Here is a 72,089-nt window from a genome sequence, read left to right as displayed (position 1 = left end):
CCTCCAGTATCAAGTGCACCTTTTGCACGGGATGCTTTTAGCGGTCATTCTAGTAAACCTGACCCGAGCCAGTCATAGTAGCCACGCCCTCCTAGAGCTTGTTTTGAGTGTGGCGACACTCTCCATATGGTGAGGGATTGCTCAGACTTGGGAGGGGTGCACCTTCATAGACTTCTCAAGCACTGCGTGCTCCACCGGGTCCTTAGGCTATGATTATAGCACTAGCTTCCACTCCACCTTCTCAGCCAACTCAAGGTGGAGTTTGGGGAGGTAGAGGCTGCCCTAGAGGGAGAGGTTAGGCCAGATATTATGCTCTTCCTACTCGTACAGAGGCAGTTGCTTCTGACTTTGTCATTACAAGTATTGTTCCGGTCTGTCATAGAGATGCGTCGGTTTTATTTGATCCAAGATCCCATTATTCCTACGTATCATCTTATTTTGCTCCGTATTTGGGAGTATCTCGTGATTCTTTAAGTTCTCATAATTATGTGTCTACACATATGGGAGATTCTATTGTTGTTGACCGTGTGTATCGGTCGTGTTTGGTTATTATTAGTGGTTTTGAGACCAGAGCCGACTTATTATTGCTTAGTGTGGTAGATTTTGATATTATTTTGGGAATGGACTGGTTGTCGCCCCATTATGCTATTCTTGATTGTCATGCCAAGACCGTGACGCTGGCTATGCCAGGATTACCGCGATTAGAGTGGAGAGGTACCTTAGAGTATACTCCCAGCAGAGTTATTTCATTTCTTAAAGCTTAACGAATGGTTAAGAAGGGGTGTGACATGTATCTAGCTTATGTGAGAGATGTCAGTATTGATACCCCTACATTTAAGTCAGTCCCAGTAGTGAGGGATTTTCCAGATGTATTTCCAGGTGATCTTCCGGGCATACCGCCCGACAGAGATATTGACTTTGGGATTGATATGTTGTCGGGCAGTCATCCCATCTCTATTCCTCCATATAGTATGGCTTATCCTGAGTTGAAGGAATTGAAGGAGCAGTTACAGGAGTTGCTTGATAAAGGCTTCATTCGGCCTAGTGTGTCACCTTAGGGTGCTTTGGTCTGAAGGATGGTTCTATGTGAATGTGCATTGATTATCGCCACCTGAACAAAGTTACAGTGAAGAACAGGTATCCATTGCCTCGTATTGATGACCTATTTGATCAGTTACAGGGTGCCAGAGTGTTTTCCAAGATTGACTTGCGTTCAGGCTATCATCAGTTGAAGATTCGAGAGATAGACATCCCGAAGACTGCTTTTAGGACTCGGTATGGTCACTACGAATTCCTTGTGATGTCATTTGGGCTGACCAATGCCCCAGCAACATTCATGCATTTGATGCACAGTGTATTTTGGCCCTATCTTGATGCATTCATCATTGTGTTTATTGACGACATTCTGGTGTACTCCCGGACTCGGGAGGATCATGAGCAGCACCTGAGGACTGTGCTTCAGACCTTGAGAGAAAAGAAGTTATATGCAAAATTCTCAAAGTGTGAGTTTTGGCTAGATGCAGTAGCATTTTTGGGTCATGTGGTGTCGGGTGATGGGATCAAGGTGGATCCGAAGAAGGTGGAAGCAGTGTAGAGTTGGCCCAGACCGTCCTCAGCTACGGAGATCCGGAGTTTTTTTGATTTGGCGGGGTATTACCGTCAATTTGTAAAGGGTTTCTCATCTATTGAAACATTTATGACCAGGCTGACCCATAAGGGTGCTCCGTTCAGGTGGAGAGAGGAGTGTGAGGAGAGCTTTTAGAAGCTCAAGACAGGTTTGACTAAAGCCCCAGTTTTGGTATTGCCTATAGGTTCGGGGTATTATACTGTATATTATGATGCGTCGCGGATTAGGCTCGGTGCAGTTTTGATGCAGGACGGTAGGGTGATTGCCTACGCGTCCAGACAGCTGAAGGTGCATGAAAAGAACTATCATGTCCACGACCTTGAGTTAGCAGCTATTGTTCATGCCTTGAAGATTTGGCGGGAATATTTATACGGTGTCCCTTATGAGATCTACACCGATCACCGGAGTTTGCAGCATCTGTTCAAACAGAAGGATCTTAACTTGCGTCAGCGGAGGTGGTTGGAGCTGCTTAAGGATTATGTATCACCATTTTGTACCATCCTGGGAAGACCAATGTGGTGGCCGATACTTTGAGTCACCGGGCAGAAAGTTTGGGGAGCTTAGCATATCTACCAGCAACAGAGAGGTTATTGGCGTTGGATATTCAGGGAGCATCAGTAAGATGACCACCATCTATTTGTCCTTAAGGACATGGTTTAGCACGGTGATGCTAAGGAGGTCACTATTGGAGATGATGGTGCATTGAGGGTGCAGGGCAGGCTATGTGTGCCCAATGTAGATGGTTTGCGTGAGTTGATTCTCCAGGAGGCTCATAGTTTGTTGTGCTCCATTCATCTGGGTGTCGCAAAGATGTATCAGGACTTGAGGCAACATTATTGGTGGAGGAGAATGAAGAATGACATAGTGGTATATGTAGCTCGGTGTCTAAATAGCCAGCAGGTAAAATATGAACATCAGAGGCCAGGTGGATTTCTTCAGAAGTTAGAGATTCCAGAGTGGAAATAGGAGCGGATCACTATGGATTTCGTTGTTGGGCTTCCACGGACTTAGCGGAAGTTTGATGCAGTTCGGGTGATTGTGGATAGGCTGACTAAGTTAGCTCATTTAATTCATATGATGACTGCCTATTCTTCCAAGCTGCTGACTCGAGTTTATATCCGCGAGATCGTCAGGCTTCATGGCGTACCAGTATCTATCATCTCTGACCGGGGTACGTAGTTCACATCACGGTTCTGGAGGGTCTTACAGCATGAGTTAGGTACTCGGGTTGAGTTGAGCACAACATTTTACCTTCAGACGGATGGACAGTCCGAGGGCACTATTCAGATACTAGAGGATATGCCTCATGCGTGTGTGATAGAGTTTGGAGGTTCTTGGGATCAGTTCTTGCCACTTGCGGAGTTTGCCTACAACAACAGTTATCAGTTGAATATCCAGATGGCACTGTATGAGGCTCTGTATGGTAGGCGGTGTCGGTCTCCAGTGGGTTGGTTCGAGCCAGGCAAGGCTAGGTTATTGGGTATAGACTTGGTTTAGGATGCTCTAGAGAAGGTTAAGGTGATTCAGGATCGACTTCGCACAGCCCAGTCCAGACAGAAGAGTTATGCGGATTGGAAGGTTTGTGATGTCACATTCATGGTTGGAGAGCGGGTCTTGCTCTGGGTGTTACCCATGAAGGGTGTTATGAGGTTCAGAAAGAAGGGCAAGCTGAGCCCAAGGTTTATTGGCCCATTCGAGGTGTTGCGATGTATTGGGGAGGTTTCTTATGAGCTTGCCTTGCCTCCCACCCTAGGAGGAGTCCATCCGGTATTTCATATTTCTATACTCCGAAAGTATCACGGCGATCTATCTCATGTGTTGGATTTTAGCTCAGTCCACTTGGACAAGGATTTATCTTATGTTGAGGAGTCGGTGGCTATTTTGGACAGGCAGGTATGAAAGTTGAGGCCAAAGAACATTGTTTCAGTAAAGGTTCAGTGGAGGGGTCAGCCGGTCGAGGACGAATGATTATTTTAAGAGGAGGAGGATGTAATGACTCGGCCAGTCGTTTTGAGAGTATTAGCCCCGATCCCCTATTTACTGCTTTTTCCGTATCTTTTTATGCTTATGTGACTTGACGGGAGGCTTTGTTTTTGATTTCGGAGTGATTTGGGACACGTAGTCCCTAAAACGGAAGCTTAAGTTTTAAGATTTTTGACCGTAGTTATAACTGTGTGAAGACGACTCCAGAATGGAGTTTTGTCGGTTACATTAGCTCTGTTGGGTGATTTTTAACTTAGGAGCGTGTCTGGATGGTGAATTGGAGGTTTGTAGCTAAATTAGGCTTGAAATGGCGAAAGTTGAATTATTGGGAAGTTTGACTGAAAGTAGACTTTTTGATATCGGGGTCGGATTCTGATTCCGGAAGTTGAAGTAGGTCCGTAATGTCAATTATGACTTGTGTGCAAAATTTGAGGTCAATCGGACGTTATTTGATAGGTTTCGGCATCGGTTGTAGAAGTTTGAAATCTCAAAGTTCATTAAGTTTGGATTAGAGTGTGATTCATGTGTTTGTTGTTGTTTGATGTGATTTGAGGGCTCAACTAAGTTCGTATGATGTTTTAAGACTTATGGGTATATTTGGATGAGGTCCTGGGGGCCTCGGGTGTGTTTCGGATCATTTTCGAAATTCATTTTGGATTGGGGAAGACTGCTGAAGTTTTTCAATTTCTGGTGTCATCGCACCTGCGGAGGGGTTGGCCGCAGGTGCGGACACGCACGTGCGAGTGGAAGATCGCAGAAGCGGGTTTGGGCAGCCTAGGCAGGATTCGCAATTGCGAAGGGTTTTCCGCAGAAGTGGCCTCACTTCTGCAGTGGGAAGATGGACATGAGTGATGACGTCGCAGGTGCGACACTTTGGTTGCAGGCGCGCATGCGCAGGTGCGGCCCCTCCTCTCGTAGAAGCGAACCCAAGGACTTAAGTCAAGTCCGCTCCTGCGATGGAAATTCCGCAGGTGCGGCGTCGCAGGTGCGAATAATAGCCCGCAGGTGCGAGATTGCTGGGCAGAAAAAGCTAATTTTGAGGGTTTGATCCCATTTTCATTTTGGGACTTTGAGAGCTCGGATTGAGGCGAACAATTAAGGGATTTTCAGAGGAAGCTTTTGGGTAATGATTCTTAAATTCCACTAATCTGTCATTAATTTTACCATTTAATTAAGGATTTGGGTTGAGAAAATTGAAAAAAAAATTAGAAAGTTCTTCAACAGAATTTTTGAGTTTCGATTGATATTTTGACATCGGATTTGAGTAATTTTGGTACGAGTGAACTCGTGATTGAATAGGTGTTCGTATTTTATGACTTTTATTCGATTCTGAGACGTGGGCCCGGGTCGACGTTTTAGGGCGATTTTCAAAATCCTTGTTAAAGTTTTGATTTCATTAATTAGATTAGTCTATTATAGTTGTATTTATGGTATGTAATTATTTTTGGCTAGATTTGGGCCATTCGAAATTGCATAATCGAAAAAAAGGCATTCTTATTGATTAATTGAGCTTGGCTCGAGGTAAGTGGCTTGCCTAACCTTGTGTGGGGGAAATTCCCTTAAGACTTGGTACTATTGTGATATTTCTGTGATATATGAGCGTCGTATACGCGAAATGACAAGTGCGTACACGGGCTAATTATTGTGAATCTAGTTTTTCACTGAGTAGTAGCCTATCACATCTTAATTGAGTTATACTAGCATGTGTAGTTATCATGTTTAGTCTAATTTCGCATGTCTTCGTGTCTTAAATGCTTATTTGAAATCTGTGCAGCATGTTTAGTTGAATTCCTTCCTTTACTTGATTTGTACCAACCTTAGCTGTAGAATTCTTGTTGTTAATTGCTTTCTCCACCGATTTGAGGTGTGTGTTTACTTTTGGGACTACGAGGCGGTACCTCGGGAGATCCCCTGCATTTACTTTTGGGACTACGAGGCGGTACCTCGGGAGATCCCCTGCACATTTACTTTTGAGACTAATAGGCGGTACCTCGGGAGATCTCCTTGTATATTTACTTTGGGACTACGAGACGGTATCTCGGGAGATTCCCTGTTGAGTATTTACTTTTGGGACTATGAGACGGTATCTCGGGAGCGCCCCTGTTGTTTATCTCATTGTGTTGTGTTATTATTTCTCTGTGAATTCTTTCTGTAAAATTCTCAGTTTCTCTTCCTTCTTGTTATTATATCTTCTGTCTTATTATTTTATCCCAGTAGGGTCCGGACCTGACCTTGTCACTACTCTACCGAGGTTAGGCTTGGCACTTACTAGGTACCGTTGTGGAGTACTCATGCTACTCTTCTACACATGTTTTGTGTACAGATCCAGGTGTTTCTTATTAGCCTCGTTATCAGTGAGCAGCGAGATTTTGGAGATTTCAAGGTATATCTGACGCGTCCGCAGACCTCGGGGTCCCTTTCTATTCCCTCCTAGAGCTAGTATTTCCCTTAGTCAATTTTTAAGCATGTTTTTTAGTAGTTTAGGAGCCATTTTTGTTAATTAATAATAAAAATAAAAATAAATAGCAACACAAATATAACAAAAATAAATGCGAAAATTAATAAGAGTCGGTACATTGGGTACACATGATTTTTTCCAAGTCTCTAGCATATTGGTACCACTTGTGAAATGTCATCTCTCGGAACTTGATTTATTGATATTCATCTTTTGGATACCTCTGAATGTGACCTGTAAATGAATGACCAAATAAGTAATTTTTTACTTTCTCTTTCTAATAAGAGATTTTTATAGACTTATTTGCTACCACTAGAGGGGTTTTAACTTAGTTATATTACTATACAATTTACAAACTATATACAAATTAGTGATAAATAATGATCTCTCTTTGTTCTTTTCTCTTCGCTTCTCTCTCTCACAGTCATTGGGTTCGCGTTTGTGGTGGTGGAAGCTGCTCGTTTCTGTGATGGAGTTCCGGTATTCAGACAATTGAGCTGCGACAGGTGTGACTGGAAACAACAATCTCACATTGGTTTTCTGTGTGCATTTTGTAGATGAAAGTGACATGAGTTTATGGAGAAAGCTGCTTTAATGGTGCTTAAATCTAGTAGCTTTAAACGAAGAAGATGAAGTCCACTGCTGCCTTTTTTTGCTTACTGTTTTTTCTAGGTGAGGCCAGTAAAATCAAAGTTTGAAGTCATAAATCCCACGGTATCAAACGATTTTAGCACCTAGAAGTTGTATTATAGTTGTATAAAAATTATACAAATATTATATTTAATTAATTTTACCGTGTATTAATTTTATATGAATATTTTATACATGTACCAAAAGTGTATCAAAGTTGTATAAGTTGTAGATTAGTTGCATGAAATTTGTATTTAGTTTGTATGTTAATGTATATGTATTAAATTTGTACGAAATTTGTATCAAATTTATACGATTCAATTAAATTTGTATGTGGTTGTAGATGTATTAAATTTATATAAAATTTATGCGATGCTCTGATACCATGATAAAATGGACCTTGGGCCTAACTCAACCCCAAAAGCTAGCTTATGAGGTGTGGATTGCCCAAGACCATATAAGAATACCAAGGACCTCAAATACCACCGATGTGGGACAACTCAACATCCTCCCCCCCTACGCCCACGCCTGCAAATTGGAACGTGGACAACATAAATACGGGCCCAACATCGGTAACAATAATTGGGATGAGCATGGTTTCTCATACAATTTTATATTTTAAATTGTATGAAATTTAATTTTCGTCTAATTTAATTTAATTTTTGAGATGATATGTTGTTTATTGGCTCTTGGGATCTGCTAATACATATTAGAATTTCAATATGGTTTGGACGAAATTGAATGTTAGAGAGAGGGGCGATGGTGTAACTGAATCCCTTAATTAAAGGTACTAATCAAGGTTTGGGAGTCTTCTAACACTACTAAAAAATAGAATTAGCTACGAACTTCATCGTTAATTTGTCGCTAAATCGTTTAGCTAACATAATTTTTTGATAATTATCGCTAATCCTTCGCCAAATAGGATTAGGAACAGATTTTGTTGTTCGACTATTGAATTTGTCTGTCACTAATTTCTATTTTTTTTAGTGGTGTAAGGAAACGTATACAAATTATAAAAAAATCCTATCTAAATTCTTGGAACACGCTAAGTAAAATAGTTTGTAATATATATATATATATATATATATATATATATAAATCCCTTCTAGTAATGTGTTATCGTGACGTGAAAGCACTCTTCAAAATTAGATGTATAAATGATTGGGATCATAACATTAGAAGGAAATTAATTTTATTTCACAACTTGCTATGATCTGCATGCAGGAAAATGATGCACATCAAATATTATTGTATTCACTTCTTAGACATAAGCAATAAAAGTACTTGAATAAGTTAATTTTTCTTAGCTTAATTCCTAATTTTTGAATTATTGATTTTGGCCTTTTGCAGCAACTTGATATCAACCATGGAAGCTCCACTTCATTGGAGGAGTAAATATTATCAATATCAAGATTCGAGGATAAATCTTCTTTGAGAAGAGGAGAATGATAGCAACCATAGAAGCTCAACGTTATTAAAAAATAAGGATGAAATTTAAGAAGCTCCAAGAAGGCCCGGATAAGATCTCAAACAAAGAAATTTCAAGAGAAGCTTAATGAGTTTCAATTGGCAAAAAGTATCTTATGATAGAAGAAGAGCTCAAGGAGGATCTTTGGGTCAAGTCGTAACAACTATTTGGAGGCCCAAATTTAGTAAAAATATTTTAGAATTTTGAATTAAACTAATCAAATCTTCATATCCATAAATAAAATTTTCTATAATAAGATCCAAGATATTATATTACAACACATCGCTAACATTTTATTAATTTGAATTAATGCTTACCAATATAAATGATAATATTTCTATGTGAAGTTCAAGCCTTTATGCATAAATAACAAATATGGGGACAAAAAAAACGTGACACCAAATTTTGTAAGGCATGGTCTTATTAACATTTGGAGTTATGCTACTAATTTAATTGAGCAACCCATGAAAACAACATAAATTTGTGAGATCAACTTATTCATGAGTAAGTATTTTCCTAATGCCACGTGGATTTTGCACTATTGGATGGATGCCCCTGATTCTATTAGTTCTCTATGGTGTATTAGTAGCAATATGTTCTTGTTTTTCAGCCTTTGAAAGGAAAGAAATTGTAGAAAAATAATTTTTTGATAGTTGCAATAAAAGTGCTTGAATAATTTAACTTGCTTAGCAGAGTTCTAATTCTTGAATTCTTGATTTTGGGCCTTTTGAAGCAACTTGAATTGAAAATTAGAAGAAGTAATATTCTAGTATAACCCGACCCCATCACCAACTTGTAGCGCACGAGTGGCAACAAATGTCTACCCGATATATAGTAAAGCTATCCTCATGCACCGTAACATAAAGTGTTTTAAACTATACTTCTTGGGATAATTTTCTTCTGTGGAATCTCATAGATCAAAGGAGTGCCACGACCATCCATAACAACCCTTCTAACTTTCTTCATACTCCAATAACGAACAATGTACTCAAAGGTATCATAAAAAGACAAAGGGTGGCTCAAGGGGAGGCTGCTAATTAAATCGATCTCGTCGCCGACTTGTAACGCCCGATCGTTAAACAATTGCCCAACAGATATAGTAAATTGATCTTCATGCACGGTCACATAAAGGGTTTTAACTTTGTACTTCTTGGGATTATCTTCTTCAGTGGAATCCCATAAATCAAAAGAGTGGGCAAGATTATTCATAACGACCCTTCTCACTTTCTCCATATCCCAATAACGAAATACGTATTCAAATGTCTCATTAAAAGACAACACAAATCTTGAATCTTGTAAGTTGAACTTCTTCATGGTTAAGAACTTTCTTGATTATCCAGGGGTTTTCTACATTAATTATTGGTGCTGGATATATGTCTCTAATTTCAATCAACTCTCTAGTTACTTTCCATTGGGTATTTGTTGCAATGCATTCTTGTTCCTCGGCCTTTGAAGGAAAGAATCTGTAGAAGAATGTTTCTTGAATGTTGCAGGGGCTTCTTCAGCCATGCCGCTGTGAGAAAAATATTTGAAATTTCAGAAATTGGAAATGCATAGCAGCGGGAAAGAGAGATTCTTTTTTCAGTTGAACTGAACTATGAAGAGGGGGTGCGTGTATTTGTAGGTTGTTAGAAGAGACCTTCAAGTTATAGTTATTACGTACCTAACCGACCTCCAAGTTATAGCATGCGGGTTAAATGTAAGGATATTTGCATAAATATGCACCTAAGTAGCCATGTCTTTAAGTTTATACCTGCATAGCCCCTTTTTTTTTGGCAACAGTATTTATTCACACGGTATATAATGTTATACAATATTATACACTTAGTATAAATAATGTAGGAATCTTGTATAAATATATATAATAATATATAAAATTTGTTTATACACACCAGAGGCGTAGCCAGGATTTTAAGTTTATGGGTTCGGGATTCTAATCATTTTAAGTTACTGGGTTCTAAATTAAGAATTTGTACATATTTAAAAAAAATTTAAGACAAATATATAATTTGAACCAAAGCTATTGGGTTCGGCCGAACCCGCAGCCGACATTGTGTCTCCGCCTCTGATACACACTTTTACATTGTTATACAAAAAACATTTTGTCTCTTATGAACTCACAAAACTCCATCTATAGCTCTATTCTTTACTAAATAGCTTCAAATTTTAACCATAATTTCAAAATGACATTCCCGACAACCCCCAACCATCAATATTTCAAAATTTTAAATAAAATCACAAAATACATTTGTTAGTTTTCAAGATTTTAAAAACCCCAACAATAGATTTGCCCTTCCCATATTCTTGAGTTCTTCAATAGATGGTTATTACGCTCGTCAGAATTTTAGGAAACAATCCTGCAATCGCTAGAATTTTGAAAAATCAAGAATTTAACCACAATGAAGAATAATTATGGTGAGCCGTCCGGGTTTGAGGCAAAACTCGAAGATCACTAGTTTTTGGAACTGATGATCACGAGTTTTAAAGCCAAATAAAAGAGTACAATTGTTCTAAAAAGCTAAAAAGAATTTTTTTTTTTTTTTTTATAAAACTTTTTCCTCTCTCTTATCTTACTTTTCATAAACAAGATAGAGAATTTTATCGTAAACAAGTTGGAAATTGAAATTATTTCATAAAATTATGGATTATAAGTTTGGTTTTAGATTTTGAAAGATTATTTATGGGAAAAAGAAAAGTAGATATCTACAAGTTATCCCTAGCAAGATATTTTAGCCTACAGCAGATTGGAGAATTTAATAATAACATACATTTTCTATAAGTTTTGCTGTATTTATTTTTTACATTATTGAAATCCTAATTATTTTAATTTTTTTTAATAACAAATATTTGAGAGAATAAATGTTAACGTAAAGACGTTGTACTTTTTTTTATTTGAGAGAATAAAACAATATTAGCGCACCTAGTGATTATAGTTTAGTTTAGAAAACTTAATACTTATTATTTGAATCCTAATTATTACCTTTTACTTGTAGCGTTCTATTTTTAGAAAATTTATATTGGAATATTCCAATGAATCCTTGTGAGTTAAGGTTTTAGAATAGGACGAATTAGTGAAAGAAAACTGTCTCGAATTAAAGAACCTATAATTTTAAGGATCCACGCAAATTTAACAAAGATAGTGTATGATGTAAGAAAATAACTATATAAGTGATACGCATTAGTTGAGATATTTTATTTTTACTTTAGGTCTTGTATTGTTTAAGGATCTTTACATAAATAATAAATGGAATTCACAATTTAATTTTTTTCTAGCAGTATACATAGATTATAGATTATAGATTATATATATATATATATATATATATATATATATATATATATTAATATATATATACATTAATATTTTTTATTCATAAATGTTTAAAAAATACAAAAAACTTTTAATATTTTTATTTATATTTGCATAATATTAGCATGAGATGATTTAATTGAAGTAACTAATCAACTTGTTTGAGTCTGAAGCATAATTATTATTGTTGTATGACTATATATAATAGCATGTTGGCCAAACTTATGTAAACTTAAAATTTCTTTTTTTCCCTTAATTTTAAAATTGGCTTATTTTAGAGAATTAGGTATTTCTTCAAGCTTTTAGCTAAAAAATAAGCATTTTTGAATAGTAACACGTAGAAGCTATTAAAAGGATAATTGAGTGCATTTGCTGCATGCAAATATGGAAGCTTTTGCAGAATTTGCGATGAAGAAAATTGCTAATATATATATATATATATATATATATATATATATATATATATATATTGCTTGTGTGCAGTACTGCTGTTTGGTTATTGAACTAAAAGTAAAGGAGAATTAATTAGATGATCCGATGTATGGAATTGGTAGCATTTGTATAAACCAGTGTAGACTAGCAACCCTGCTCTTGTCTCTATTTTTGTGTATATATCATGGATATTATCTTACTCCCGAGATATCAGTGCTCTGCATAATTTGACATAGCACAGCGTGGAAGCTGTGATTTAAGAGTTTTAATTTTTCCACCTATCTAAACAAGAGACTGCTTGATCATTTCTCCATTTTAAATATACTAGTAGTGTAGGCAAATAAATTTTATTAAAATTAAATTCATAAAATAATTTGGACTATATTTTAAATTCAAGATATTAGTTCAAATAAATATTTTGGGCTAATATAATTGGATTAATTATATAAGTCCAATTTAATTGGGTTACAAATGATGAGCCCACTTCATTAAGCCCAACATGTCATCTTCCTTGAGGCACGGTTTGGTGCTATGTGTCAAATGACGTGGCGCGCCAAGTCAAACGAAAGAGCCAATAGGATCATGTCACGTATCAAAATGACAAGGCATGCCAAGTCACATTAAAAGGCCAATGAAACCACGCCACGTGTGCAAGTAACATATTCTGGCCAATCAAATGCGGCCTTGTCACACTTCAATTTGATTGGTCGGAAAGAGTTTGTTCTTATCATAACTCTTCCCTCCCACAACTATAAATAGGGGTCTTCATAACTCAGAAAAGACACCAGAAGTTATAATAAGAATCAAGAAAGAGCTCGTGGATCAAACGCTACAAATTCCTCCACAAGTTCAAGTTCAAGCTCAAGAACGAAGAACAAATCAAGTTCATGCTCAAGAACAAAGAATAAATCAAGTTCAAGCTCAAGAACAAAGAACAAATCAAGTTCAAGTTCAAGCAATCAAGCTCAAGCTCAAGAACGAAGAACAAATCAAGATTCAAGGAGTACGAGTTCAAATCATAGTTCGTGCTAGTTGAATTCAAGATCATCGTTCATGGCAACAACTACATATTCAAGATCAAGCTCAAGGGCCCTTGAATTTATTTACTATTGGAAAGAACAATCAGAGGATTCATAGAGATTGTACACTCAAATTACTTGAAATTAAATACTACTATTGTTGCAATATTTTTCGATCTTGATTTTATTTTCTTGACGTAATTTATTGTCTACAAATTCTAGCACGCCCAGTGGGACCATCTTTACCTCTCATCTCAACTTTTCAATCACCAAAGTTCAAGAACATTGAAATGGCTTCAAAGAAAATCAATTCTAGTTCAACTTCCACTAAGGCTGCTAATTTCAGGTTCTATGCTGATGTGGAAAGCATTCTCGATATTACCTTTGGAAGCTTTGGACCAGTTACGAGGAGCAAAGCAAGCTCGTTAGGACAACAAGCACCCCAAGTGTCATTTGCATCAACCCATATTTTTGGATCTTCATCCTCAAAGGAGCAAGATCTTCCACAAACATACCCGAAGGAGGAAGCGATGTTGCTAAAAAGATCAAGAAATCTCTTGCTCTGCTTGACCTCTCCGGATCCAAGTACTCTGTTGTGAAGGAAGATGATGATGATTCAAGTGATGGATCCTCCCCACTTACACCACATAGCGTGAGCAAATCGAAGATCAATCTGTGTGACAATCTATGCTATTCTCCATCGTCCACGACAATCATGCAAGCCATGGTGACAAACACTTCATCTGTGGAGGAGAAGTTAGCAAACTTGACGGAAGAAATCGATGGCTTGACCAAGTGCATGCAAAATCAAGATGCTAGAATTGAAAAGTTAACAGATAGGATGGGAATCTTGATGGAAGAAGAATCCACCCATGCACCTGGCAAGCTCCTAGAGGTTCCAGAGAGTAATTCTCCCCCAAGACAAGTTGCTTCTGCTAAGGCTATCCTTGTCTCGTCTGAAGGGGTGATTCCAATCGATCAACTGAAGGAGTTCATTGAAGGAACTATTAAAAGCAAGTATGAAGTTTCTACTAAGTCTTCTCTTACATATGCAAAGCCGTATACTATAAGGATCGATATGTTGAAGATGTCTGCTGGCTATCAACCTCCAAAGTTTCAGCAGTTTAATAGTAAAGGTAATCCAAAGCAACACATGGCGCACTTCATTGAAACATGCAATAATGCTGGGACCTATGGAGATTACCTCATCAAGAAGTTAGTCCGCTCGCTAAAAGGAAATGCTTTTGATTGGTATACAGACCTCGAGGCAGGATCTATTGATAGTTGGGATCAACTAGAGCAAGAGTTCCTCAATCGCTTTTATAGAACAAGATGCATTGTGAGCATGGTGGAACTTACAAATACTCGTCAACGGAAGGGTGAACCAGTTATCGACTTTATCAATCATTGGAGGAATGCAAGCCTACTACAAAGACAGACTTAGTGAAGCTACTGGCATTGAGATGTGCATCCAAGGCATGCATTGGGGACTCCGCTATATCTTGCAAGGTATCAAGCCTAGCACATTTGAAAAACATGCGACTCGTGCCCATGACATTGAGTTAAGCATGGCCTCCGCTGGAAATAAAAGGCTGCCTATTTATGAGCCTTGCAAAGGGAAAGACAAGCAAGAAGTCAGGAAATAGAGCAAGTTTGTACCCAAGTCTAAAAATAAAGAAGTTATGAATGTAAACACATCACTTGTGAAGTTCACAACGAAGGTGAGCAAGAAGAAGAGTATGAAATCTACTTCTTTTCAAGATAAACCAAGTGGGAAGTTGACTCTAAAAGAAATGCAAGAAAAGGAGTACCCATTTCTGGATTATGATGTGCCAGCAATTTTTAAAGAACTCCTCGAGTTAAATCTCATTGAGCTTCCAGAGATGAAGCGACCAAATGAAGCTGGGAAAACGAATGACCCAAATTACTGTAAATACCATCGACTTGTGAGTCACCCTCTAAAGAAGTGCTTTATATTTTAAGACAAAGTTATGGACTTGGCTCGTGAAAAGAAGAGCGTACCTGAAGATGAGAAAGCAAGCACAAACCAAGTCTCTATCACTTTTGGCTCATTCAGCCCAGATGAATTATGTAGTTTTAGAGAAAGTAAACATGAAGAATCACTGGAGAACAACAAAGTTGAAGTTGATCAACCTGAGAATGATGAAGATTGGAGGTTGGTGACTCGTCGTAGGCCCCATAAAAGGAGCCCATGTAAAGAATCGATCGAATAACCAACAAGAAAAATGATGGTAAAAAGACCAAGGAAACAGAGTCCAATTAGGCGTTTGAAGAAAGCAAAAGAGGAGGTGCACCACCCTCAAAAGCCACGACATCCAGTGACCTTGGAGGAGTTCCTACCAAGTTGGTTCCGCACAAAGATTTCCTATGTGGGTATTGATGCCTCTTGTTGACATACTGACAAAGGGGAAGAAAAGAATGATGACCTGCCATTGGCATCATCTTCGGAAAATCTCATCGAGTCCATTCCTCAAGAAGTTAATGCTTGTGAGGGAAAATTTACGTTCACAAATGACGATCTTCTACTAGGTGACACTCCTCATAACCTGTCACGACCCAAAACTAACCCCTGTCGTGATGGCGCCTATCGTGGAACTAGGCAAGCCGACTCATTTCCAAAACAAACCGATATTTTCATTTTAAAGAAAATTTTAAGGTTATTTAACATAAACCTTCATTTAAAGAATTCAAATCAAAGAAAAACAGAAGTGCAGAAAAGAAAAGCCCAACATCAGGGTGTCACTAGTCATGAGCATATACTACAATTTGTCTAACAATATCAAGGCTAACTCAGCCCGGAAAATAGCTAAATACAACTAGAGGAAGATAAGAGGGAGAAGAGTAGGGGCTGCGATCGCCAAACAGCTACCTTGCTATCTCCAAGAAAATCTGCAACCAGAACACTCAATAACTGCTACTGTGTCCAGCTATACCTGGATCTGCACACAAGGTGTAGGGAGTAACGTGAGTACGCCAACTCGGTAAGTAACAATAATAAATAAAGACTGAGCAGTAGTGACGAGCAATAAAGCATATAACGTTCATATCAGGAAATCTCAGTAAAATACCACATGCTCTTAAAAATTAGGATTTGAATCAAATATCTCGTTTAAACCCAGTTCCAGTAAAAATCATTTTAAAGATATTTTTCCAACAGTTTTTCAAACAAAGCTCAATGCAAAGGTGAGCAAAAATGATGAAATCATAAACAGCCCCTCGGGAAAAACGTCACTCATATACAGCCCCTCGAGCAAACCTCACAGTCACTCATGCCACTCGGGCATACCTCACAATCACTCTTGCCACTTGGGCATACCTCACAATCACTCTTGCCACTCGGGCACACCTCACAATCACTCATCACTCATGCCTCGCAGTCACTCAGTACTCGGCACTCGCACTCAGTAGGTACCTGCGCTCACTAGGGTGTGTACAGACTCCGGAGGGGCTCCTTCATCCCAAGCGCTATAATCTGCACGGACAACTCACGTGCGATAATAATAAAGTATGCTGCAGGCGGGCAGCCCCGATCCACACTCATCCTCACAAATCAGCCACTCGGGCATTTCAGTAAAACAGGGCATTCGGCCCAAAACATATATATGCATCAAAATAGAGTCATAAAACTGAATTATATGGTAAACAAGTATAAACATGACTGAGTATAGATTTTCAATCAAAAATAATGAGAGGATGATAAGAAACAGCCCCTAAGGGTCCAAACAGCATTGGCGCAAGGCCCAAACATGGCATTCAGCCCAATTTACAGAAATTTTTTCTGAAACATATAAGTATCAATGGTTTCAACAAAGTATGCAACTTTACAGTTGCTACAGGACGAACCAAGTCACAAATCCCCAACAGTGCACACCCACACGCCCGTCACCTGGCATGTGCGTCACTAAAAATAGTAGAATGATACAAAAATCTGGGGTTTCATACCCTCAGGACTAGATTTACAATCGTTACTTACCTCAAACCGGTCAAATCTCTACCCCGCAATGCTCTTGTCTCTGGACTTGGCCTCCAAATGCTCCAAATCTATTCACAATCAGTATAATACCATCAATATACGCTAATGGAATGAATTCCATAAGAAAAGCTTCAAAATTAGACCAAAACCCAAAATTGGCTCAAATTTTGCCTGTGGGGCCCATGTCTCGGAACCCGACAAAAGTTACAAAATCCGAAAGCCCATTCAACCACGAGTCTACCCATATCAATTTTACCAAAATCCGACCTCAACTCGACCCTCAAATCTAAAATCTTATTTCCAAATTTCTAAGTTCCAATCTCCGATTTACACCTCAAAATCATATAATCTAGTCGGATTATTCGATGATAATTCAATATTATGGAGTAGAAATGATCACAAGGGACTTACCTCAAGTTTTTCTTGAAAATATATCAAAAATCGCCTCTCCTCAAGCTCCAATTTGTCAAAAATGACAAATGGGACGAAGTCCCTATTTTTATAATGCTGCCCAGACATCCTCGGTTCTGCCTCGATCTTTGCCTTAGATCTTGGCCTTCGATCGAGGTCCTCGATCCTGGTCCTCGGTCCTGGCCCTCGATCCTGGTTCTCGAACCTGGCCCTCGATTATGTCTTCGACCGTGACCCTCGACCTTGGGCTCGATCATGCCTTCGATCGTGGCCCTCGACTCTGGGCTCGATCATGCCTTCGATCGTGGCCCTCTACCCTGAGCTCGATCTGGGCTTCAGTCGTGGCCCTCGATCCTGAGCTCGATCTGGGCAGAAGCAATTTCCAACAGAAGGAAATTGCAGCAGCTGTTCTAGTTTAATTTTTGATCTGTTAACCATCCGAAACTCACCCGAGGCCCTCAGGACCTCAACCAAATATACCAACAAGTCCTAAAACATCATATGAACTTAGTCGAATCCTCAAATCACCTCAAACAATGCTAAAACCATGAATTACACCCCAATTCAAGCGTAATGAACTTTGAAATTTCTAATTTCTACAAACAACTCCGGAACCTATCAAATCACGTCCGATTGACCTAAAATTTTGCACACAAGTCCCAAATGACATAACAGAGGTATTCCAATTTTCAGAATTGGATTCCGACCCCGATATCAAAAGGTCAACCCCCCGGTCAAACTTTTCAAAAATAAAACTTTCGGCATTTCAAGCCTAACTCCTCTACGGACTTCCAAAAAAATATTCCGGACATGAACCTAATCCCAAAATCACCATATGGAGCTATTGGAATCATCAAAATTCAAATCCGAGGTCGTTTACACATCCATATCCGGTCCACTTTTCTAACTCAATTTTTCAATTATGAGACTAAGTGTCTCATTTTACTCTGAGTTCCTTCCGGACTCGAACCCACTAATCCGATATAACATAATATAGCTGAATAACACAAAAAGAAGTAGAAATGGGGGAAACGGGGTTATAACTCTCGAAACGACCGACCGGGTCATTACATGCTCTCCCTCTTAAATATCCGTTCGTCCTCGAACGGGTTTAGAAACATACCTAGAGTCTCGAATAGGCGTGGATATCTGCTCCGCATCTCCCGCTTGGTCTCCCAGGTGGCCTCCTCCATAGGCTGATCTCTCCATTGCACCTTCACTGAAGCTATATCCTTTGACCTCAACCTTCGAACTTACCGATCCAAAATAGCCACCGGCTCTACATCATAAGTCATATCACCCTCCAACTGAACCGTGCTGAAATCCAAAATATGGGACGGATCTCCAATATACTTCCGGAGCATGGAAACATGAAACACTGGATGCACACTCGACAAGCTAGGTGGCAAGGCAAGCTTATAAGCCACATCTCATATCCTATGAAGCACCTCAAAAGGCCCAATGAACCGGGGGCTCAACTTGCCCCTCTTCCCAAACCTCATAACACCCTTCACGGGTGATACCTTCAGCAAAACCTTCTCCCCAACCATAAAAGACACATCACGGACCTTCTTATCCACGTAGCTCTTCTGCCTGGACTGCACCGTGCGAAGCCGCTCCTGAATCAATTTCACCTTATCTAATACGTCCTAGACCAAGTCTGTACCTAAGAGCCTAGCCTCACCCGGCTCAAACCATCCAATCGGAGATCTACACCTCCTCCCATACAAAGCCTCGTACGGAGCCATCTGAATACTCGACTGATAACTGTTGTTATGTGCAAACTCCACGAGTGGCAAAAATCGGTCCCATAAACCCCCAAAGTCAATGACACAAGCACGCAACATGTCCTCCAATATCTGAATAGTGCGCTCGGACTGTCCATCCATCTGAGGGTGAAAAGTCGTGCTTAACTCAACCTGAGTACCTAACTCTCACTGTACGGCCCTCCAAAACTGCGATGTAAACTGAGTACCCCTATCTGAAATGATGGAAACTGGGACACCATGCCGGCGGACGATCTCTCGGATGTAAATTTCAGCCAACCGCTCTGAAGAGTAAGTAGTACCAAATGGAATGAAGTGCGCGGACTTGGTCAGCCGATCCACAATAACCCAAATAGCGTCGAACTTCCTCGAAGTCCGTGGGAGCCCAACTACAAAGTCCATAGTGATCCGCTCCCACTTCCACTCTGGGATCTCTAACCTCTGAATCAAGCCACCCGGTATCTGATGCTCATACTTAACCTGCTGACAGTTTAGACACCGAGCCACAAACCCAACTATATCCTTCTTTATCCGCCTCCACCAATAGTGCTGCCTCAAATCCTGATACATCTTCGCGGCACCCGGATCGATGGAATACCGCGAGCTGTGGGCCTCCTTAAGAATTAGCTCTCGAAGCCCATCTATATTAGGCACACATATCTGGTCCTGCATCTCAGCACCCCATCATCACCAATAGTCACATCCCTAGCATCACCTCTCCGAACCCTGTCCTAAATAACGAGCAAGTAAGGGTCATCATAGTGACGCTCCCTGATACGGTCATAAAGAGAAGACCTGGAGACCATACAAGCCAATACCCGACTAGGTTCCGAAATATCCAATCTGACAAGTTGGCCTGCTAAGGTCTGAACATCTAATGCCAAAGGTCTCTCTGCTGTTAGAAGATATGCTAAACTCCCCAAACTCTCTGCTCGGTGACTCAAAGCATCGGCCATAACATTGGCCTTCCCCGGATGGTACAAAATAGTGATATCATAGTCCTTAAGAAGCTCCAACCACCTCCGCTGACGCAAATTAAGATCCTTCTGCTTTAACAGATACTGCAGACTCCGGTGATCTGTATAGATCTCACAATGAACCCCATACAAATAATAACGCCAAATCTTCAAGGCGTGAACAATGGTTGCTAACTCAAGATCGTGGACAGGATAATTCTTCTCATGGGTCTTCAACTGGCGCGAGGCATAGGCAATCACCCTACCCTCCTGCATCAAAACACAACCAATGCTTATCCTTGAGGCATCACAATACATGCTGTAAATACTTGAAGTTGATGGCAGAACTAACACTGGAGCTTTAGTCAAAGCAGTCTTGAGCTTCTGAAAGCTCTCCTCACATTCATCCGACCACCTGAATGGAGCCCCCTTTTGGGTCAATTTGGTCAAGGGCGATGCAATAGATGAAAATCCCTCCACAAAGCGACGGTAGTAACCTGCCAACCCAAGAAAACTCCTAATCTCTATGGCTGAGGACGGTCTGGGCCAACTCTGCACCGCCTCTATCTTCTTCGGATCCACCTGAATACCCTCACTGGAAACCACGTGCCCCAAGAATGCTACTAAACTGAGCCAAAACTCACATTTAGAGAACTTTGCATAAAGCTTCTCCTCCCTCAATATTTGCAATACAACCCTCAAATGTTGAGCGTGCTCTTCCTGGCTACGAGAGTACACCAAGATGTCGTCAATGAATACAACGACAAATGAGTCCGAATAGGGCTGGAATACACTGTTCATCAAATGCATGAACACTGTTGGGGCATTGGTCTGCCCAAAGGACATCACCAAGAACTCATAATGGTCATATCGGGTCCTGAAAGTTGTCTTGAGAATATCTGAATCCCGAATCTTTAGTTGGTGATAACCGGACCTCAAATCAATCTTGGAGAACACCCTCGCTCCCTGAAGCTGGTCGAATAAATCATCAATACGAGGCAAAGGATACTTATTCTCGATTGTGACCTTGTTCAACTGCCTGTAATCAATACACATTCTCATGGAACCATCCTTCTTTTTCACAAATAGAACGGGTGCACCCCAAGGTGACACACTAGGACGAATAAACCCCTTATCAAGGAGTTCCTGAAGCTGTTCTTTCAATTCCTTCAACTCCGCCGGTGCCATACGATACGGTGGAATAGAAATGGGCTGAGTGCCCAGCACCAAATCAATACCAAAGTCAATATCCCTGTCAGGCGGCATGCCCGGTAGGTCTGCAGGAAATACATCCAAAAAATCAGGTACCACCAGAACAGAATAAATGACAGGAGTCTTTGTACTAACATCCCTCACAAAAGCCAAATAAGATAGGCAACCCTTAGCAACCATGCACTGAGCCTTCAAATATGAAATCACCCTACTTGGTACATAATCTACAGAACCGCTCCACTCAACCCTCGGAATTCCTGGCATAGCCAACGTCACCGTCTTAGTGTGACAATCTAGAATAGCATGACATGGAGAAAACCAATCCATACCCAATATCACATCAAAGTCAACCATACTGAGCAATAATAGATCTACTCGGGACTCCAGACCCCCAATAGTCACCACACATGACCGATATATGCGGTCCACAATAATAGTATCACCCACATGAGTAGATATATGTACATATAAAACTAAGAACTCACGGGGCATATCCAGAAAATGGACGAAATACGAGGAAATATATGAATACGTGGAACCATGGTCAAATAATACTGAGGCATCTCTGTGGCAAACTGAGACAATACCTGTAATCACAGCATCTGAAGCAATAGCATCTGGTCTGGCAGGGAGAGCATAGAAATGGGCCTGACCACCCCTGATCTGCCTCCCCCTCTAGGGCGACCCCTAGCTGACTAACCTCCACCCCGAGCTGACTAGGCGGGTGGTGAGGTAGCTGGTGCTGTAGTCGGAGGCTGACTCCTCTACTGAGATAGACCTTTATGACGACGAAGACATTGCCTCCACATATGCCCAAGCTCCCAACACTCAAAACAACTCCCTGGTGCTGGCGGCAGAAACTGAAGGGAACCCCTAGCACCGAGATAACTGGTAGAAGAACCTGGCATGGAAGAGCCCTGAACAGGTAGAGCACGGGACGAACTCTGAACTAGAAGGGCACTAAGTGATGAGTGGCCCTGATGAGAACTGTGAGAACTATGGCCAGATGATGCACCCCAATGAAATGGCTGAGCTGACTAAGCCTGTCTGAAATGACGACCCCTACCGTGCTGGAACTGACCCCCAAAAGGAGCACCACTGAATCCACCCTGACCACGACGCCTCTTGGCCTCCCGCTCAACCCTCTCCTGACCATGAAACATCTCAATCTGCCGAGGAATGTCGACAAACTCATCAAAGGTAGCACCCAAAACCCGCTCCCTGGTCATGAGCAACTGTAGCTGATAAGTGAGGCCATCAATAAACCTCATGCTCCTCTCTCTGTCCGTGGGAACCAACCAGATAGCATGACGGGCCAACTCGAAGAATCGCATCTCATACTGCGTCACAAATATTTCACCCTGGCGAAGCCGCTCGAACTGTCTACACAGCTCCTCTCTGCGAGATCGAGGTACGAACTTCTCCAAAAAGACCACGGAGAACTGCTGCCAAGTAAGGGGTGTTGCGCCAATAGGCCTACGCCTCTCATAAGTCTCCCACCATCTGAGTTCAGCCACAGAAAACTAAAAGGTAGTGAATGAGACCCCACAAGTCTCCAAAATACCAGCAGTGCGGAGTATCCTCTGACACCTGTCCAAAAAGTCCTGAGCATCCTCTATCTCTGTGCCACCGAAAGGTGGTGGCTGAAGTCTCCCAAACCTCTCCAACCTGCACTGATCATCCTCAGGCATAGCAGGAACCACATAATCCTAAGCAACAGCAACCGGCTATGCTGGTGGTAGCTCTGGTATCTGAAGTCCCTGAATAACCTGCTCGGGTGTGTGAGCGACAGGAGTCTGAGTGCCTCCCCTGGCCTAAGAAGTGGTTGCGGCCATCAAAATAGAGACCGCCTGAGCAAGGCCAGTACACGCTATCAGAATCTGAGCTAAGGCCTCCTGAAGGCCCGGAATCACAATAGGCACAGGTGGTGTCTGAGCTGGTGCATCGACAACTGGAACTTGGTCCTGATCTGGGACAATCAGTGGATCTGTAGGTACTGCCCCAACTGTTGTACGGGCTGCACCTCTGCCCCTACCACAGCCTCTACTGTGGCCTCGGCCTCTCGCGGCCCTAGCTGGTGGTATTGGTAGCTGACCTTCCTGACCGGTAGCACGAGTCCTCACCATTTGTGAGAGAATGAAACAACAGATGTCTAATTACTAGAATCAAATAAATTTGCACGACAAAAATCCAAGAATGTGAAGCTTCCTAAAGGTTTTGCAGCCTCCTGAAGATAAGTACAGACGTCTCTGTACCGATCCGCAAGACTCTACTAAACCCGCTCATTACTCGTGAAACCTATCTAACCTAGGCTCTGATACCAATCTGTCACGACCCAAAACTAACCCCTGTCATGATAGCGCCTATCATGGAACTAGGCAAGCCGACTCATTTCCAAAACAAACCGATATTTTCATTTTAAAGAAAATTTTAAGGTTATTTAACATAAACCTTCATTTAAAGAGTTCAAATCAAAGAAAAATAGAAGTGCGAAAAAGAAAAGCCCGACATCAAGGTGTCACTAGTCATGAGCATATACTACAATCTGTCTAACAATATCAAGGCTAACTCAACCCAAAAAATAGCTAAATACAACTAGAGGAAGATAAGAGGGAGAAGAGCAAGGGCTGCGATCGCCAAACAGCTACCTTGCTATCTCCAAGAAAATCTGCAACCAGAACACTCAATAACTGCTACCGTGTCCAGCTACACTTGGATCTGCACACAAGGTGCAGGGAGTAACTCAGTAAGTAACAACAATAAATAAAGACTGAGCAGTAGTGACGAGCAATAAAGCATATAACGTTCATATTAGAAAATCTCAGTAAAATACCACATGCTCTTAAAAATCAGGATTTGAATCAAACATCTTGTTTAAACCCAGTTCTAGTAAAAATCATTTTAAAGACATTTTTCCAACAGTTTTTTACACAAAGGCTCAATGCAAAGGTGAGAAAAAATGAAGAAATCATAAACAGCCCCTCGGGCAAAACATCACTCATATACAGCCCCTCGGGCAAACCTCACAGTCACTCGTGCCACTTGGGCATACCTCACAATCACTCTTGCCACTCGGGCATACCTCACAATCACTCTTGCCACTCGGGCATACCTCACAATCACTCATGCCTCCCAACCACTCAGCATTCAACACTCGCACTCAGTAGGTACCTGCGCTCACTGGGGGTGTGTACAGACTCCGGAGGGGATCCTTCAGCCCAAGCGTTATAATCTGCATGGACAACTCACGTGCGATAATAATAAAGTATGCTGCAGGCGGGCAGCCCCGATCCACACTCATCCTCACAAATCAGGCCCTCGGCCTCACTCAGTCATAAAGTATGCTGCAGGCGGGCAGCCCCGATCCACACTCATCCTCACAAATCAGCCACTCGGGCATTTCAGTAAAACAGGGCATTCGGCCCAAAACATTTATATGCATCAAAATAGAGTCATAAAACTGAGTTATGTGGTAAACAAGTATAAACATGACTGAGTATAGATTTTCAATCAAAAACAGTGAGAGGATGATAAGAAACAGCCCCTAAGGGTCCAAACAGCATTGGCACAAGGCCCAAACATGGCATTCAGCCCAATTTACAAAAAGTTTTTCTAAAATATATAAGTATCAATGGTTTCAACAAAGTATGCAACTTTACAGTTGCTACGGGACGGACCAAGTCACAAATCCCCAACAGTGCACGCCCACACGCCCATCACCTAGCATGTGTATCACTAAAAATAGTAGAATGATACAAAAATTCGGGATTTCATACCCTCAGGACTAGATTTACAATCGTTACTTACCTCAAACCGGTCAAATCTCTACCCCGCAATGCTCTTGCCTCTAGACTCGGCCTCCAAATGCTCTAAATTTATTCACAATCAGTATAATACCATCAATATACGCTAATGGAATGAATTCCACAAGAAAAGCTTCAAAATTAGACCAAAACTCGAAATTGGCTCAAATATTACCTGTGAGGCCCATGTCTCGGAACCCTACAAAAGTTACAAAATCCGAAATCCCATTTAACAACGAGTCTACCCATATCAATTTTACCAAAATCCGACCTCAAGTCGACCCTCAAATCTAAAATCTTATTTCCAAATTTCTAAGTTCCAATCTCCGATTTACACCTCAAAATCATGTAATCTAGTCGGATTATTCGATGATAATTCAATATTAAGGAGTAGAAATGATCACAAGGGACTTACCTCAAGTTTTCCTTGAAAATATATCAAAAATCGCCTCTCCTCAAGCTCCAATTTGTCAAAAATGACAAATGCTACGAAGTCCCTGTTTTTATAATTCTGCCCAGACATCCTCGGTTCTGCCTCGATCTTGGCCTTCGATCTTGGCCTTCGATCGAGGTCCTCGATCCTGGTCCTCGGTCCTGGCCCTCGATCCTGGTTCTCGATCCTGGCCCTCGATTATGTCTTCAACCCGGTCTTCGACCGTGACCCTCGACCCTGGGCTCGATCATGCCTTCGATCGTGGCCCTCTACCCTGAGCTCGATCTGGGCTTCGGTCATGGCCCTCGACTCTGAGCTCGATATGGGCAGAAGCAATTTCCAACAGAAGGAAATTGCAGCAGCTGTTCTAGTTCAATTTTTGATCCGTTAACCATCCGAAACTCACCCGAGGCCCTCAGGACCTCAACCAAATATACCAACAAGTCCTAAAATATCATACGAACTTAGTCGAATCCTCAAATCACCTCAAAAAATGCTAAAACCATGAATTACACCCCAATTCAAGCCTAATGAACTTTGAAATTTCTAATTTCTACAAACAACTCCGGAACCTATCAAATCACGTCCGATTGACCTCAAACTTTGCACACAAGTCCCAAATGACACAACAGAGGTATTCCAATTTTCAAAATCAGATTCCGACTCCGATATCAAAAAGTCAACCCCCCGGTCAAACTTTTCAAAAATAAAACTTTCGGTATTTCAAGCCTAACTCCTCTATGGACTTCTAAAAAAATATTTCGGACACGCACCTAAGCCCAAAATCACCATACGGATCTATTAGAATCATCAAAATTCAAATCCGAGGTCGTTTACACATAGGTCCATATCCGGTCCATTTTTCTAACTCAATTTTTCAATTATGAGACTAAGTATCTCATTTCACTCCGAGTTCCTTCCGGACTCGAACCCACTAACCCGATATAACATAATATAGCTGAATAAAATAAAAAGAAGTAGAAATGGGGAAAACAGGGTTCTAACTCTCGAAACGACCGACCGGGTCGTTACATAACTGCCCGTTGTACCTGGTCGGCTATATGCGCGATGAAAGGGTAAATCAAATTTTGGTTGATAGAGGATCCTCAGTGAATATCTTGCCAATTCGCACTGTGAAAGAACTTGGTATTCCAATAAACGATCTTTCAGAAAGTCATGTCATGATTCAAAGATTCAACCAAGGGGGGAAAAGAGCCATAGGTGCGATCAGGTTGGGAATCACCATTGAAGATATGCAATCAAGTGCATGGTTGCATGTGATTGATGCAAAGACTTCATACAACGTCTTGCTTAGAAGGCCTTGGATACATGAGAATAAAGTGGTTCCATCTACCTATCATCAATGTTTGAAGTACTATGAGGGAGAAGTCAAGAAGAAGATAGTTGTTGATGACGAGCCATTCACCGAGGCTGAATCACACTGCGTCAATGCAAAGTTCTACTTGAAGAACCGAATTGTGAAGGAGCTAAAAGCTGATGATGTCATGAATAGATGAGCCCATGACTAAAAGAGCTGAGGTGACTGCTAGTAAAGCCAAAGCTACTACTAAAGAGGTGCAACCTAACTCGAATAAATCTTATAGAGGGGATATTGCGTCTTATGGCAAGAAAGTAACTCCTGCGCTCCAATATATCCCTAAAAGGAAGAAAGATGAAGGTTAATCATCTAATCTCCAAACAAACATGCTAAAGGAGTTAACTCTTCGGGAAAACGAATTGAGGCAGTAAAGTTTTCCTCAAAACCACTTGGAGGGTTTGTGGCCCAAAATCGTTTGCAGAATGTGGCACTCCCTACAAAGCGAACAGATGAAGGTTTTGATCCTAACGCTTACAGGCTATTTGCAAAAGCTGGATACAATCCCAATGAGCCATCAAAGTTAGGAAAGCTCCCATCAGAAGCTGCAACGAGGAAACCACGTGAAGGTTTGGGATACAAACAACCGTCACCAGTGCGCATCTCCATAAGAAGGGCGAGCAGCAATTATATAACCATAGAAGATGAATCTGCCGCTTCTAACAAGCCTTATGCCTTTGATCGACTTGGAAAATCAACTGCGAGGACTTTCGTGTTTGAGAGATTGGGTCCATTGAATAAAGGGAATAAGTTTCGGAGAAATTATTGAAATACAAGAACACCCGGTTCGCCCAAAATTCAGAAGATCTCTAAGGATTTCCAAAGTCTAGTTCCTTCCAGAATGAGGCGACAAACAGAAGTCATGGTTTCGTATGATGAGCTACTAAAGGTGAAGCCATACACGGTGGTATACACTAAAAAATGTGATGAAGACGAAGAAAGTGTGGGTTCTTCGTATCATACCACTACACAAGGCGAGCACGGTGTTTCATCTCTAATGGAAGATGACAAGAAATTGGAGGATATTTCACCATGTTATTACGTATCCTTCAATGATGGGGACCCTCAAGAGGGTGAAGATGCGAAAGATACTCCCCCGAAACTTGAAGAAGGGGTGAAGGCAATGATTGATGCCTTAAAAGAAGTTAACATTGGCACAGATGAAGAACCAAGGCCCACATACCTAAGTGCTTTACTAGCAATCAATGAAGAGTTACAAAGAGATGCCTGGCTTGGACCCTAAAGTAGCAGTTCATCACTTTGCAGTCAAAAATGGTGCTCGTCCTGTTAAGCAAGTCCAAAAGCGATTTAGGTCGTACTTGGTTCCCTTGATTGAAAGTGAAGTTAACAAACTCATTGAAGCTGGCTTTATTCACAAAGTCAAATACCCAATATGGGTCTCTAGTATTGTCCCTGTAAGGAAGAAGAATGGCCAGATTCGGGTGTGCGTTGACTTCAGAGATCTCCACAATGCGTGTCCCAAAGATGAATTCCCGCTTCATATTCCATAGCTGATGATCGATGCTACTACTGGGTACGAGGCAATGTCATTTATGGACGGTTCATCGGGCTATAACCAAATTCGAATAGCGCCAAAAGATGAAGAGCTTACTACATTCCGTACCCCCAAGGGTATTTATTGCTACAAGGTAATACCTTTTGTCTTGAAGAACGTTGGTGCTACTTACCAAAGGGCTATGCAGAATATTTTTGATGATCTTCTCCACAAGAGTGTCAAATGCTATGTTGACGTCTTGACGACTTGGTGGTAAAATCAAGAGAGAAGAACGACCACTTGAAAGCTTGAGAATGGTGTTTGAATTGCTACAGAGGTACCTACTTAGGTTGAATCCATTGAAATGTGCCTTTGGAGTTACTTCTGGAAAGTTCCTTGGTTTCATTGTCTGACATCGAGGGATCGAAATTGATCAAGCCAAAGTGGAGGCCATTTTGAAGATGCCTGAGCCTCGCGATATTCATGAATTGAAAAGTATGCAAGGAAAGCTAGCATACCTTAGGAGATTCATATCAAACCCAGCTGGGAGGTGCCAACCATTCAGTCACCTCATGAAGAAAGGCGTTCCTTTTAAGTGGGACCAAGCTTAAAGCAATGCCTTTGAAAGAATCAAAACTTACTTGATGAAGCCTCCGGTTTTGGCAGCCCCTATACCTGGAAAGCCGTTGATACTATATATTTCAGCACAAGAAAGGTCTGTTGGAGCGCTGTTGACCCAAGAAAATAGTGAAGGGAAAGAAAACTCCCTTTACTACTTGAGCAGGATGATAACACCAAATGAGCTGAATTATTCACCAATCAAAAAGTTATGTTTGGCACTAGTCTTCTTAATCCAAAAGTTAAAGCACTACTTTCAAGCTCATGTCGTTCGTCTTATTTCTAGAGCAAATCCCATCAAGTTTGTGATGTCAAAACTTGTCCTTACTGATCAACTAGCAAGGTGGTACCTCTAGTGTTAACAATTTGAAATTTTGTGCATCCCTCAAAAGGTTGTAAAAGGACAAGCATTGGCAGACTTCTTGGCAGATCATCCAATACCTGATGACTGGGAGCTAACTGACAAACTACCTGATGAGGACACAATGGTCGTTGAAGTTCAACCTCTATGGAAGATGTACTTTGATGGTGTTGCGCATCGCGGAGGAGCTAGTGTTAGTGTAGTATTTGTCACCTCTCAAGGCGAAGTTCTACCCTACTCTTTTACGTTGACACAACTTTGTTCCAATAATATTGTTGAGTATCAAGCATTAATATTTGGGCTTGAAATGGTTGTTGATATGAAGCAGTTGCAATTTCAAGTCATTGGTGACTACTAGTTAGTGGTCAATCAGCTTTTAGGTAGTTACGAGGTCAAGAAACTTGAACTACGCCTTTATCATAATTATGCTAAGAAATTGATGGGATGAATTGATGATGTGATTATTCAACATGTGCCTAGGAAAGAAAATAAGAAGGTTGATGTTTTAGCTGCCCTAGCTTCATCGCTAACCCTGCCTAATCAAGCGCAAGTTACTATCTGCCAAAAATGAGTAGTACCGCCGCCAAATGAGGGTGAAAGTGAAGAAAATAAACTCGAGCATCTTGTGCTTATTTTTGAAGCTGAGAAGGAAGAATGGAGACAACCCATCATCGACTACTTAAGCTATGGGATACTTCCAGAAAATCCGAGGAGAAGGACTGAAATCCATCGTCGTGCACCTCGCTTCCTTTACTATAAAGATACTCTATACAGAAGGTCATTCGAGGGAGTACTCTTGCGATGCTTAGGGGAAGATGAAGCACTCCAAGCTTTGTAAGAAATATATTCTGGGGTATGTGGGTCACACCAGTCTAGACCAAAGCTCCACTTTCATATAAAAAGGATGGGATATTATTGGCCAATGATGATAAAAGATTGCTTGGACTACGCTCGGAGATGCAAGGCTTGCCAATTCCATGCGAATTTTATTCATCAACCTCCTGAAGTGTTGCACCTGACTGTTGAATCCTGGTCATTTGACGCTTGGGGATTAGATGTTGTTGGACCATTGCCAAAATCCTCTGGTGGACACCTATACATCTTGGTTGCAACTGACTACTTCTCAAAATTGGCTAAAGTTGTGGCTCTTAAGGAAGTAAAGAAGGAAAATGTTGCAAGTTTCATCCGAGTAAACATAATCTATCGCGTTGGCATTCCTCGTTACATAATAACGGATAATGGCAAGACATTTGACAATAGGTTGATGAACAAGATTTGTGATCTCTTTGGCTTCAAGCAACGTAACTCTTCTATGTACAATGTTGCCACCAATTGTCTAGGTGAGGCATTCAACAAGACTCTATGCAACTTATTAAAGAAAGTTGTCTCCAAATCCAAATGGGATTGGACCGTATGGAAGAAGCTCTATGGGCATATAGGATAACTCACCGCACGCCAACACAAGCGACCCCGTATGCACTCGTTTATGGAGTCGAAGCCGTCTTGCCACTCGAGCGTCAAATACCTTCATTGCGATTAGCTATTCAAGAAGGGATCACTGATGAAGAAAATGCTCGACTTCGATTAGCAGAGTTGGAGGCTCTTGATGAGAAGAGGTTTGAAGCTCAACATAGTCTTGAATATTATCAAGATTGATTGTCCCGCACCTTCAATAAAAGAGTTCGCCCGAGATCCTTTCAAGTAGGAGATTAAGTCCTTGCCGTACGAAGACCCATTATTACTTCCCATAAACCTATAGAGAAGTTCACTTCAAAATGGGATGGGCCATATGTCGTACAAGAAGCTTACTCAAGTGGGGCTTACAAACTGGTTGATGCAGATGGCATGAGAATCGGTCCTATCAATGGCAAGTTTTTGAAGAAGTATTATTCTTGAAGTTGCAATGCTCCTTGACGCATGAGCCTAAACTGCAAGTTCCTACACTCCTGACCCACAAGAGTATAAACTGTGTACGGCCCAAAAAAAAAGTCCGCTAGGTTGAAAACCTTGAAAGAGGCGGCCTAGGCAAAAGTTAGAACATAAAAACAAAATAAAAAAAAAATCAACCATTCTGAATTACGGTATGACTTGATCCTCTTCACCGAGGTACGTAGGCAGCTTAGAGTTTCATTCAGAGTTCAGTCGCATAAATTCAAAAGATGCATGTTACCCCAATCATTATTCATAGGAAGAATATTGGAATATAATCCACTTGATTGGAACTAAAAAATCGGGCTTACACGAACTTTGTGTCTTATTGAAGATTGGTGGTCCAAGAGGGGCAAGCCTTCATAGAAAATTGGCATCTCCGATTGATGGATATAGACTTTTAGTAGAAGGCCAAATCTTCAATTTGAAGTCCTCAAGTTCGCCGGTCTTCAAGTAAATTATATAAGCCCTCCAAATCTTCAAGTATGTCGCTCTTTAAGTTGAATTCTGCAAGTCCACCGCCCTTCAAGTTGAAGTCTGGAAGTTCGTCAATCTTTAAGTTAAAGTATTCAATCCCTCCAATTCTTCATGTCCGTCGGTCTTCAATTTGAAGTCCTCAAATTCGCCAATCTTCAGGTTGAATTATTTAAGCCCTACAGGTCTTAAAGTTGAAGTCTTCAAGCCTGCTAATTTTTCAAGTTGAAGTTTAAAAGTCCACCAACTTTTCAAGTCCGTCAAATCTTCAAATTGAAGTTTTCTAATTTGTCAATCTTAAGGTGGACATGTTAGTCCCTTTTCACCTTAAGTTGGTCTCTTCGCGGGTTTGTCCTTTAAAGGAACTATAATTTTTCAATCCTGAGGTGGACGTTGAAGTCCCTTTGCGCCTTAAGTTGACCTCTTCACGGGTTTGTCCTTAAAAGAAACTATAATCTTTCAATCTTAAGGTGGACGTCGAAGTCCCTTTGCACCTTAAGTTGACCTCTTCGTAGGTTTGTCCTTAAAAGGAACTATAATTTTCCAATCTTAAGGTGGACGTGTAAGTTCCTTTGCACCTTAAGTCAGCCTCTTCATGGATTTGATCCTTCTATATGTTGTCATGGATTTGATACGTCTATATGGTGATATGGATTTGTTCGTCTATATGCTGATGTGAAATTTTCCGTTTATATGATGATGGGGATTTGTCCGTCTATATGTTTATATGAATTTATCCGTCTATATAGTGATGTGGATTTGGCCATCTATATAGTAATATGGATTTGTCCGTCTATATGCTGATGTGGATTTGTCCGTCTATATGTTGATGGGGGTTTGTCCGTCTATATGTTGATATAGATTTATCTGTCTATATGCTGATGTGGATTTGTCCGTCTATATGCTGATGGGAATTTGTCCGTCTATATGTTGGTATGAATTTATCCGTCTATATGATAATGTGAATTTGTCCGTTTATATGTTGCGAGGGATTTATCCTCTTGTATGTTGTAGATTTGATCATTTCTATATCGTCATGAATTTATCCTTCTTATTTGGCCTAAAAAAAAAAAAGACAGAAAAGGGGAAAACGCAGAAGAAAACAAAGAATTATCTGTCAACTATGAATTAAAGGGACAAGCAAATACCATAAAGTGATGTTGACTGAGGCTAAGCATACATTATATATAGGCATTAAAGGTAGACCGTGTAAAGATTTTAGTCGATGTGGGATCAATTGCACAAAAGCAGTAAGCTAACTCTTCCGTGTTCCAGTAGGATTTGGCTAGAGCTATTCGATTCGGATTAGGACATGAAAATCGCCGTGTGTGTGAAGTTATTGCAATTGGTCTATTGCTAAAAGGCTATATCCATTTGAAGGTTGGAAATCTTTTACTGCTACGTGGCAAATCTATTTGGAGAATTCAGGCATACTATTGGTGTACTTGTTGAAAGTGACTAATTGTTCCTATGTACATGTGCTTAAGAGATCTTAGTACTTATTTGACTCAAGTGGGCCATGTCAGAAGGAACATAGGTGTCATGCTTTGGTAGCAAGTTATATTATTGTGGAATTCATTACGTATATAATCACTCTCTTTAACCCAAAGGTTGAATGACTAGCAACTTAAGGAAATGTGCCAAGTGTTCAAAAGGAAAGGAAGAGAGGAACGATTTTGGAATTCACTAATCTAGGCAACTTTAAAATTTTGACAGGCAACTAATATTGCAATTTGACGCAAGAGCATGAATGACCATTTGATGTTTATTCCAAGCCTTGCCTTTCAGATTCAACGAGTTTAAACCCGACAAGTCTTGAAATATGGGTGTTTGTACGCATATAAATTTTATTAAAATTAAATTTATAAAATAATTTGGACTATATTTTAAATTCAAGATATTAGTTCAAATAAATATTTTGGGCTAATATAATTGAATTAATTATATAAGTCCAATTTAATTGGGCTACAAATAATGAGCCCACTTCATTAAGTCCAAGATGTCATCTTCCTAGAGGCTCAGTTTGGTGCCACGTGTCAAATGATGTGGCACGCCAAGTCAAACGGAAGAGCCAATAGGATCATGCCACATGTCAAAATGACAAGGCATGCCAAGTCACATTAAAAGGCCAATGAAATCACGCCACGTATGCAAGTGACATGTTCTGGCCAATCAAATGCGGCCTTGTCATACTTCAATTTGATTGGTCGGAAAGAGTTTGTTCTTAACATAACTCTTCCCTCCCACAATTATAAATAGGGGTCTTCATAACTCAGAAAAGACACCAGAAGTTATAACAAGAAGCAAGAAAGAGCTCGTGGATCAAACGCTGCAAATTCCTCCACAAGTTCAAGTTCAAGCAATCAAGTTCAAGTTCAAGTTCAAGCAATCAAGTTCAAGTTCAAGAACGAAGAACAAAGAACAAATCAAGTTCAAGCTCAAGAACAAAGATGTAACACTCCTCAAATCTATAGAAGTTTAAGCACTCGTTAAATATAGAATTAATTTTTTTTTTTAATCTTAAATTATACTTCTATTATGGATTTAAACTCTTGTGATTGATTTTTGAGTTACTTCTCTATTTATAAAGAATTGGATATACAATTGGGGAATATTAATAATTTTAATATTATTAATTATTGAAAGTGGGTATCATTAATTATTAGTTAAGTGAGAACAAAATAAAACAAATAAATAAAAGCAATAATACAAAAATAAGGGGGGGCAAGCCTAAAAGCCCATAAAGGGTTGTTGTAACCAAAAAGGATTGAAAATCCTTATACGAGAACAAGCATTCTCTTCGTTCTCACGAACAGAGAACCACGGCCAGCTTACTCACGCAGGCAACAGGAAGTTCTAGGTTTCTTTACAAATCACTAATTCTTGTACTCAGGTATATAAAATTTTCTATTCTCAATTATCGTACAGTATAAGAATTGGATAGTTAATTACCTTCTTTCTCTGTATCAACAGTAAGTTCCATATTTAGGCGTGAAACTTTGAAATTAATTTAAATGCACTGGTCGTTGTAGAATCAATTATTTGACGGGTATAAATTGGACTGGGGCCTACGTATTGACTCAAGGAGTTTTGAGGTGAGTTGATATAACCCGTTACTAAAGTGGTTTAACTTACAAAAGCACGCATACAAGGTATTTGATGAATTGCTTAAAAGAGTTAATATGTACTTAATTGGAGCGAGTGAGTACCTATTGGCTTAGAATTGTTCTAGTTAAAGTTTAGATAATTTATTCTAATATATTAGCAAACAACACATAAGTTTATCACAGAGAAAGAGAAACAGAAGAATTACTAGTCAACGTTGTAACTCGAAGGACCAGAAAGCAGGCCAATTTCATTTTTAATTTAACTTCCGTAACAACAAAATGAGTTATCATGTGAAAAAGGAACCGTATACACCAAAAGATTCTATGATACTTAGTTACTCCAATGAACATGCATGTCCTATAGATAAATACCATGTCTTTAGCGTATTTTCTTGTAATTCAAAACAAATGAATGAATATAATTGAATGACAGTACTTCTTGCAACATCTATCAAGAAACTAATATAAATATTACGAAGACCAGAAATTCCCAAAAGCTACTACTTTGATTCATTCTTTGAAGGTGTAGAGCTGTTAAGTTGCTGCTGTGCATGTTGTAGAGGCTGTAAATTTTTAATTTATTGTGTTATTCTTATATGCCATTTTCATGTTGAAAATTTATGAAGAAGCAAGAATCTTTAGAAATACTTTTGAATGTTTATTTCATTCTTATACCATGCTTTACATTTAAGGATGCCAGCATGAGTATGTATAGGATGTTCCAGAAAAGATTTAGACTTGAAAAGTCACATGAAGAAGTTTTAGAAAGAAAAGATTTTTGGGAGTATGCTTTATTCTGAGAAGGGGTCATCGTCCAGGCCGAGGGTCCTGACCAAGGCGTTGACTTCCTGAAATTAATTGTGCCAAAGTAGGGAGCACACAAGCCGAGAGTCTCGTTGTTGAGAATTTACTTAGCCAGGCTAAGGTATGATACATGAGCGCTGAGAACCATGAAGCGAGTGGCACCTCGTGGATTGGGCCTATTCGATCAGGTTGGGATCGAACCCGTGCCAATCACACGGTGACTAAGACAGAAATAGGTCAGGATAGTTGGAACTCCCAAAGTATAAAGTGATGTATTTTTTTTTAAAGAAAAAGAAAAAAAATCTTTTAGAATATTCATAAACTGCTATTATGCAATTATTTTAGAATTGTTCTTATAAGCTTTATGTTTTACATGCATTTAGAATCTTTGCTTGTAATATATAGGTTATTAAAGTTTCATCCCCTGTCGTTGAGACTCACGGAGTACAATGGATAGTACTGACGTTCTCTTTTGGGAACCTACGTTGGTCTATGCTACAACGTAGGAACTGATTTTGCAGGCAAGCAGGCTATGGGTTAGGACTTCCCTCACTTCCAGTGCTATTGGTGAGCTCCGCTTTTGTTCGTGGAGTACTCCTTAGAGTCATCTTTATTTAGCTATTTCTTTGTTCACTTAGAGAACTGGCCAGGAAATCTCATGTCCTGAGTAGTGCGTCGGTTTATCAGTAGAGGCTTCATAGACACAGTCGGTGGGTTAAGATTCAGATGTTTTTGATAATAACTTAGCAGTATTTCAGTAGTTACTACGAATAAAGTTTTGGAGTTGATTTATTTTAAATATTTAAATTAATCAAAAGTATTTGTTTAAAGTATTGCCTTGTTGCATATAAAGTTTGAAGTTATAATAGATTTGATAAGCACAAATGGTTCGCTCGGTCATGTTTAGTGATTGGGTGCCGGTCACGGCTTGTTCAGAAAATGGGTCGTGACAAAAGAACAAATCAAGTTCAAGTTCAAGCAATCAAGCTCAAGCTCAAGAACGAAGAACAGATCAAGATTTAAGGAGTACGAGTTCAAATCAAAGTTCGTGCTAGTTGAATTCAAGATCATCGCTCGTGGCAACAAGATATTCAAGATCAAGCTCAAGGGCTCTTGAATTTATTTACTTTTGGAAAGAAGAATCAGAGGATTCATAGAGATAGTACACTCAAATTACTTGAAATCAAATACTATTATTGTTGCGATATTTTTCGGTCTTTATTTTATTTTTTTGACGCAAATTATTGTCTACAAGTAGTTTTAACAAGGTGGTTTTATGTGTCTGGTGTTAGTTACTTCCTCTGTCCCGTTTCATTTGACCTACTTGCTATTTTGGTCTACCTTAAAAAAATTACTTCTTTTTGGTTTGTCCTTTTTGTTTGTTTGTTTTTTTTTTGGGGGGGGGGGAGGAATATTTTTAATGGAACAGTAAACAGCATCAAAAAAAAGTCAAACTTATATGAAAAATGCAGTATTTATTTTCATTTGAGATGATATACTTGTGCCTTTTTATATATACAAACTGTTATTTGTTAATTAGTTGCTTTAGGACTGCAATATTTATATTATTTTCCTGCAGTTTGTATTTTCAGTTTATTAGGAGTTAGTTATCATGGTCAGTTCCATGACTTAAAAGTAGGGTCATGATCTATTTCAGTTTTCTTTTTAGGATATGTTTTAGTACCTGTCTTTCTACAAAATTAATTGAACTCCTTGTATATTAGTTTATCATCTTATCAGTTTTCTTCATATTCTCCCTGCTTCTTGTTGTGTTTAAAAGTAGACATTGTCTTCATCGTGTTTTGTTGTCATTTATGCTTTAAATCTAATAATTGCCATCAGAGCTTTCATCTTAAGGGATCTGTGATCGAGTTGGAGAAGTTATGGATGCTGAAGCGAGTTTCTCACCAATTGTTCCGCCGGTCTTTGATGGAGATAACTATCAGATATGGGCAGTACGAATGGAGACATATTTGGATACTTTGGATATCTGGGAAGCTGTGGAAGAGGATTATGAAATTTCAGTCCTACCAAATAATCCCACCATAGCTCAGATCAAAGCACAAAAGGAAAAGAAGACAAAAAAATCGAAGGCCAAAGCATGATTATTTGTTGTTGTATTGCCAACAGTTTATACGAGGATAATGTCTCTGAAAACTGCTAAAGAAGTATGGGATTATCTCAAGGAAGAGTATGCTGGAGATGAGAGAATAAAAGGTATGCAAGTTTTAAACTTAATTAGGGAGTTTGAATTGCAAAAGATGAAGGAATCTGAAATAGTTAAGGAGTACTCAGATAGGCTTCTGAATATTGCAAATAAGGTGAGGCTACTAGGCTCTACTTAGCAGATTAAAGAATTGTTGAGAAGATTCTCGTAACAGTGCCTGAAAGGTATGAAGCAACAATTACGACCTTAGAAAATACTAAGGATTTGTCACAAATTAGTTTGGCAGAGTTGCTAAATTCCTTGAAAGCTCAAGAGCAAAGAAGGCTTATGAGACAGGATGTTACAACAGAAGGGGCTCTCGCTGCTAAGCACCAGGTTGATGGTAAAAACAAAATAAAGAAGAAGAAGAAGAAGAAGAAGAAGAAACAATCAAGCTTCGAACGAAGGAGAAACATCAACCAACAGTAAAAGTAAGGGAGGAAGTATGAAGAAAAACTACCCCCATTGCCATCACTGTGAAAGAAAAGGTCATCCACCATTCAAATGCTGGAGGAGATCTGATTGATATTTTATACTTCAATTCCATACAAGAGGGGGGTGATTTATGTGGTATCCAATTTTCGCGTGCACTGATGATAGGAGGACATAGTTCTTCTATGTATTCCTTATACTACTGTTGCGGAAATAGTAAATGAGAAAAATAAAGAACACAAGTACTTTTACGTGGAAAACACCCAGCTCAAAAGGTAAAAAGAATCACGACCTACTACTCAGTAGGATTTTTCCCAATACTTCACTAAATCACTGAGCCAAAACATCACTTACAAAACTCTTTGTAAACCTAAGGATTAACTCTAATCTCGTTGTGGCAACCAGCCTCTAACTGTTGCGACAACTTCAAGTTAACTCTAACTTGAATACTCAGAGTACCTAATACAAATGCTTCTAGATAAAGTTGAAAGGTACAACTTGAAAACACCTACTACAATTGAACTAGAATAAAAGACAGACGCTTGGAACTGGTTCTTCTTTCTGGTCCATGTAGCTTTAGGTTCGCATACTTGAATCACACAAGAATTGCTTGCAAAATGCCTTGTTATTTTGCTCTCAACTCACGTTTAACTTCAGCGTTTGTGCATCCCTGTAGAATGAGAACATCCTGCAATATATAGAGTTAATAGAATAATAAATAACTAGAGTTCTAATGCTATACTCTTTCATGGTAGAAGAGTTCTAGTTATCTTCAACTTCTAACTCTTCCCTTATTTAGGATAGAGTTCTCTCGAGTAAGGAGTCCTTCTCCTTATCACTTATGCAACATTTTTGATCAGGAGATATCAGATAAAACAACTTGAGCTTATCTCCTTCACATGCATCCCTTATACTCGAATCTGCCAGTGTCTGTGTATACTATGTATGGACCTGGTTCATGCTTGAGTTCCTTTGTCAATCATCAAAACAAAACTTTACTTGGGTCAACACTGATGTTAAGTGCAAGAAATATAATCAGCTCGGACATGAAGCCGTGATTTGTAAAAATAAGGCCCCGCGGCAGGAAGCAGATGCTCAGGTTGTTGATCAATAAGAAGAGGATCAACTTTTTGTTGCAACATACTTCTCAAGTAAGAGCTCAACGAATTCTTAGTTAATTGATAGTGGTTACACTAACCACATGACTCATGATAGGAGCCTATTCAAGGAGTTGAAGGCCATTGAAATTTCCAAAGTTAGGACAGAAAATTGTGACAATCTTCCTGCCAAAGGAAAATGAACCATAGCTATCAAGACAAACACAAGCACAAAGAGCTTTTCAGAAGTTCTTTATGTACCTGACATTGATCAAAACTTGTTAGTGTAAGACAACTACTTGAAAAAAGATTCAGAATTTACTTCGAAGATCAGCACTGTCAAATCAGTGACGCGGCTAGACATGAAATTTTCAGGGTGAAGATGAGAGGAAGGAGTTTTCCTTTCGATCCAACTGAGAAGCAGATGGCTTATTCCACCAGAGCAAGTGTAACTGAAATTTGGCACTAAAGACTTGGCCATTGTCATCTACAAGTATTGTTGCTGTTGAAGAATGATGATATGACAAGAGGGCTGCCAACTCTAGTTGATCATTTACCAAGTTGTCAAGCTTGTCAATTTGGTAAGCAAAACAGGAAGCAATTCCCTGAAGCATCATGGTGGGCTTCTCAACGGCTGCAACTGATTCACACAGATGTTGAGGACCTCAAAGAACACCCTCCTTAAAAGGTAGCCTCTACCATGTTATTTTCTTTATGAAATACAAATCAGGGGTGGCTGGAATTTTATGGAAGTTTAAGAAGATGGTAGAAAATCAAAGTGGTTGCAGAATCCAATCCATACTGTCTGACAATGGAAAAGAGTATAATTTTGAAGAATTCAACAAATTTTGTGAGGAAGCTGATATTGTTCATCAGCTCACTGCTTCATACTCTCCGCAGCAAAATGGAGTTAGTGAAAGGAGGAATATGTATATAATGGAGATGACACGGACACACGGTGCATGTTGCATGAAAAAGAGCTGCCGAAAAGCTTTTGGACTGAGGCGGTTAATACGGCAGTATTTCTCCAAAACCGACTTCCCACTCAAGTAAAGACCCTAAAAATTCTTGGCAAATTTAAGTAAAGACAAGGTTCAATGGAAGAAAAGATCCATGAGTTAAGAATAAGTTTTATTCTCGATAGAAAACTTCTAATATTATTACTAATATTTATAAATATGAACTTATCTTCTACTTTTCGCTTATTTAGCATAAAGATGACATGAGTTGCGCGTAAATGGAAAAGCGAGATTTTATATAGCTGACCTCAACTTGTTTAGCTAATTTTCAATAAGTTAAGGCATATCTTTACATGGGACGGACTTATTTAAACTCTGAATATTGGAAAGATAATAGGGATTTTTACACAAATAGCCAGCCATATTAAATGTATACTTTTTCTAGCCATATACATAGAACATTAATTATACACATATAATACATAAAATATACATGTATTATATATTCACTGGTTATTTTTAGTTTAAATGGTAGGGTGGGCGACTATTTGGGTTAATTCTTCAAGATAATAATCAGAAATCCGCCTTAGATAGACTTAGCTCATTTGTACAATATAGCCAGGCAATTCTGATTTTAACATAAGCCAGTTTACATACTACAGTATTGGAAATATCTGAATACCTTTAACCTCGCCTTATCTGGGTGCCAAACCACCTGCTTATGTGGCAGTGACAGAAACTAAGCTAGTGATATTATAGACTAAAACTGTTGCCTGAAATGCTGTCTTTAATGAAAAATTAAAGTTGCATCTTGTATTTTCCTGTATGGTAGCTAATCTACATTTTGGTTTATATATTATTGTTAAGTTATGTGGCTATAATATTCACAATTAACTGGTCCATTTCAAATGCAATTATATCAAATACAGAGGGCATCATATTGTAATAAAACATGATATCAAATGCTTAAAGTCCCTACATACTCTATAGAAAATGCACCATTATATTTTCTTTTTATGAGACTGCGCCTGAATAAAACACTAGGAACTACAAGACTAGTTAATATTAGTAAGAAATTACACTAGCTCAAAATCTTGAGTAAAGAGAAATGAAGTCACTTGCATGTCTCCCAGGAGTAGCTTATGTCCTTTTCAACTTGGGTCTAGCTTTCAGTCAAAATCAAGAACACTGATATAGTCTTCAAAATGCAGACTATATGCTGTGATAATTTAAGTGCACTTCCAGATGTTAGATTGAGCTCAAACTAGCACCAGATGCATATTCATGGCTGGACCAAACTCCACGTCCGAGCAATAGTGCTTCTCAGAGTAAGCCCAAACATCACATCACGCACGTACCTCACGAGCAACTCATTTTATCAAATTCAAAGTGTATTCAGCCTCCAAGTGGATGTTGTGAGAAGTGTAAAATCAAATCTAGGTGTCATCCAATTCAACAATTTGTGCTCTTTTCTCAGCGGCTTTCTTTCTGATAAAGATGCCCCATCTCAATGCTGCTTTCAGTTTAAGCCACCCAACAACAGCCTTGCCTGAACGCGTGCGATCCTCTTGAAAACCATAGGTTGAAGACATGCTGGGCATGTATGATGGTCCATACGGGTAATTATCTTCTGTGTTACTAGAAGAAGCATGATTCTGGCCACCCATGTTGAAAATACGGAGAAGATGCTGCATGTCTTCGTTCTCTAGCATCTCATGACTTCTCATCCGTATTTCTTCCTCTGCGAAGAAGTCATCGGTTCCCTTATAGGATGGATTAGGAGTGCTAGCCGCATAAAAGCTAGAAAACGATGACTCCGGTGGGCGAAGGGCCTGAATACTCTCACTTCCAGGTGGCTGAGTTTGTTGTGACGTGCCCACAAAGTGGTGGTTCTGAGGGGGAAACGAAGCAACATTTAACTGTTCATTGACACTTAGATTCATTTTCTGAGACTGTATGGTATATGAACCAGTACGGCTATCATTATACCCTGGAAAACAGAGAATATGCTCAATACTTGGTAAATGTTATGTAAGAGAGTAGAGACAAGAAGGTGTCATAGCATATCTAATGAGTTAGCATAGTTGAGCAGTTATTCATGCATATACCAGCCAATTGTTAAGTGAGTTATAAAGCATTACAGGGCTTAACTAGTATGACTGTCACAATATGCGAGTAAAATATGTAGCTTAAGAAACTGACTCTATTCCATTTTATGAGACAAATTGACTAAGCATGGTGACTCAGAAGTCAATTCAACTTGTACATTATTTTAGTAGTAAAGGAAGGAAATAGGTGCTTCTAAGTTGGTTTAGGAGTAAAACACTACATCATCATTACTTGAATTATTAGTGCATTTTGATGTCTTGGCCAGGCTCTGCCAAGGTATTGTCTGCTTTGGTCCGACCCTCTGGGCCTCGAGGCTTTTGAGCCTCATGGTTTTGTCCCCTTTGACTTTAACCCATAAGACATCTCAACAGTTGAATCCTGAACTCGCTACTATATGGTCCCTAACTTTTCCCTCCTATCCTGATATGGAATTTGCCTAGGGCAAGTTCCACCGCGAACACTCTTTCCAGTTCAATTGCTAGCAGTCCATGGTGCATTTGAATGCTCTCGTGTAACCACCCCCCACCCACAAAAAAAAAGTTGGAGAAGTAACAGTTAACCAATGTATGCAATGGAATTTTTTCATAGCTCTCAGTTTTAATACCACCTGTCACGGTCCAGACAACTGCCAAGGTATTGTCCACTTTGGCTCGACCCCTCTAGGTCAGTTTTTGGACCTCACAGTTTTGTCCCCTTGAGCTTCAACCCAAAAGGCGCCTCAAAAATTGAATCATGAACTCGCCCTTATATGCCCCCAACTTTCCCTCCCATTCCGATGAGAGATTTTCCTAAGGCAACACCACAATATCACACGTTTAGGACAATATTGAGTCTTGATGGTTTAAGCATAAGGAAAAAGGGCACGCCAGAGTGTGCCCAATTCATTATTTGACACTCAGACTTCAGGCTTATGTTTCTGGAAGTGTGGAAAAGTTTCTTATCATTTAGATCCGTCTCTTCTACCAATGAATTATCTTTCAAGTTAGTGAAAGAGTTCAGTAAGAAGCCAAAGCAGCAGTAAAAGCAAAGAAATAGGCCAAATTTAACACACTTTAACATGAACATATCTTAGTCACAAAACTAATATCTTGCATCTAATGTATATTTATACCTCCAATGTTCAGCCCTGGATCCATTGTAGGCTGCTCTGATGAAATTGAAGCAGGAAAACTTGGTAGATTGAGTTGATGATCAAACGAACTTGAATGGCTCTGAGAGCCAGTTGTAAGATCATTCTGAGGACCATCTGAGGTTTTATTCTGATTAAGGCTCAAAAGAGATTCGCCATCATATTCAACAACATTCATCCAGTTGTCATATGCCTTCTTGACTAAGGTGTCCACATATTCCTGCAAGAACACTTTGATGTTTTCTTAAGCTCTCCTCATACAGGGGAAATAAAATAATCCAAAGTCAAGTTTATGGAAAAGATAGTAACATGTTACATAGTAATGACCACTACTTTCAAAATTTTAGCATATGACACATAGGGGCGGAGCTACAGTTTTGCTTACGGGTTAGGCAATAACTTTGTCTTGCACCCTGTATTTGTGTTTAAAAATCCACCAAATATGTATAAATATTTTATCCAGAACCTAGTAAGCAGCCTTTTCTAGAATTCAGAACCCACAAACTCAAAATCCTAGCTCCACCCCTGAATCGACACAAACAAACTAGAGAGGGCAAGCTGCATCTGAGTATGGAGCTGATCGAGCGAGTGGGGTTGGATGTAGATAGGTTAAAATGGATTAAGTAAAAGATTCAGTCTCAAATGATTTTGGGTCAAACATGTTTGGGTAGACTGTGCAAACAACGAAAATCTAGACCTAATGCTTTTAGGAACATGCTCAATAGCAGCCATTTCCTTGATTTCAGTATCAAATATGACAATTTAAACATTTTCCTGGAGGTGCTCGAAAAGATGAATTCCTCTCTGCTTTTACCGCAAGCAACTAGAGGGAGCATATTATTCTCTCTTTTGTTTTCTTTTACAAACTGTTCAATGGCTCCATAACAACTTATTCAAAATTAGAAAAAGAGAAAAAAAAATCAAAGACACTTAGTTATGTAAAACAATATCGACAACAACAATAATAACTATCCTCAGTCCCAAAGAAGTTAGGAAAGACAATGATTCAAAGGAGGAAAAACTCAAGATTACAAACCTTTTGATTCTCCAAAAGAGAATTAACTGAATGAAACTGTCCGCCAGAGATTAAACCACACAACTCATAGATATTGCTAAAAACAACCCCAACACTCCTCATATCATCAGGATAGTAGACATAGAGCTTCCCATTAAGAACACAGGTTTTCGCATGCTCCACTAGAGTATCCCACATCTTATTTGACATTCCACTTCCCAGGATCTGTCACAATAAGGTGAAAAACAAAAAAAGAAATTTTTAATATGCAACCACAATCATCATATAATTATCCAACACGACAACTTTAATATTATTACATTTCGGAGCCTCTGAGAGTCTCTCACAATGAGTCGCAGGAAGTCTTCCACCGTATATATGCCAGCTTTATTTAGCCTCTTGTGGAATGATCCATCTTTCCCTATCTTTTCCAATCTCCAAACGTCATCATTTAATGCAGGTGGATAATGTTTCTTGTACACTGAAGAAGAAGACAGTCAAAGAATTATAAAAGATAAGATAATTGTAATTTGCATACAAAATGGCATATAATTTGAAATAATATAGACTTACATTCTCCTCGATGATCCTTCACACTAAAGGCTTCTGTTTTTGCCTCACGAATGTGCACTCCCTCGCGCGAACCTGATACGACTTTTAAGCCTAGTCTGAACTTTCTGCTTCTAATCCAACTAGAGTTGTCGGTAAATGTCAGCTCGCCAAGGCTACCTACACCGTCCTTCAATATCACTTGCAAGTCTCCTGTAAGTAGCGGCCTTTTACCTTCACGCTCCTTCACAATATGAGATTCAAATTCTTCTCGAGTCCAGACATCATCATCCTCGTTATTAAAATCTCCTCCAAGTACAACAACATCTAGTTTAACAGCGGACTCTGGACCCGATGTTACAACATGGCCTGTATTTCCGTCAATCAAGACAATATGGATTGCAGAACCCCGCTCTCCTTCTACTTTCCCTCCTGTAAAGAGTGGCAGTGACAATTTAGACCTGAACTGAAGCTGCAAATTTCTCCCATCTGGACCTTCAATTCTGTTTGGAGAAACCCTGCATAATGTTTTAGTTGTTCAATATCAAGACAGAGAGAAAAGTTATTTAAAGCAAAATTATTAAAGTTGCTGGTAAAGTTGTTTCCATATGACCAGGAGGTCATGGGTTCGAGCTGTGGAAACAGTTTCTTGCAGAAGTGCAGGGTAAGGCTGCATGCAATAGACCCTTGTGGTCCGGCCCTTCCCCGGACCCTGAGCATAGCGGGAGCTTAGTGCACCGGGCTCCCCTACCACGGGAACTCACGCAAGAATAGGCATTACTCTAGCTTCTGAGGGGATTGCTTGAGTGGCAAAGAGCTTAGCCAATAAGCTCAAGTTCTGATCCAAATTTATGGCAGGCAGTTTATTTAAAGCAAATCTATTCAACACTCTTCGGAGAAGAAACAAGATTGCATATTTTTGAGTAACATGCAAATGTTAGTCATAATACTTCTTGGAAGACTAGCCATAAATCCTTGCAATTTAGAAAATGAAAGTCAGCAGCAATGACATTAAAAACACATTTGAAGCTTGGAGCTGTGATAAATTACAATAAAACCACTGCAGCAAAGGGTAATTTCTCTTTGAAGAGGTTCACGTATAAGATACTGTGGAAACTATATAAAGGTGAGCAAATCATTAAGTGAGAGAAAATAGACGATTCCAATCTGATTGATGCCTTGCCCATATCCATTTATTATGCTTTAATGTCTAACTACTTGTAGAGCTCTTTAACAATAGAAAGACTTGAGGACACCACTTAGAAACAATTTTTTAACTCTCTAATACCTTTCCAAACTGATTTTCTGTAACCAGTCTTTTGAAAATTCTAGCTTCGATTTTCCGCGGCACTATCATTGCATGACGAATGCAAATACAAAATCTACAACTTGGACTGTCATCAACAAATTGATCGCCAGAACAATAATGAATACAGGGCTGCTATAACTAAGGGTGCCAGCCAAGGTGTGGCTAAGAGGTCAATGGAGCAGGTGAAAATCATATGAGACCAGGGTTCAAATCCCAACAGAGGCAAAAAGCATTAGAGGATTTATTCTCATGTGCCTAAGCCTTGGTGGAAAGACTTATCCTATGATATTTGTGCTAGCGGGAGGTAGCAGGTAGTCAGTAGTATAATCGAGGTGTGAGTGAGCTACCACAGACACCATGATTACAACAACAACCAAAAAAAAAAAGCCCCCGTGAAATCCCACAAGTGGGGTTTGGGGAGGGTAATGTATACACAGACCTTATCCCTGCCTTCATAAAGTAGGAAGGTTGTTTCCAAAAGACCCTCAGCTCAAGAACAGTAAAAATGAAGCAACAGAGAAACAATAGCAGCAACAAGGTAATAAGACAATGGAAGCAAATAATATAACGAGTAATAACAGAGATCCAAGGATACGAAACTACAAGAATAGTGCATATCCTACTAATATTAATGACACACCGCATAAAAACAAGGACTAGGAATAGGAAAATACCTGACTAGTACTACTACTACTAGTAAGACAAGGCGAAACTATAGACTGTCTATCAACCCACCACCCTAATTCTCGACCTCCACAAACCTTTCTATCGAGGGTCATGTCCTCGATAAACTGGAGCAGAGTCATGTCCTGCCTAATCACCTCACCCTAGTTCTTCTAGACCCCTCCTCTGACTCGCCATGTGCAACCTCTCACACCTCCTACCGGGGCATCAGAGTCTCTCATGTTCACATGTCCGAACCATCTACGCCTCAATTCCCGCAACTTATCTTCAACAGGAGCCACACCCACTTTGTCCCTAATATATTCATTCATAATCTTGTCTTTTCTAATATGCCCACACATCCATTTCAACATCCTCATTTCTGCTACTTTCATCTTCTGGGCATGAGATTTCTTAACTGCCCAACACTCGACTCCATACAACATGGCCGGTGTAACTACTGCTTTGTAGAACTTGCTCTTAAGTCTAGGTGGCACATTCTTGTCACACAAAACACCATAAGCGAGCCTCTATTTCAACCACCCTGCTCTTATACAATGTGCAACATCCTCGTCAATCTTCCCGTTACTCTGTATTATAGACCCAAGATATTTAAAACTATCTCTCTTGGAGATGACTTGTGTATCAAGCTTCACGCCCACTTCTGCTTCATGCGTCCCAACACTGAACTGACACTCCAAGTATTCTGTTTTGTCCTGCTCAACTTGAAACATTTAGACTCTAGGGTCGTCACCACACCTCCAGCCTAGCACTAACCCCGCAGCGCGTCTCGTCAATCAGCATATATCTCTGCAAATAACATACACCATGGCACCTCCCCTTGGATGTGTCGCGTCAGCACATCCATCGCCAGGGCAAATAAAAATGGGCTAAGAGTTGATCCCTGATACAACCCCATCACCACCGGAAAATAATCCGAGTCTCCTCCCACAGTCCTCACCCGAGTCTTAGCACCATCATACATGTTCTTAATCACCCTAATGTACGTTACCGGAACGCCGCTAACCTCCAAACATCTCCATAGAACCTCCATGGGGACTTTGTCGTAGGCTTTTTCTAGGTCAATGAACGCCATATGGAAGTCCTTCTTCCTCTCCCTATACTGCTCCATCAACCTCCTCACAAGACGGATAGCTTATGTAGTAGACCACCCCGGCATAAATCCGAACTGATTCTCCGAAATAGACACACTCCGTCTCATCCTCCTCTCCACTACCCTCTCCCAAATTTTTATGGTGTGACTCAGCAGCTTGATATTCCTATAGTTGGTGCAATTCTGGACATCATTATTTTAAAAAAATAATAAAATAAAATAAATGGTGCCAGCCTGACCTAAATTTAATACGGAAACCAGGCAGAGCTCTCTAGTGTACCAACTTCTGAAGTTCGCATCTCAATTCTATTTCAGGCAACATTCATAACTCCAAGATTGAGTCAAATGATCTCCAATGGATCAATTGTTAAATACCTAGAAAATAGTGTGTAAGTCAAACCTATGTTCTGAAACATCTAATGAAGGTGTGTGAGCCATACCTTGCATTAAGTTTAGCGGGGCCAAGTTTTGCCAATGCACGCTCCACTTCTTCACTAACCTGGTGGGCACACAGGAATAACCAGAAATAATGATACAAGAACCGTTAAATCTAGAAGACATCTTGTTCAGGTACAACAAGAAAGAAAGATCATGCATTTTGCAATAATACCAAAAACAGGAAAGATAAGCACACTAGAGTATTTTTTCCAACCAATATAGGAGCTCATGGACTGGTAAATAAACTTACTACCATGCATCAGTACATGAATAAAAATAGCAATCCAAACAGTATTCACAATGAAACCTTGAAATTAAGATCAACAAATCATTTTCTCATAGACCAACTGAAGTTACCTATTGTGTCTAACATAAAAGAACATCTGACACACTTAAAAATGTCAAATAAGAAAGAAAAACTTGAGTAAATGGCATATTGAGGAAGCATTTAAACCGTGCTGATAGGCAAAGATATTACGACCACTCTCGCGGGGGGAGAGGGGGAAGGATGGAAGGAGGGAGAGAGAGAGAGACAACTAACATAGAGATTAGAGAGAGAGAGAGAGAGAGAGAGAGAGAGAGAGAGAGAGAGAGAGAGAGAGAGAGAGAGAGAGAGAGAGAGAGACTTACCTAAAAATTGAGTGAGGTGAAGAATTCGTCAAAAACAGTGACGTTATCAGACAAATGGTCTCATAATCCCTTGCAATAAAACTCATCAATTCTAAGCAGTGCATCGAGCTCAAATATCTATAACTTGTCCTATTTAGCTTGTCTAAACATAATTTATGCAGCTTTTCATTTTTTTAGTTTTAAACTTTCTTATACACTAGGAAGTGAATATCTGATAGTTTCCAACTCATACTGGAATTAGATACACTGTCCCAGGCTCCCAGCAGATATATATTTTTACAGGATATAACTGATGTGTGGTTGAAATTTCCATGTATTAAGGTAATAATTAGATATTACAAAGAAAGGGTTCCTAACATTCAATGAGCGGCAAGAGAATTTAGAAAAGACCTAGTAGTCTTACAACTCTCCGAAGAATTGGCTCCAGTGATGAGCAAAGTTTCTGCAGACTGTCCACCTTTAGCGCTTCAACAATAACACTGCACTAACCATGTACTTTTCAATAAATGATGCTATAATTACCACAAATGACACACAGAAAGATGAGCTCGGCTACAATAGGTTTTGAACTTCAGCTTCTCAGAGAAGAATAAGACAATCCAGTTCACACAATTTCATGTTTTATTGAAGCACAGGATATTACATCCAATACCTATTAGTATACTGTTCTGCATTAAAATTAAAAAATAAAACCAAAAAAAAGACTATGAACGGAAGTAGAGATTTTTAAAATGAAAAAATTTGTAGTCTCAATGGTGACAATAAAAGTAATAAAGTTGATTGACCATCACATACAATAGGTCTGTGAGAGAAGCATCTTCAAATTGGTGTGTCTGAGATGCCAAAGTGTTTTGAGGATTCAAACGGATGTGCTTGAGATGCTCATGTACATTCGCGGTTGCAAATTAGAGGGGCTAACATAAATCTCTTTGCGAGGTTCGGCTAATCTATTGGCAGTTGAGTTGAAAGCTCAAACTTTGATTAACCTATGGGAACTGACCTACTACACCGCTATTACTGTGGCAATTGCCATATCCATTTTGCAAGATACTGGCAATAAAGGTGGCAACGGTCACAAATTTAGCTCAGATCACCTCAATTGACTTCCTCAGGAAACACCAGTCCATATATTACTCTTAACAAATTGAGCCATAATACAGCAGACAGCAATATGAACCTTCTCAAGTACTGCACCATATCTATAGGTCCCAGTAATGCAATAAAAATTGAACTTAAGAGAACACGCTTCAATTTTCACTAGGAGAACCAAAAACGTTAAGCTAGTTATCACACCAAAATTAACTCTTCATTCCCTCAATTGAAAAATAACCATCAAATTGAGTACTCCCTCGCTATGTTACGCAGGGTCTTCACGGTAATACCACAAACATATCCCATTATGCTACCAGAGACGGACCTATGTTATAGAATGAGGGGTCACCATTGCCATAAATAGCTCAGCACATATATAGAAAGAAAGAAGCACTAAAACCTTGACCTTAAAAAAAATCACTAAAACCCATGTTACCTGGCGCATAATCTACATTGGTGTACAAGTAAAATCCATCTAACATAGACTAATACCCAATATATGACACAAACTATTACCCCTTCTGTCCCAATTTACTAATACCCAATATATGACACAAAATATTACTCCATTTGTTCTAATTTATGTGACACGCGTTTCTTTTTAGTCTGTTTCAGAAAATGATACATTTCTATAAATAGATTTTATTTATAAATTTTTCATTTTATATTATAGTCACTGTTATGACATATTTAAGACTGCATCTATCAAAAGTCAAACTTTGTCACATAAATAAAAACGAGAGAGTATAATTTAAATATATAGTTCTTGATGAATTAAAAAAAGGAAATATGGTAAAATACCTAGCAAGAGCTGGTCTTTTCCTATCAGGTTGACTTTCCTCATTAGTACTAGCATCAATTGTACGTTTTTCTCCACTCATGTAACTCCTCTGCATTTTTCTCTTATTGGGATCTGATTTTTTAACTGTTTTAAGCTCCCAGGGAATCAGATTCTTAACGGCAAAAAGAAGATTAAAAGGAGGAAAAAATAAAGCAAGAAACTGAAGATGAAAGTGAAAGGGGAAAGCGGGAAAATTGAAAGAAGAGAGAAATGGTTGAGAGGCTTCGCGGAAAGTTCGAGGAAGATCATTGGATTCTGCACTAACTGTTAAAAGGTTACTGTTTTGATGGCTGCCTCTCTTTGGCTTGAACTATGGATTTATTGAAAAGATTTTTACCACTATGAACCAAACAATGTTAAATTATTAGTATGATTTAAGATATAAATTAAAATTAAAAAAATATGGAAATGGGTCAAAAATATTCCTATCATTTGATAAATAATTTATATTTTTCATCTGCCCATCTTTTGGTATAAAAATATATACAATATTATCTTTCGGACTAAAAATACTCCCACAACTAATGACCCTTTTTAATATGTTATCATTTTATTGGGACAGGTGGCTCCCAGTTTGTATGTCAAGCAACTATGATTTTGTCCTCTTGAAATTTAGATTTTGTCTTCTTGGGCTTCTTGTTCATTTTTTTAAAAGATAAAAAGAAGATATAGAATCTCTAAAATGGAGTTTAATATTTTTGAAATGATGAAATTTGTATCTTCTAATTTATTCAATGCTATGGTTACGAGCTTAATTGGTTCTTCGGTTGAACACAAATAGAATAAAGAGGAGTTCGTATTTTGAATATTTATTATTTTTATGAGCACTAATCGAATCATTGTTTGAGCTTTTTCTATTACCGTAAACTATATTAAAACACATAATATTAAATTTACAATGTAAATGTTGTTCTAATATGACAAAACTAAGTCCGATTATAATATGACTGCCCAAAAAAGTTACTTGTAAAAATGAAGAAAAAAAGTGACTGCGCTAAAAAGCAAATTCAGATATTCCTCATTTCCTCTAGTACGTTCTTGACTGCTGCAGAAACGAAATGAATTTCTCGTGGATTAAATTATCGACTTAACTCTCCTTGTTAATACAAAGGACACATGTATCCTGTTATATTATTCAGTGAGTTATACCAAAATTAACTAGTCCACTAAAACATAGTACATAAGAAGTTGTGAGATGTGTTATTTATTTAACTTTAGCCAATGATCTTGTCGCTGAATGGCATTAAAATGAACATTAGTGTAAGGGGTATAGGATTAACCAAAGGTCTCGAATTCGAGTTCTAAGATCGAATAAAAATTTTGTTATAGAACACTTAGCATTACGTCGAATCAATTAGGACTCCAATATGAACATCGAGTAGGTAATCGGTAAAAGAAATTGTCTAAGGGTACAACATTTTGATGCAAGACTAATTAAAGGGGCATGTAAATAAGTTATTATTGAGTTATGTAATAACATCCTTTATCAATTATTTAATAACTTCATCTTCATTTTTTGAGAAGCTTTAACCAATGATGAGAAAGACTGGAAGACCCAAGATTTGAAAAAGAGAAGTATATCCTCAAAGTGGACGTCTTAAATTTTTGTCTCAATCGCCCCAGTAAGTTTAACAAGTGTTGTCTCTAGCTTGTCCCATAGGAAACACTTTTAACTTTTTACCTTAGAAATTCTGCCCATGAAACAAGCGAGGGTCAAAAGTTAAAGGCCAATTTTTTGCTTAATTACAACGGTCCCGGTCCAATAATTCCCTAATGTAGAAAACCAGTAACATTTAGCATGGCTCAAAACACACAAGCTATGATACCTTGCGGAAAGAGATCCAAGGTATCATGTAATGAGTAAGAATAATTCAAATGCAAGATTATACAAATAATCAATTGACAAAATTAACTGCCCAGATTAATCATTGTGAAAAAATCTTAGTCATAACATAAGCAAGATACTAGAAAATACACCAACATCATTCGCATAACTAAAAAGGCGCCACGGATCAGACCATCTCTAGAAGAGGGTGAGACATTTTTCTATCTTTTTCATTAGGAGGTGAAGGGGCCAAAGATAGGGAAACAAACAATGCTACTGCTTCTTGTTCTTCTTTTAACTGAAAAGAGATTTCAAGTGTGCTTCTTGTTCTTCTTTTTACCTTTCTTCCTATCTCTCTTATTCTGCGGCTTGGGTCGGGATCTCTTTTTTGCAACTCTCTTGAATGGTTTCTTCTTAATTACCGGAATGTTTTGTTTGCTGTTTTTAGTTTCTCCATCATGTTGAAGCACAACTATTGGTGGCACTTGAGCTGGGAAGTCTTCTTCGCGAGAGATCTCACTGGTTGTCACAATAACTTGCACATCACCGTTGTCATATGTTGTAGTCCCTTTTTAACAAGAAAGATATATCAATACAGACGTTAATTTCCTAGTTCCTCATCATGCTTAAACTGTTAATATAACTGCTACATATATCCTTACTATCAAGTTAACTTTACGTTGTGACTGGAGGACAAACCCCTTACACAATACTATTTTTTTTTTGAGTCTCAGTCGCACATACCAGACGGGGAAGCCTTGGAGCAACAGTAAAGTTGTCTCCGTGTGACCTATAATTCACGGGTTCGAGCCGTGGAATCAGGTATTGATGCTTGCATTAGGGTAGGCTGCCTGCATCGCACCCCAAGCAGCCTTTCCCCGAACCATGCGTGAACGCGGGATGCATCGTGCACCGGGCTGCCCTTAATCGCACATACCAGTAACTAATAGTGTTTTTTCAACCACCACTATCAATAGTTGCACAAGAAAGATCCAAGAATACGGGAGCAAAATTAACTCTCAGAAAATGCCCGAAGCTGAGTGTCTAATATCCTATTGGTCACTTAACTATAATGCAGATACAACATGTCCAATAAAGGCATATCCGTCAATGCTTATAATACAGAGTTCTCATTTCTTGCATAGAGGGAAGTAAAGCAGATAAGTAATGTCATTTGGAGATACCTGAGACGGTTGCATTAGGTTCATTTTCCTCTTCATCGTCAAGTTCCTCATCAGGTTCATCGGTTGCACCGCCTGAATCAGGCGGAGCTCCACCAAAGATGGCAAATTCTCTTTCCTCCTTTCTCTGTAGTGGGAAGAGAAAAAGTAAGCTAGCTAACCATGACAATTTTGATTACATTAAGATGGCTAATAGTAAAAAAAAAGTAATAAATATTTCAATGATCACACTAACTGCACAGCTGAACTGGAAACGAATGTGGTGCAATTGAGTCACAGAACCAGGCAGATCAAAAGGCGCAAAAGGCGTTAATGCACTTTAGCCATAATCACAAAAATAACAGATATTAGAATGATTACCACTACGAAAAAAGCAAACAACAACAAACCCAGTGAATTCCTACAAGTGGGGTCTGGGTAGGGTAAGATGTACGCAGCCTTACACCTACCTTAGAAGGGCAGCGAGGTTGTTTTCGATATACCCTAGGCTAAAGAAAGGACTACAAAGGAAGCGAATTCAAGACAATTACTGAAACAGCAAGGAACTTCAAAATCCATGAAGGTATTTAACCATAGCCTGGATTGTGCTAATCTCCGGAAGAAGAAAAGCAGAAAAATAAGTCAATTTTGAAATGTTTTTCTTCACACTGGTCCCCGTTGTTTATTTCTAGATGGGCTTGGCATTAAGACTGGTTGTTTTTGTATACACGTTTATTCAGTTGAGAGGGTAATTATCACACACATAAATAAAATACAACAAAGACCTCATATAACAAGCCATTGAGCATAAGGTCACACTTATAACTTTGGCTATAAGAAGACTTGGTTAAGGAGGATAAAGCGAGAAAATAAGGACATCTTCCCATCATGGTAATATACATTTATCTCTTATTCGACAGAACCAGAAACCGGCTGGGGAAACACATTCTACCTTCTTTTTATATATGTAAAAGCAGTAGACGAAACATGGCTTCAACACCCAGGGTTGTGAAATTATCCGTTCAGCGAAAAAACAACGCAGTAGTTGAATTTAATATTTCATCTGTCCCAAATAAACCTTCCCTTTGTCCAATTTAGGATGCATGAAATGAGCACTCCCTAATTAACCTAGATTGCTTGTTGAATAATCACCCTTCACTTAAGTATAACTTCACCACCACTTAACTTAAGAACTAGAGATAATGCAATAGCTTCTTTAGCCATTAAAGTGTATGCCTTGAGGACGAGCAAAGCTATATGGGACCAACAAAGTAACATCAAGGTTTTTCTCATAAATATGAGCAAATTTAACCATGATGCTGGGAGTTTGAGTCGCCAACAGATGAAAGTGCGAAAAGCCATTGTTGGCCTCCAAGTTAGGGGGGATTTTGGGCGATGAGCTTTACCGTAAAAAAAATTAAATTTAATATGAGTAAATGCCTAGTATAGCAATAGAGATGCCGAGATGGCAAATCATATAATGAAGAATTCATTCTATGTCATCATCATTAAAGTTTGAAGACTTAGAACTCCATATTATTGCAAACTACCTATACTAAGCTACTGCTATTCAGCTTGTTTTTCCCTTTTCCTTTTCTTCAATTTGTCTCATGAAATCTGCCACTTCCCAGAAAGAGAGTCTCGTCATAATTTGACAATTTTGTTTTTGTACAGTTGAAACCCCATTTTATTCTTCTAAAACCCTTGACATACATTTGCTTTAGAAGCAATAAGCAGAGCAACCAATAAAATTACCAAAGTCATGCCAGTTTATTTCCTAATTTCACAATATCCAAATCACACGGACACACAACATGCAATAACCATATCACAGGACAGTATATCCCAAACTAAAACTTCTCATTTTTTCAAAATTATCAAACTGTAAGATGGTCATTATCAGGACATGACTTTTTTTTAATAACAGCGATGTCTGAGCCAGTGGTTAAACGGGCATGTCTTATTTTCATGCCGGTAGCATTAGTATTAGCAGAAGCGGATTCAGAATTTAAACTTTATGGGTTCAACCTTTAAGGTTTTTAGTACTGAACTCATTATATTCTTCATGTTATGGGCTCATACCTATAATTCATTGCGATTTTAGTGATTTTTTACACATAAATTTGTGTTCCGCATCGAAGTTATGGGTTCAATTGAACCCGGTGTTATAGGGCTACATCCGCCCCTGAGTATTAGTCTCGTATTTTCGTTTCTCCTTATCCGCAGATTTCTTTTACTATATGGTATTTCCTTTGCTTCGATTAATCTATCACCTTATCACATTTGCTTCTTGTTGTTACTAATTGCTGTTTCTGCTTCTTTTTCATTTTTTCTTGAGCCAAAGGTCTATCATAAACAGTATCTCTACCTTCGTAAGGTAGGGGTAAAATCTACGTACACTCCACCCTCCCCAAACCCCACTTCGTAGGATTACTCTTTTGTGGTTGTGGTTGTGATTGGTGTCTGAGCCAGCTTACGCGCATCTCAACTATTGATATAGATATCGGGACAACAACAAACGTGGATGCCACTTCAGCAGCTGAGTGGATGATGATTAGGATACTTTAAAAGTTAGCTTCAATTAGGCCTTCAAATTGTAATTCAGCTTTTGGCGGGAAAGTTTGTTACGCGCATTAGTCAGCTACTTTGCATTTTCAATTACATAAATATAGAAAAGACACATGTTTGATATGACAATACAACTTTAGTTTTTCTCTATCTCTAAATTCTCTCCTCTCTTCTCTCTTCTACTCTGTTTTTCTTCTTCTCATTTTCAAATTTCTGTTATTACTGTTCATCAGAGGATTCGATACCAAAATTTGGTATCAACTATTCCACTAGGTACCTGCTACCTCCCCACCAATTATCTATACATCACTTCCAACCCATTTTACTACTAGTTAATATAAAGTTCTTAACACTATCAGGCCATTAAATTGCAATTGAAGCCAATGAATTCAAAAGGGTATGATAAAGATTGAAACCTTTTTACGGGCCTCAATACGTTTCCTCCTATGGGCTTCTTCCAATTGCTGTTGTGCTTCTTTTCTCCTCTTCTTCTTTCTCTTATGAAAACCAGTCACAAAATCCCTACACCCCCAAATTTTATCAAAATTCAAATTAACAACTCATAAACAACAAGTATAGCACAAAAAAAAGAAGGGTTCTTGAAGGGTACTTGAGGTCTTTTTCATCAAAAGAGACAGTGAGAGCTTTGTTCTTGAGGGCTCTTTTCTTGATGTGTCTACCTCGTATCCTCGGAGTCTGTCCTGATTCGTCTTCCACTTCCATGGCAGCAGTGTTAAACATAAAACCCTTTCTACTGAAAAAATGGAACGAAGTTCCTTTTTATTGGTCTATGGCTCTATGCGCTTGATGGGGTTGTACCTTTAACTTACTATCTTTTTGTTGGTTCTTTCTTATAACAAGCTTATTCCGAAAAATTAAAGGCCAAAAATCATCTATGGCCATAAATTTTACTCGTGTAATAATAAAGTTATAAAAGTATTTTTTTATTATAATAAAGTAATTAACTTTTTTAATTGTACATAACAACAAATTTTAAAAAATACCTTTTGTCATATTAGAAGAGAACTATGTGGGAATTACTCAGTTAATTTTGTTAAATGGTCACCCAACTTAAATTTTTTCTACAAAAGTCACTAAAATATTTGTCACTTTAAAATCATTGAACTATTGTAGGTTACTCAAAAAATAAATATGATCAGAAGGTCAAGTAGAAATGTCAAACGAGCTAAAATGCGAAGATGGCTTTAATTATAAGGAGAAATAATACTAATTCTTAATTTGTTTATGTGGAAAACTAACTTGGCATTTTTAGCTGATCCAACATGCTTACTTGACTCTGGTCAGATTTAATGAATTTTTTTATCATAATTATTTTTTGAGTAACCAATTATATGTCCATTGATTTTGAAGTTACAAATATTAGTTTAGTAATTTTAGTAGGAAAGATTTTAAGTTGAATAACCATTTGAGAAATAAATTCTAAATTACATAAAAATATAAATGATTCCAAAGGTGAAATATTCAACGACAAATTATAACACACCACTTGCCACATCAGCACTTTCTCCATAAATTTCATGCAAGAAATAAAAAGGTTCATTGTGTGCACTACACAAATTTTAAACAGGCAAGTGAAAAAGCATTTAAATGAAATAAAAAAAAATTACAACAACATAAGAGTCGTTCAGTTTTAAAAAAAATCAATTGCATTAAATTTAAATTTTTCTAGAATTTAAGGACTTGTATTGTAATAATCCGTTTTTTCATTCGTCTTTCTTCATTTCAAATTGCATCTTCATGTCATTCAATTGAATACATTTCATCTAACTATAAAATATTGCACATTTGAGCTATTATGACTTTAAGTGAAAACAAAAGATGAAAAATGGGAATAGATATCCCCCAATGATGCAAAAAGGGGAATAGATATCTCCGATGTGGAACTTTTCTATGCCAATTCCAATTTAATCGAGCCCTAAAGTAAAATGAAACATCGGGTGAGAAACAATAAAAACTCCATCTGAACGGAACAGTTTTTGCCCATAAGAGCTAGACTACTCCTTAGTACAACGGTGTCCATTTTCAAGCATTATATTTTAAGAAATTCCAGCAATATTGTAACTTTCATAGCGTCATATGCGAACATCACGCTCCAAAAACTCCTCCAAAGAGTTCCAAGTGGCAGTACATATGGAATAAAAATTTGAGTGAATAGGTTAAACTCCTCCCCCTCCCTTAAGTATCACTATTTTACGAGTTTCATACCTAAACTATAGGGTGTACATAGAATGCCCTGTTAGAAACGGCTAGGTGAGCTCTTTTTTAAATTTTTTTTATCGCCCCACGCGCCTCTCAACAAGTTATCTATAACATTTTGCCATATATTCAATTGCATCAGCATCAACTACTCTGGCTAAGTGAAAAGGATCCAATAACATTGCTCAATAAGAGAGCAATAAATTAATGAACTCCCAAAAACTACACAAAAGGGCCCGAATGAGTGGAAATCAGCATTAATACTTGTACAAAATCTCAAGATCCTCACAAGTTACAATGACATTCTAAATTTGCCAAATCTGGCTACTCTCCAATCCTTTTCCAGTAGTAGAGAATATAGATGACAAAGACTGAGCTAAAACAAACATATACCAACCTTCACTTTGCCTCTCTTTGGAATTGGACGCCTATTTCTTGACATGTTTACTTCATTCATCATATGTTTCCACTTAGTTTCAGCCATATTCTTGAACTGATTTAAGGTTGCCTCTGATGTTGATGTAATGAAGCGTCGATTGTTGCTCGATGTTTGTGTTGGTAAGCTTTAGTTTCTTATTTGAGATTTGATAGTGATGCCTTTAATACTTGTATAAGTAGAGCTGAGTTGTTGGAAATGCCACTGGTTTTGGAAATATTTACATAAAGACCCGGTTAGAGCTATGTTTGTTGACTCCTTTCAGACAATGTTGACCTTGTCACATTCACATCATAAAGACATACCACGAACTCAGCAAAATGACTCATATGCCACGTTAATAATTGGGTCATTCATGTCCTTGCTACTTGTCACACCTCCTTTTTCCGAAGAATAGGGAATTTTTTCAATTAAAGTAATATTATTCGAAATGGGATTATTTATTTAATTAGAGTCGCCACTTGGGATAATTATTATGGTGTCCCAAGTCATCGATCTATTGTAAAATCCCAAATCAAGGAAATTGACTCTATTTATGGTCCGTGAGCACAGAAAAGCGGGTAAGGAATTCTGTTAACCCGGGAGAAGGTGTCAAGCACTCCCGAGTTCCGTGGTTTTAGCACGGTCGCTTAACAATTAATACTTGACTTAATTATCTGAATTATTATATGTTTAAAATCTTTTATGCGTTACCACTTCTATACCGCTTTTAATTGAATTCTAATTGCCTTTTAGGATTTATGGAATTTATTTAAATAAGTCGCGATGTCGCGCACTTATTGTTTTTGTACACATTGTGAATCGCGTCACGTGAAATGCAACCGCGATTTACAACATGTTTATAACTATTATCATTTGAAGTTATGGTCGAGTCACGTGAAACGCACACTCGAATTGGGATTATGCATCATGACTACGCCACGGGAACCGTAGCCATAGTCACGATGATTTATTATTAATCACGCCTAAAGCAAGCTACGTTGTTCATGAATTATTTATTCAACTATTTGAGATTGTGTATTGAGGTCTATAGCTATGGAGTTATTTGGAGATAAAGTACACAAATCAAGGTAAATTTGGAAGCTGACTTACGTGAGCTGCCAGAATATTGAGGACTTAAGAACCTTTGTTCAATTGAATGAGTGGGTTGCTTCCAATTGTTTATTTCACTAAGAATTCATCTCAAGATAATACCACAGTGGGTTAAGATCAATCGACAACAGGTCTGAAATGTGACTACAAGCGGGCTTACAGTGAAGCCCAATATGTCTCCAAACGCCTCATATGAGGGTGGGCAGCAAACTTACAATTACCACTCAAAATGAAATGAAGAACTACGATACGAAAAATCAACAGTTGACTTACTGATTGCAACAACTAATAAAACAGATCATTACGTGCTTGTTTCGAACTAGCTTTGCAAAATATCATGCGTTAACAAAAATAGCTCTCAAACTTAAAATTAGGAACTAAAACTCAACTACTACAATTAATGGCCCTTGTTGCGCCAGTGAAGCCCTTGAAACAGACCGAACACCAGCCAAATTCTAAAGCTAAATACCAATGCATTCTCAGAGTCAAGCCAACTTCCATACATGAAATCAATCTCCGATGAACAAAATCCAGTCAATGAATTATTCATACAAATCACGTGAATCAAATTTCATGTTTATTTCTGGGGTTGTTTAAAATTAGGTATTAATCAAATCAAACAGATCTAATGTTAACATCAAGTTTATAGTCATGAAGAAAACATCTGATATCAGGCAAATGAACAAATTCACCAAATCTTATCGCATAGGAAGGGGAAATCAGTAATTACATTTTTGAATTGAGATAAATACCTCAACAGCTGTGAAAACAAACTTAGAAGAGCCAAATGAAGGCTGGAGGAGAGAACGCCGGAACCCAGCAGAAGCAGATTCAACAAAACGCAGCCTCAACTTCTGAGTCCAAAATCAAACTCGAACACCCAGAAGTTGTAGAAGTAATGCAGCATAAATCGGAAGAGCCTACCAAATTCTCTTTTCCTTCAATTTTCTTCTGTTTTTCTTTTGAAGCTTTTGTGTGTTTCTATCTTCTTCTTTTTTTTTCGATTTCCCCACTTTTAATTGTTCTCTGAGATTGTGTTCAAAAATCGGATCATGAGGGCATGTGTGTGAGGAATTTGAGAGCCTTTTTCTAATTGGGGCGGCTAGGGTTTTCTGGGGTCAGGGGAAGATCGAGTTCTTCAGTTAAGGAGGGAGAGTGTATATGAGTGTGAGGGTTTTAGGCATATGGGCTTGGGCTGGGGCAGATTAATCGAAATATTTGGGCCTCATGGCTTGGCCCAACAGCTTTTCTTTGCTTTTAAATCCATATATTACCACATAAATTAATTCAAATCTAATCTTGCCAAATTACCTTAATTAATTATTCTACCTACTAATTAACATTTGACACATTAAAGAAACTAAATGATGCAACGTGTATATTATTTTTTGTGACCTTTCATTTGATAATGCACTTAATTAACGTAATTAAATCCTAAATACAATTAAGATCTAAAATGCTATGAGATGAAGAATCAAACATTTTTTATGATTTTCTATGGTTTTAAAATACTTCTAAACATGTATGAACAATGCAAACAAAATGCAAAACAGATTGGATAAAAATGAAGAAAAATTCCTACAATTCTATGAAGTAATTAAAGAAAACTATTTTAGAATTTTTTTTTAGGAGTGATTTGCATTAGGGAAAACATTAGGTGCTCACACTACTAAATACCTTTACTATTAGTGATTCATAAGCATTTAGTAGTTGACCGTTAGTCAATAAGAGCATATATGAGCCACTCTCGTAACTGCAAGGGCATAAATGACATCAACAATTAACGAGTGGTATATGTGAGTCATTTAGTTAAGTGCAATGGCAAATTTGATTCCTTTTTCCTTTTTTTTTATTTATTTCTCACTCAATATTCCACACTCGCTTTTGAGCTCCGACTAATCTGGATTCATAAGATCCATTAAAAGAGAAAGCATTTCTTATTATAATTTTTTTTATTTCCTGAACTCAAATCGGATCTTCACATTGTTTTGTTTTGTTTATGTGTGATTTTGTGCTCACACACAGCAAATTATATGAGAAAAAAGTTGTAACGACCCAGTCGGTCGTTTCGAGTATTACAACTCTGTTTTCTCAATTATTGCTCAATTTATATTTTATAATTGTTATATGACTTGTCGGGGTAATTGGTTCTGGTCCGGTGAGGTCTTGGAATGAATTGGAATATTTAGTTCCAAGGTCTAAAACTTAAGTTAAAAAGGTTGGTTGGATATCGACATATGTGTAAACGACCCCGGAATAGAATTTTGATGATTTCAATAGCTCCGTATGGTAATTTTGGACTTAGGAGTGTGTTCGAAAAATTATTTGGAGGTCCATAGTTAAATTAGGTTTGAAATGGCTAAAGTAGAAATTTGAGTTTGGAAGTTTGATCGGTGAGTTGACAATTTGATGTCGGGATCGGAATCCGATTCTGAAAATTTAAATAGGTCTGTTATGTCATTTATGACTTATGTGCAAAATTTGAGGTCAATCGGACTTGATTTGATAGGTTTCGACATCGAATGTAGAAGTTAAAAATTATTAAGTTTATTAGGCATGAAATGGGGTATGATTCGTGGTTTAATTGTTGTTTGATATGATTTGAAGACTCGACTAAATTCGTATGATGTTTTAGGACTTGTTGGTATATTTGGTTGAGGTCCTGGGGGGGACTCTGGAGAGTTTTGGATGGTTAACGGATCGAATTCGGACTTAGAAGAAAATCTGAAAGTTTCTGCCATCTGATGCAATCGCACCTGCGAAAATTGGCTCGCAGGTGCGAGCTCGCAGAGGCGAGCATGGCAAGCGAAGAAGCGGACGAGGGGCTGGTGAGGCAGTGGTCGCACGTGCGGACGGGTGGTCCGCATAAGTGGCGTTGCACCTGCGAAGGTTCGATCGCAGAAGCGAATATAAGGAGGGCCAGGCGGCTTCGCATAAGCGGACAGCTTCTCGCATAAGCGGACTTCTTGTCTGCAGAAGCGAAGGAATTCTCGCATCTTTGAGACCGCATATGCGGGTAAAATCTCGCAGAAGCGGAAACACCTGGACAGTACAAAAATAGAGGGTTCCGAGTTTTTGCCATTTTTGGGCATTTCAAGTTCGGGCTAGGCGATTTTGAGCGAGGTATTCACGGGAATTCTTGAGAAAAGTCACTTGTGATCATTTCTACTCCATAATATTGAATTATCATCAAATACTCCTACTAGATTATGTGTTTTTGAGGTGAATCGGGAATTTGAACTTAGGGATTTAAAAATAAGATTTGAAGATTTGGAGGTCGAGTTGAGGTCAGATTTTGGTAAAATTGGTATGGTTAGACTCGTGATTGAATGGGATTTCAAATTTTATAACTTTTGTCAGGTTCCAAGACGTTGGTCCCATGGGCGAATTTTGAGTTAAATTTCGAATTTTGTTAGAAAATTTATATTTTCATATGGAAATTATTCCTATAATTTGTATTAACTGAATCGAATTAATTATGACTAGATTCGAGCCGATCGGAGTCAGAAAATTGAGGGAAAGGCATTCTACTTGACTGATTGAACGTGATTCGAGGTAAGTGGCTTGTCTAATCCTGTGTGGGGGAAATTCTCCTAGGATTTGATATTGTTGTAACATTTGTGATATGTGAGCGCTGTGTATATGAGGTGACGAGTGCGTACACGGGCTAAATTTGGAAATATTGATTCTTGCTGAGTAATCTTCTTTTAAATTCTTTAACTGAGTTGCCTTAGTATATGTAGTGATCATGATTAGCCTAGTATCACATGTCTACGTGCCTTAACTCTTACTTGCAATATGTGCAACATGCTTAGCTGAATTACCTGTTTTCCTCGATTCGATTTAAATCTTTAACTGTAAGATTTCTTGCTGAAAATTTGTTGTTTCTCCGATTACCTGCTGCATATTTATTTTGGGACTACGAGACGGTTCCTCGGGAGATCCCCATGTACTGCATATTTATTTTGGGACTACAAGGCAGTTTCTCTAGAGATCTCCCTGTACTGCATATTTACTTTGGGACTACGAGGCGGTACCTCGGGAGATCCCCTTGCATATTTACTTTTGGGACTACGAGACGGTATCTCGGGAGATCCCATATTGAGCATTTACTTTTGGGACTACGAGACGGTATCTCGGGAGCGCCCCCTATTGTTTACCTATTTTTTGTTGTGTTGCTCTCTCTTCAGTCATTTCATTATACTATTATATCCTCTGTCATATTTTTCTATTATTTTCAGTAGGGCCTGACCTGACCTCGTCACTACTCTACCGAGGTTAGGCTTGACACTTACTGGGTACCGTTGTGGTGTACTCATGCTACTCTTCTGCATATCTTTTTGTGCAGAATTAGGTACCGCTTACCAGTCTGGATATCAGTGAGCTACCTGTGTGCGGAGATTTCAAGGTACATCTGCCAGCGTCCGCGGACCTCGGAGTCCCCCTCTATCTTTATCATGTTATTTTCCTTAATTTAGTAGGCTTTGATGTATAAAGACAATTAGTATTTCTCTTAGAAGCTTGTGACTTGTTTCTACCGAATTTTGAGAGATTTTAGTTCTTTGACTTGCAGTTTCCATTTATTACAACTATTGAGGTTTGAGTTTCAGACTCTTAGTATGTTATTCCAAAATTTGTTAGGCTTACCTAGTCTTAGAGACTAGTTACCATCACGACATCCTATGGAGGGTAAATTAGGGTCGTGACAAGTTGATATCAGAGCTCTAGGTTCATAGGTATTATGAGTCACAAGCAGGTTTAGTAGAGTCTCGCGGATCGGTAGGGAGACGTCTGTACTTATCTTCGGGAGGCTATGGAACTGTTAGGAAAATATTCACTTCTTTGATTCCTCATCGTGTGCATTTGTTGACTTCGAAGTTCTAAACCATTGTCTTTCTATTCTCTCACAGATGGTGAGGACACGAACAACTAGATCTAATGATCAAACACCCACGCCCCCTATTGGAGCCGCAAAAGGCCGGGGCCGGGGCAGAGGCCGAACCAGAGGCCGAGGAAGACCACGTGATGCAGCCAGAGCACCTGCACGAGCTACTGCAGCAGAGCTACTAGTAGATCCAGTTGGAGAGCAGGTACCTGAGACGCCTGTTACTACCCCTACACTTCAGGAGACTCTTGCCCAGTTTTTTAGCATGTTCGGCACTCTAGCTCAGGCATGGTTGATTCCACTTGCTCCTGCTACATCTCAGGCCGATAGAGGAGCACAGACTCCTGCCGCCCATACCCCAGAGTCACGGGCCTAGGTTGACCATGCTCCAGAGGTTATACCAGTACAACCAGTTATCCCAGTTCGGCCCGAGGCTAGGGCAGCAGTTTCGGAGGGGGAGCAACTCAGGCTCGAGAGGTACAAGAAGTACCACCCTCCCACTTTCAGCGATTTAGCTTTGGAGGATGTCTCTATATCCTCCGTACTATGGGTATTGTGGATTCCAATGGGGTTTTTTTCACGGCATTCTATCTTAGAGGAGCGGCCTACCAGTGGTGGCGAGCATACGAGTTAGATAGTCCGGCTGAGGCAACTTTACTCACTTGGACTCAGTTTTTAGATATGTTCTTCAGGGAGTATGTTCCTCAGAGTCTTAGAGATGCATGGCGCGCAGAGTTTGAGCAGTTGTGCTAGGGTTCTATGACCGTGTCATAGTATGCGGTCCGATTCAATGATTTAGCTAGGCATGCACCAGCCTTGGTTGCTACTGTTAGGGAGCGGTTTCGCTGATTTATTGAGTGGCTCCACACTAGTATCAGATTTAGTATGGCCCGAGAGTTGGAGATGGACATCACATACCAGCAGGTGGTGTCTAATGCTAAGAGATTGGAGGGTATGCGAATCCGGGAGAGAGAGGAGAGGGAAACTAAGAGACCCCGAGATTTTGGCACATATAACAATTCTCGTGCCCTATCTACAGCTCGTCAGGGTAGGGGTTATGAGAGTCGTCTTGTTCATTCAGCACTTACTGCCGTTAGCAGTACTCCGGCTATTCCTAGTCCCCAAGATCCTTATTATGCACTGCTAGTGTTTAGTGTACCTCTTGTACGGGGTGCTTCCAGCGGTCAGTCCAGTTGATCAGGCTCGAGCCAGTCACAGCAACCACGTTCTCCGAGAGCTTGTTTTTAGTGTGGTGACACTTGTTATATAGTTAGGGATTGCCCCAGATTTAGGAGGGGTGTACCTCCACAGATTTCGCAGGCCCCACCTATTCCACAGGGCCCTCAAGTTTCTCATGCCATGATCACTGCACCAATTGCTACTCCACCTGCACAACCAGCTAGAGGTGGAGGTCGGACAGGTAGAGGTCGCCCTAGAGGGGGAGGCCAGGCCAGATATTATGCCCTTCCTGCTATGACGGAGGCAGTTGCATCCGATTATGTTATCACAGGTATTGTTCATATCTGTCATAGAGATGCATCAGTTTTATTTGATCCACGCTCCACTTATTCTTATGTGTCATCTTATTTTGCCCCGTATTTAGGCGTATCCCGTGATTCTTTGAGTTCTTCTGTTTATGTATCTACACCTGTGGGTAAATCTATTATTGTTGACCGTATGTATCGATCGTGTTTTATTGTTATCAGTGGTTTTGAGATCAGAGTTGATTTATTATTGCTCATTATGGTAGATTTCGATATTATTTTGGGCATGGACTGTTGTCGCCATATCACGCTATTCTTGATTATTATGCCAAGACGGTGACGTTGGCTATGCCAGGTCTACCGCAGCTAGAGTGGAGAGGTACCTTGGATCATGTTCCTAGCAGGGTTGTTACATTTCTTAAGGCTCAAAGAATGGTTGAGAAGGGGTGTGATGCGTATCTGGCCTATGTGAGAGATATTAGTGTTGATACTCCTACCGTGGAGTCAATTCCTGTAGTAAGGGATTTTCCTGATGTATTTCCCGCGGATCTTCCGGGTATGCCACCCGACAGGGATATTGACTTTGGCATTGATTTGTTACCGGGCACTCAACCCATTTCTATTCCACCATATCGTATGGCCCCAGCAGAATTGAAGGAATTAAAGGAGCAATTACATGAGCTGCTTGATAAAGGTTTTGTTCGTCCCAGTGTATCACCTTGAGGTGCTCATGTCTTATTTGTGAAGAAGAAGGATGGTTCAATACGGATGTGTATTGATTACTGCCAGTTGTACAAGGTTACATTGAAGAACATGTATTTATTGCCACATATTGATGACCTATTTGACCAGCTTCAGGGTGCCAGAGTGTTCTTTAAAATTGACTTGCGTTCAGGCTATCATCAGTTGAAGATTCGGGAGCCAGATATCCCGAAGACTGCTTTCAGGACTCAGTACAGTCATTACGAGTTCCTTATGCTGTCTTTCAGGCTGACCAATGCCCCAGCAACATTTATGCACTTAATGAATAGTGTATTTCAGCCCTATCTTGATTCTTTCGTCATTGTGTTTATTGACGACATTCTGGTATATTCCCGGAGCCGGGAAGATCATGAGCAGCACCTGAGGACTGTGCTTCAGACTTTGAGAGAAAAGAAGTTATATGCAAAATTTTCAAAGTGTGAATTCTGGCTTGATTCAGTGGGATTTTTGGGTCATATAGTTTCGTGCGAGGGGATCAAGGTAGATCCGAAGAAGATTAAAGCAGTGCAGAGTTGGTCAAGATCGTCCTCAGCTATGGAGATCCGGATTTTCCTTCGTTTGGCAGGGTATTAACGCCGATTTGTAGAGGATTTTTCTTCTTTTGCTGCACCAATGACTAAATTGACCCAGAAGGGTGCTTTGTTCAGGTGGACCGAGGAATGTGAGGAGAGCTTTCAAAAGCTCAAGACAGCTTTGACTACAACCCCAATATTGGTGTTGCCTACAAGTTAAGGGTCTTATATACTGTGTATTGTGATACATCGCGTATTGGTCTCGGCGCAGTGTTGATGCAAGACGGTAGGGTGATTGCCTATGCATCCATTCAGATGGGGCTGTATGAGGCCTTATATGGTAGGCAGTGCTGGTCTCCAGTGGGTTGGTTCGAGCTGGGCGAAGCTAGACTATTGGGTACAGACCTGGTTCAAGATGCTTTGAAAAAGGTTAAGTTGATTCAGGATCGACTCCATACAGCCCAATCTAGACAGAAGAGTTATGCGGATCGGAAGGTTCGTGATGTTGCATTCATGGTTGGTGAGCGGGTCTTGCTCCGGGTTTCACCTATGAAGGGTGTTATGAGGTTCGAAAAGAAGGGTAAGTTGAGCCCGAGGTATATCGGACCTTTTGAGATTCTTGAAAGAATTGGAGGGGTGGCTTATAGACTTGCACTACCACCTAATCTCTCTGCAGTTCATCTAGTGTTCCATGTTTCCATGCTCCGAAAGTATCACGGCGATCCGTCTCATGTGTTAGACTTCAGATCAGTCCAGTTGGACAAGGATCTATCTTATGTTGAGGAACCAGTGGCTATTTTGGACAGACATGTTAGAAAGTTGAGATCGAAGAGCATTGCTTCAGTAAATGTACAGTGGAGGGGTCATCCGATCGAGGAGGCGACTTGGGAGACCGGGCATGATATGCGCAGTCGTTATCCTCATCTTTTCATCACTTCAGTTATAATTCTAAACCCGTATGAGGATGAACATTTGTTTAAGTGGGGGAGAATGTAATGACCTGACTGGTCGTTTCGAGTATTACAGCTATGTTTCCCCAATTATTACTCAATTTGTATTTTACAGTTGTTATATAACTTGCCGGGGTAATTGGTTCGAGTTCGGTGAGGTCTTGGAATGAATTGGAACACTTAGTTCCAAAGTCTAAAACTTAAGTTAAAAAGGTTGACTAGATGTCGACCTATGTCTAAACGACCCCGGAATAGAATTTTGATGATTCCAATAGCTTCATATTGTTAATTTGGACTTAGGAGCGTATTCAGAAAATTATCTGGAGGTCTATAGTTAAATTAGGCTTGAAATGGCTAAAATAAAAATTTGAGCTTGAAATTTTGACCGGGGAGTTGACTTTTTGATGTCGGGGTCAGAATCAGATTCTGGAAATTTGAGTAGGTCCGTTATGTCATTTATGACTTGTGCGCAAAATTTGAGGTCAATCGGACTTGATTTGATAGGTTTCAACATCAAATGTAGAAGTTAAAAATTCTTAAGTTCATTAAGCTTGAAATGGGAATGGTTCGTGGTTTTAGTGTTGTTTGATGTGATTTTAAGACTCGACTAAGTTTGTATGATGTTTTAGGACTTGTTGGTATATTTGTTTGAGGTCCCGAGGGCTTCGGGTGATTTTCGGATGGTTAACGGATCGAATTCGGACTTAGAAGAAAATCTGAAAGTTTCTGCCATCTGATGCAATCGCACATGCGGAAATTGGCTCGCAGTTGCGAGCTCGCAGAAGCGAGCATGGCAAGCGCAGAAATGGATGAGGGGCTGGTGAGGCAGTGGTCGCAGGTGCAGACGGGTGGTCCGCAGAAGCGGCGTCGCACCTGCGAAGGTTCAATCGTAGAAACGGATATGAGGGGGCCCAGGTGGCTTCGCAAAAGGAGACTTCTTGTCCGCAGAAGCAATGAAGCCGCATAAGCGAAGGAATTCCTGCATCTGCGAGACCGCAGATGCAGCTAAAATCTCGCAGAAGCGGAAGCACCTGGACAGTACAAAAACAGAGGGGTTCCGAATTTTTGCCATTTTTGGGCATTTCAAGCTCGGGCTGGGCGATTTTAAGCGAGGTTTTCACGGGAATTCTTGAAGTAAGTCAGTTATGATTATTTCTACTCCATAATATTGAATTATCATCGAATAATCCGACTAGATTACGTGTTGTTTAGGTGTAAATCGGGAATTTGAACTTAGGGATTTGAAAATAAGATTTGAAGATTTGGAGGTCGAGTTGAGGTCGGATTTTGGTAAAATTGGTATGGTTAGACTCTTGGTTGAATGAGCTTTCGGATTTTTTAACTTTTGTCGGGTTCCGAGACGTGGGCCCTATGGGCGAATTTTGAGTTAAATTTTGGATTTTGTTAGAAAGTTTATATTTTCATACGGAAATTATTCCTATAATTTGTATTGACTTAATCAAATTAATTATGACTAGATTCGAGCCGATCAGAGTCGGAAAATCAAGGGAAAGACATTCAACTTGACTGATTGAGTGTGATTCGAGGTAAGTGGCTTGTCTAACCCTGGGGGGGGGGGGGGGGAGGAGAGGGGGGATTCCCCCTAGGATTTAATATTGTTGTAACATTTGTGATATATGAGTGCCGTGTACGCGAGGCGACGAGTGCGTACACTGGTTAAATTTGGAAATATTGGTTCTTGTTGAGTAATCTTCTTTTAAATTCTTTAACTGAGTTGCCTTAGTATATGTAGTAATCATGATTAGCCTAGTATCATATGTCTACATGCATTAACTCTTACTTACAATATGTGCAACATGCTTAGCTGAATTACCTGCTTTTCTCGATTTGATTTATATCTTTAACTGTAAGATTTCTTGCTGAAAATGTGTCGTTCCTCTGATTACCTGCTGCATATTTATTTTGGGACTACGAAGCGGTTCCTCGGGAGATCCCTCTGTACTGCATATTTATTTTGGGACTACGAGGCAGTTCCTCGGGAGATTCCTCTGTACTGCATATTTACTTTGGGGCTACAAGGTGGTACCTCGAGAGATCCCCTTGCATATTTACTTTTGGGACTACGAGACGGTATCTCAGGAGATCCTCTGTTGAGCATTTACTTTTGGGACTACGAGACATTATCTCGGGAGCGCCCCCCATTGTTTACCTCTTTTTTGCTGTATTGTTCTCTCTTCAGTTATTTCATTATACTATTATATCCTCTGTCATATTTTTCTATTATTTTCAGTAGGGCCTGACCTGACCTCTTCACTACTCTACCGAGGTTAGACTTGACACTTACTGGGTACCGCTGTGGTGTACTCATGCTACTCTTCTGCACATCTTTTTGTGTAGAATCAGGTACCGTTTACCATCCGGGATATCAGTGAGCTACCTATGTGCGGAGATTTCAAGGTACATCTGCCAGCGTCCGTAGACCTCGGAATCCCCTTTTATCCTTATCATGTTGTTTTCCTTACTTTAGTAGACTCTGATGTATAGAGACAATTAGTATTTCTCTTAGAAGCTTGTGACTTGTTTCTACCGGATTTTGGGAGATTTTTGTTCTTTGACTTGCAATTTTCATTTATTACAGCTATTGAGGTTTGAGTTTCAGACTCTTATTATGTTATTCCGCAATTTGTTAAGCTTACCTAGTATTCGAAATTAGGTGCCGTCACGACATCTTACGGAGAGTGAATTGGGGTCGTGACAAAAGTATCATAACCAAAAATCTTAAGTAATTGTATCCTCTTCCATTACATAATCACATCCCTCAAAGTTAACCTAAGTAAAATCGTGAAATATATATTGAACTATTTATGTTTGAATGCCCAATTTAGGAACTCTAACACAAAAGTATATACGTATGGTATCCATAGTTAGGAGTGTTTATGGTTCGGTTTGGATCGATTTTTCCCTAAAAAGAAACCAAACCAATTAAGTCAGT

The 72,089-nt window shown here is 39.3% G+C and overlaps 2 protein-coding genes and 1 long non-coding RNA gene across 6 annotated transcripts; 1 reads left to right on the top strand and 2 right to left on the bottom strand.

Moving 5' to 3' along the window:
* Positions 1-34,483: 34,483 nt before the first annotated feature.
* LOC142177645 (uncharacterized) lies at positions 34,484-40,512 on the top strand. Its single transcript, XR_012706221.1, has 3 exons — positions 34,484-34,644; positions 34,784-34,846; positions 36,169-40,512. It is a non-coding gene; the product is annotated as an uncharacterized LOC142177645 (long non-coding RNA).
* Positions 40,513-41,239: 727 nt separating this feature from the next.
* Positions 41,240-51,537, bottom strand: LOC107760446 (calmodulin-binding protein 60 D). 2 transcript variants are annotated; one of them, XM_016578494.2, is made up of 8 exons: positions 51,206-51,537; positions 49,716-49,791; positions 48,685-48,743; positions 45,183-45,676; positions 44,930-45,090; positions 44,631-44,834; positions 43,577-43,814; positions 41,240-42,346 (listed from the first exon to the last, which is right to left on the bottom strand). In XM_016578494.2, the coding sequence occupies exons 1-8, from the start codon at positions 51,298-51,300 to the stop codon at positions 41,793-41,795; spliced, it is 1,881 nt and encodes a 626-aa protein (XP_016433980.1). In that variant the 5' UTR covers positions 51,301-51,537; the 3' UTR covers positions 41,240-41,792. The 2 variants fall into 2 exon arrangements, with proteins under 2 accessions (XP_016433980.1, XP_075102129.1); XM_075246028.1 differs by lacking the exons at positions 48,685-48,743; positions 49,716-49,791 and having other exon boundaries at positions 51,206-51,439.
* A 1,607-nt stretch (positions 51,538-53,144) lies between these two features.
* On the bottom strand, positions 53,145-61,686 carry LOC107760445 (uncharacterized). Of its 3 annotated transcripts, none has more exons than XM_016578493.2 (5): positions 61,274-61,686; positions 57,409-57,552; positions 57,215-57,320; positions 54,255-54,378; positions 53,145-53,638 (listed from the first exon to the last, which is right to left on the bottom strand). In XM_016578493.2, exons 2-5 carry the CDS (start codon positions 57,537-57,539, stop codon positions 53,382-53,384), a joined length of 618 nt encoding a protein of 205 aa, XP_016433979.1. In that variant the 5' UTR covers positions 57,540-57,552; positions 61,274-61,686; the 3' UTR covers positions 53,145-53,381. The 3 variants fall into 3 exon arrangements, with proteins under 3 accessions (XP_016433979.1, XP_016433977.1, XP_016433978.1); XM_016578491.2 differs by having other exon boundaries at positions 61,296-61,686; XM_016578492.2 differs by having other exon boundaries at positions 57,409-57,549; positions 61,296-61,686.
* Between the last annotated feature and the right edge of the window lie 10,403 nt (positions 61,687-72,089).

Source organism: Nicotiana tabacum, chromosome 23 (assembly GCF_000715075.1).
Source record: "Nicotiana tabacum cultivar K326 chromosome 23, ASM71507v2, whole genome shotgun sequence".
Lineage (NCBI taxonomy): Eukaryota > Viridiplantae > Streptophyta > Magnoliopsida > Solanales > Solanaceae > Nicotiana > Nicotiana tabacum.
Note: the sequence above shows the minus strand (reverse complement) of the source record. Positions and strands in the feature narration are given on the sequence as shown.

Coding starts and splice junctions, on each gene's coding strand:
- LOC107760446 (XM_016578494.2), bottom strand. CDS start 51,300: ATGCAGAGGAGTTACATGAGTGGAGAAAAACGTACAATTGATGCTAGT. Junction 49,792..51,205: donor AAAAGACCAGCTCTTGCTAG/GTATTTTACCAT, acceptor TGGTTAGTGCAG/TGTTATTGTTGAAGCGCTAA. Junction 43,815..44,630: donor CTCTTTTGGAGAATCAAAAG/GTTTGTAATCTT, acceptor GTGTTCTTGCAG/GAATATGTGGACACCTTAGT.
- LOC107760445 (XM_016578493.2), bottom strand. CDS start 57,539: ATGTTTAACACTGCTGCCATGGAAGTGGAAGACGAATCAGGACAGACT. Junction 57,321..57,408: donor TTTGATGAAAAAGACCTCAA/GTACCCTTCAAG, acceptor TTGGGGGTGTAG/GGATTTTGTGACTGGTTTTC. Junction 54,379..57,214: donor GTATTGAGGCCCGTAAAAAG/GTTTCAATCTTT, acceptor TTCCCACTACAG/AGAAAGGAGGAAAGAGAATT.